The sequence below is a fragment of the Galeopterus variegatus genome, unplaced genomic scaffold, assembly GCF_000696425.1.
Source record: "Galeopterus variegatus unplaced genomic scaffold, G_variegatus-3.0.2 Scaffold151, whole genome shotgun sequence".
Lineage (NCBI taxonomy): Eukaryota > Metazoa > Chordata > Mammalia > Dermoptera > Cynocephalidae > Galeopterus > Galeopterus variegatus.
This window is the reverse complement of record NW_007726262.1, coordinates 820,235-891,506: the sequence shown is the minus strand read 5'-3', so window position 1 is coordinate 891,506 and position 71,272 is coordinate 820,235. Positions and strand designations below refer to the sequence as shown.

The following is a 71,272-nucleotide window of genomic DNA, read 5'->3' as shown; positions in this document are numbered from 1 at the left end:
TTCCAATGGCAGCCTGGCTAGCCCCACCCACTCCCCCAGAAAATCACTCCGGTCAGTGCACTTGCCCTCCTTGGCATTTGGAAACATGTGTGCTTGCGTTTTCCCTAACATTGCTGCCCTTCAGAATTCAAAGATGACGTGAACTATGGCTGCAGACACCTGGGTGTGGGATAAGCAGCCCCTTACTAACGTAAGGAGCAGTTCTTTTCAGGACCTGTCATCAAGGCTGGCTTCATGGGTGTGTGACCTGTGTGTTACACAGGGCCCCACACTTAGAAGGGCCCTGTACTTGATTTAATGCTCTGATGTTGCCATCTTGAAATTCTTGGTAATTTTTCAGCAAGGGACCTTGCATTTTCATTTTGCACAGGGCCCTGCAAATTATATAGTCAGTCCTGCCTGTCACTATTAGTGTCCCTGGGCATGCTTGTGATACTGCTCAAACCATATCTCATTTTTAAAGCGTTTGGCACTCACTAGGTTTGTTTACATGGACTATATGCTTAATTCTCACAATAGCAATGTGGGGTAGGCTGATATTACTTTTTATATTCATTTATTAATTGAGAAGACTGAAGTTTGGCAACTTCCAGGTGGCACAGCTAAGAAAGGGCAGAACTTGTACTTGAACTCAGCACACCCAAACCCTATTTCACCCACTATGGAGCTACCTCCATCTTGGCTTCAGAATCCTTTCACAGGCAGCTTTCTTTGTACATGAAGGGTGTGCTGTTTTAAGAGTCAGGATACATGGTAGAATGGGTATCTGTCATTTCATAGCTGCCTCTCACCTTTTTTTTCCCCTTTTTTGTCTTTTTTTTTTTACTGACTGGTAACAGGATCGCTACCCTCGGTGTTGCGCCCGCACCGCGCTCAGCCAGTGAGCGGGAACCGGTCTCCACATGGGATCCGAACCCTCGGCGGGAGCGCCGCCACGCTCCCAAGCGGCACACTCTCCAGTGCACCACCGGGCCAGCCCTGCCTATCACCTTTTGAAAAGTTTTTTGGCCGTTTTGAACAATTCTCAGCCATTATACATTCAAATTCTGTTTCTGTCCCTTTTCCTCTTTCTTCTGGTGCTCCAATCGAAATGCATGTTAGATCTTCTCACTTCATCCTTTTCTTCTGTATTTTCTATCTTTTGTCTTTCTATGCTTTGTTCTAATAAGTTTCTTTGGACTATTCTTCAGTTCACTCATTCTCCTTTCAGCTTTAAAAAGAAATCTCCTCTTAAACTATCCATCGAGCTCCATTTGGTTATTCTATTTTTTAGTTATTAGAATTTCTATTTGGTTCTTTTTCAAATATGCTATGCCACTTCTTTTATCTCCTAGTGCTCTGCTATAATTTTTAGGCTTGGCTTTTCTGTTCTTAAACATAGTAAATGTAGTTGTTTTATGGTCTGTGTCTGATCATTCCAATCTGCATTCCCTGTAGGTCCGCTTCCATTGTCAGTTTTTACTACTGGTTCTTTCTCATGTTTTATCTCCTCATTTACCTGGTTATATTTTGGATATTGTATTTGAAAAAATCATGTGAGGTAACGATGATAATATCTTTCTCTGGAAATAATTTCCATTTGCTTCTGCCAGGCATCTGGAGGCACTAGCAGTCTGGAATCATCTTCACCCAATTTCAGGGCTCCAGATTTTCTGAGCCACTCAGATGACTTGAAGCTGGGCTGCAGTCTCTGGAAGCATTTGTTTATATATGGTTCTCCCTTTCATAATGATACAACTCTTTAGGGTCCCAGTCTAAGACTGGGAGTTTTTTTAGTCACATATTGCTCCACAGCAAACTATCCCCAAATTTAGTGGCTTAAAACAGATGTCAGCAGAATTTTCTTAAAGAGCCAGATAGTAAATATTTTAGGCTTGCAAGTCACATGATCTCTGTTACAACTACTCAGCTCTGTCATTATAGCTCAATGTAGCCATCAACAATACATAAATGAATGGCAGAGCTGTGTTCCAATAAAATTTCATTTACAAAAACAGACAGCCATCCTCAACCTGACAAAGGGCATCTATAAAAAACCCACAGCTAACATCATATGTAACGGTGAAATGTTGCTTTGCCTCCCACGGATTTGTCACCCCTTTTCCCCTGGGTAATGGAGCTGCCAAAGATTACTTGAAGCCCATCTCTTCTGAGCAGTGAGAAGCCCTGAAAAGGGGTTAATCTCCCGGAACCCTCAAGAGAGAGGCATTCCTTTCATTTGGGAAATTAACCACGAATTGGGGTTCTCTTCCCTCATTTATTCTTCAGAGCAGGAAGTTACAGGAAGAGAACACAGATGGGGTTTTTTCTAAGTACAGTTTAACAAGTTTAACAATAGAAGCTGGTCACATTCAGTAAGACAAGCAAGGTGACCTTCTATAATGCAATTAAGTTAGTGGTTCCACTAATAAAAGCTTAATTTTAGCAAACATTCTCTTCTTACAGCAATTTCCCAGTATCTTTACATATCAATCAGTAACCTGTCTGTCTTTGAGCCGGCAACCTTGCTGTGTTACAATTCTTTATCTTACAACAGCGACTATAGCCTGGGGAAAATTTCTTGTCCTTTGTAAGGTCAATATTTGAAACTACAAGGCTCTGGAAAACCAGGCCCTATGAAATACATTTGCTTTATGCATACTCCACAGTGAAAGACTGAATACTTTCCCCAGGACACAAGACAAGTACAAGATAAGGATGCCCACTCTATCCAGTTCTGTTCAATATTGTACTGGTAGTTCTGGCCGGGGCAATTAGGCAAGAAATACAAATAAAAGGAACTCAGATTAGAAATGAAGCAAAACTATCTCTACACAGATAAATGATCTTATATATAGAAAATCCTAAGGAATTCACTAAAAAACTATTAAAAGCAATAAAACACATTCAGCAAGGTTGCAGGATACAAGATCATTAACAAAAATCAATTGTATTTCTATACACTTGCAATGAAAACAATCCAAAAATGAAATTTAAAAAATACTTTTATGATAGCATCAAAAAGAATAAAATACTTGGGAATAAATTAACAAAAGAAGAGCAAAACTTATACTCTGAAAACTATATAACATTGTTGAAGTAAATTAAAGAAAATTTAAGTAATTGGACAAACATCCGATGTTTACAATTCAAAAGACTTCACATTGTTGAGATGGCAATATGCCCCAAATTGATCTTCGGATTCAATGCAGTCCCCATCAGAATCCCAGATGACTTCTTTATAGCTGATTTGAAAATTTGTATGGAATTGGAAGGGACCCAGAATAGCCAAAATGGTCTTTAAAGAGAAAAACAAAGTAGGAGGACTCACATTTCCTGATTTCAAAACCTACTGCAAAGCAACAGTAATCAATACAGTGTGGTACTGGCACAAGTATAGACATACAGGTCAAAGAATAGAATTGAGATTCCAGAAATATTCCCACACATCTGTGGGCAACTGATTTTCAACAGGGCTGCCAAGTGTTGGTGAGTATGTAGAGAAAATGGAATTTTCATGTACTGCTGGTGGGAATGTAAAATGGTGTGGCTTCTGTAGAAAACAGTTTGGCAGTTCCCAAAATGTTAAATATAGAATAATCTTTTGCCCCAGGGCTGGCCCGGTGGCGCACTGGAGAGTGCGCCGCTTGGGAGCGCAGCGGCGCTCCTGCTGAGGGTTTGGATCCCATGTGGAGACCGGTTCCCACTCACTGGTTCAGCGCGGTGCGGGCGCAACACCGAGGGTTGCGATCCCGTTGCCGGTTCCCGGTACGGGCGCGACACCGAGGGTTGCGATCCCGTTACCGGTCAGTAAAAAAGACAAAAAGGAAAAAAAAAAAAAAGAATAATCTTTTGCCCCAGCAATTTCACTCCTAAGTATATACCCAAAAGAATTAAAAACAGGGACTCAAATAGATGCTTGTACACCAATGTATATATCAGCATTATTCATAATAGCCAAAATGTGGAAACCACCCAAACGCCCATCAATTGATAAATGGATAAACAAAAAATGGTATATTCACACAATGGAACATTATTTGACCATAAAAAAAATTGAAGTACTAATAGATGCACAACATGGATAAACCCTGGAAACACTATACTAAGTGAAAGAAGCCAGTCACAAAAGAATTCATATTATACGATTACATTCACATGAAATGTCCATAAGAGAAAAGACAGGAGACAATAAGTAGATTAGTGATTGTTTAGGATTAGGGGTTTAGGGGAAGGGAGGATAGGAGCGTGATAGGAAAGGATACAGAATCTCTTTTTAAGGTGATACAAAGTTTTAAAGTTGACTGTGGTGGTGGTTGTTTGTACCTATCTGTGAATACTAAAAACCACTGAGTTATTGAGTTGTATACTTTAAATGACTGAATTGTATGGTATGTAAATTATATCTCAATAAAGTGGTTGGAAAAAAACAAAACAACAAAAGAACAAGCAGCTAGCCATGGGCCATAGTTTGCTTACTCCCGGCTTAAAATAATCGCTATTGTAATTATTTGCTCATGACTCCACAGTTTGGACAGAATTCCACAGAGACGTCTGGTTTCTAGCCCATGTGGCATCAGCTGGAGTGACCAGGGCTGAATGATCTACTTCCCAAATGGCCTCACTCACATGGAAGGCAAGTGGAACCCAGCTGTGATGTTGGCCAGGATCCTCAGTTCTTCTGCACACGGTCTCTCCATGAGGTTAGGTAGGGTTTCTCACAGCATGATGGTCCCAGGGTAGTTGGACTTCTAAACATGGTGACTGGCTAACCCCAATGGGCAAATGTAGAAACTCCCAGGCCTTCTTATGGTTTAGGCCTGTAACTGACACAGTATCACTTCCACCACATTCTATTGGTTAAAGCAGGTTCACAGCCCAGTCCAGGTTCAAGGGGAGAAAACTAACAATGGTGTGACTACTCAGACACATGGTTCACTGGGGCCACCAAAGTAACCATCTATCACAGCCCACCCTCTGTCTCCTAATGATTCACTTCTTCTCATGCAAAATACACTCACTGCCCTTTAAGATTCCCAAAGTCTCAACCCATTACCATACCAGGATTGAGCTCAAAGTCCATGATTTCCATATCTAAATCAGGTCCAGGGATGAACAAGCCTTCTCAAGTGATGCGCCTCTCATCTGAAGATCTTTGGACTGAAGAGACAAGTTATCTGCTACCCACACCCAATGATGAGGCAAGGAAAGGAAAATAACAATATACATTCTCATTAAAGAGGAGGAAAAGGCAGGCACATAGCAGCCACAGTCCATAGCAATTCTGAAATCCAGTTCTGTGCACATTACCAATTCCTTAGTTAGGTCCCAGTTCTCGGGGTAGTTGGACTTATTACATGGCAATTGGCTTTCCCAAGTGCCAAAATGCATAAGCTGCCTTCTTAAGGCTTAAGTCAGACTGGCACACCAGCACTTCTACTATATTCCATTGATTAAAGCAGGTCACATGGGCAGCCCAGAGTCAAGGGGAGTACACCTTTACCTATAGCCTTGGCTTATTTGGGGCCATGAAAGCAAAAACAGGCTACCACAGGGGTGGTTTGCCAGGGTCTCCAATCTTGTTAGGCCCTGAACTCCAATTTTGTACCCTTAATCCCAAGAAGCTTTCAAAAGCACAGCTCAACCTCTCCGATGGCTCCTCCAGATTGGCAAATGCCTCTGGGCAAAAGCAGCCCCAAGTGCTGGGTACATCTCTCTGATAGGGTTGCCAGATTTAATAAATAAAAAAATAGGATGTACAGTTAAATTTGATTTCAGATAAGCAACATATACTTTTTTATATAACTATGTCGCAAATGTTACATGAGCATACTTATGCTAAAAAATAATTTGTTGTTTATCTGAAATTCAAATTTAACTGGGACATACACTAAAAATTATTTGTTGCTTATCTGAAACTTAGATAAGAATTTAACTGGGAGTACCATATTTTATCTGGCAACTCTAACCTCTCTGGACTCCTACATTTTCTCCTGTATCTTGATCCAGTAATCCTCACTATCTCATTAGGTTTTTGATGCTTTTAAGATTTAAAAATATTTGTCTAGCATATGTAGTTGTCTTTGACAGGAGGATTGGTCCAAATTCTAAATGGCCTTTCTGTTCTCAAGGAAATTCCTCTATTATGAGTTTTGCCCCTCAACCTAGAACTCAAAACTCAAATTAACAGCCTCCCTTGCAGCTAGAACACAGAAATGTGACCTAGCTCTACCAATCACACACCTAAGGGAGACTTCAGTTTGGACATGCACATCAGGGGGCTTGGTGATCACAATGGCAACAGAGGTGGTTTCTCAGGGGTTACAAAGTCAAGTAAGCAGAATTTGGCATTGGAGCTGGAAGCAGGACTGGCTATGCTAACGTCAAGTTCTTGGCACCAGTGTTCAACAATGATGGTAGCAGCCATTTTCTCTGCAATGTGGTTTTAGGCATTGCCCCTGGGAGCATAGCTTGGAATCTGTTTCTCTCACCCCTCCCAATGATTCTGTAAGTTACATAATAACCTGAAATAAGCCTTCTTTCTGCTCAGTCTAGTCAGAAAAGATTCTGTTGTTTGCAACTATGATCCACTAATGATACACTTGGGTTCTGGGTTCTGATCTTTCCCTAAATAGCTGTGCAAACTTGAGAATTCCTCTCCCCTCTATGTACCTCAGTTTCCACCTCTTTAGAGTGTGTGTGTGTTGGGGGGGGGGGATCTAGAAATGTTCTCCAGACTCGCAAAGTCTAGAGTTCAAGGACTAGTAATTGGGGTCCCAGAGAGGCCTGTTGGCTGCTGTGGTTTCTGGGTGATCACTGCCAGATCTGAAGCTGCTTCTTCTTTTTCTTCCTGAGGTGCTTAGCTCCAACGTAGCACCTGCTATCTTCACTTGGTTGTACCATTCCTGAGGACCCAGTGATACCTCAAGAGGACAGAATAATTTCCCATCCTTATTGCTCAAAAAACTAGGAGCATAATCTAGGTAGCTAGATTTAGCTCTTGAGACAACCTCCCAATTGCTGAAGCTTCCTTAAGATACCAAGATCATTGAGAGCTTCAGGAGGAGGGCCGATAGCATGTCAGCATGTTTTGGGGATTTGTAGATGTCATATATCACCTAGAGGCCTTTGTTTCAGAACTGTATATTTTTGTAGACTGAAACATAAAAATATTTAGTTTGCAATCCCAATGGCAGTATGATTTTTTTTTTTGCCTTGATAAACTGATTCTAAAATTCATTTGGAAAAATTAGCATGTGAAGATTGCTAGGAAAATTCTAAAGAAGCTGAGCAATGTAGACCTAGAAATATTAAAACATACTACAAAATGACTATTGCTAAAACCGTTTCATTCTAGCATCTGAAATATAAATATATTTTAATGAAATTATATAAATGAAATAATATAAAATATAGAAATAGCCTAACTACCTATAGACATATCAGAGCAGTGGAGAAATATTTGTATTCAATAAATACTGTAACATAGTATGAAAATAATATTTAACCAATACTGTTGTAAAAACTGATTAGCCATTTGGGGAGCAGGGAAATTAGAGGGGAGCTAGATCCTTACCTCATTACTTTCTTTCCTTTTTTTAACCTCATTTCTTATATCAAAAATAGTTCAGTTGAATCAAAGATCTAAAGGTAAAATATGAAACTTTTAAATATAATAAAAGATAAATAATATAAAGATAATATTTTTAAAAAGGGTGAGTTTACTTCTAAAAGCTTATAGTGGGGAAGGCTTTCATAAGCAAGACATAACAGTCCATAGAGAAAAAGACCAATAAATTTGGCTGTCTAAAAATGTAATGCACCATAAACAAAGTTGAAAGACAAATTAAAACCTTGGAAAATATTTATAATACATATGATGAAGGGTCAAGTTCCTTAATATATAAAGAGCTCTTACAAATTAGTAGGAAAGGACCAACAACACAAAAGAAAATGGGAAAATAACATGAATAGGCAGTTCTCAGAAAGAAAAACAGATGGTTTAAAAATACACAAAAGAATATGTAACCTCACTCATTATAAAAATAGTACAATTTAAGACAATGATACGCAATTTTCATCTATCTGATTATTTAAAAGTTTAATAACATGCAATGCAGGTATGAATGTGGGAATTAGGGCACAGCCATTTTCATTTGTGGGAATGATGATTGTGTAACCTCTTTGGCAGGAAATTTAGCAATGTTTATCAAATTTTAAAACCCACATACTCAATAACCCAATATTCCACTTCTAGGAATTCATTCTATTGCTATACTCTCACATATCAGTAAAGCTATGAGAACAAGGATGTTCACTGCAGTATTTGTAACAGCAAGAAACTGAATTTAATCATCAGTAGCAGAACATTTCCTTAATAAATTATGTTTTTTCCATACAACATATATGCAACAATTTAAAAGAATAAAATATATCTCTATGTACTGACATGGAAAGATCTACAAAATATATTAGGTGAAAAAAGCAAAGTGTAGAGCAGAGTACAGTGGATACTCTCCCTTCTACTTTTTTTTTTTGTCTTTTTCGTGACTGGTAAGGGGATCGCAAACCTTCACTGGCCAGTCCTATATAGGATCCGAACCTGCAGCGGGAGCGTCACTGCGCTCCCAGCGCCACACTCTCCCGAGTGCGCCACAGGGCCGGCCCTCTCCCTTCTACTTTAAAAAAATTATTTATAATTGAATATAATTAAAAATTACGTATAATGTATACTCCAATGGAAATTTATGGAAAAATGTACAGGAAACTCTTAATGATGGTTATTCCTAAAGAGATGGGACCTGGGAATCTGGGGTAGGAAGAAGGACTAGTTTTTATTGCATTCTTTTTTTTTTTTTTGTCTTTTTCGTGACCAGTAAGAGGATTGCAACCGTGGGTGTGGTGTCGCCCGCACCGCGCTCAGCCAGTGAGCGCACCGGCCAGTCCCATATAGGATCCGAACCCACAGCGGGAGCGTCGCTGCGCTCCCAGCGCTGCACCCTCCCGAGTGCACCACGGGGTCGGCCTTTTATTGCATTCTTTTTTTTTTTTTTGTCTTTTTCGTGACCAGTAAGAGGATTGCCACCGTGGGCGTGGTGTCGCCCGCACCGCGCTCAGCCAGTGAGCGCACCGGCCAGTCCCATATAGGATCCGAACCCACAGCGGGAGCGTCGCTGCGCTCCCAGCGCTGCACCCTCCCGAGTGCACCACGGGGCCGGCCTTTTATTGCATTCTTTATGTTGTTTGAATGTTTTACCAGACACTTGAATTACTCTCATAATTTATTTATGTATTTATTTATTTTGGCTGTCTGATACAAGGATTGAGCCCCAAAGCTTGTTGTTATCAGCACCATGCTCTAACAAAATGAGCTAACTGGCCATTCATACTCTCATAATTTAAATTATTGTGAGTGTGAAAAGACATTTGACCTAACTTTTTTTTAATTGAAACACAATTAATTGTACATATTTATGGGTACAGAGTTGACTGTCAGCATTTATTTATAATATGTGATAATCAAATAAGTATTATTAGCATGTCCATCATTACAAAATGTAATTATTCTTTGTGTCCATTACCCAATTTCTCCCTAATCCCCCTCTCCCTCTTCCTTTCCCATCAACCTAACTTTTAATAAGAAAATGTAAACTGAAACGATTTTACATTTTTCAGAAAGAGATAATCATTTTCTCCCTAAGAGACTGCTAAGGTTTTGCAATACAGTGGGTTGGTCAGGGTGTGGGAAAAAAATATTATTGGTAAGAGCCAAAATTGATGAAACCTCTTCAGTGTGAAATTTGGCAATAACTGACAAAGTCTTTGACCTAGCAATTCCACTTCTGGGAATTTATCCTACAGAAATACTCCCATATATGCCAAAGAATTAGGTAAGTATAAAGATATATTTCATTGCAGCATCATTTGTAATGAATATAAATAACTTAAGGTCTGCCAACTAGTTAAATTAATTATGGTACATTCATATAATAAAATTGTATGTAGCATTCTTTTTTTTTTTTTTAAATAAGGCAATTCTATGTATACTGTAGCAGAGATTGTTAGTCATCCCCCAATATCCCTTTTCCTCTTCCCCTCTGACTTTTAATTTGGGTACATGGCTATCTGAAATAAAGAATAAATTTTCTAGCCTCTCTTGCAGCTAGATGTGTCATTGTGTTCTGGCCAATGGGAAGTGAGCAGAAATGTTATAGGAATGACAGGGGAGGAAGCTCATATCCCTCTCTTTCCTTTCCCCTTTCTGCTGGCTTGATGCAGATGTAATGGCAGGAGCTCAGATAGCCATACTGGGCCATGAGATAGAGGTCTTATGTTGGGGACGGCATAACAAGACAGAAGGAACCTGGGTCCCTGATAATTGTGGAGTCCTAGTATTGCCTGGCTACTTACCTCTGGACTTCATTAGAGAGAGAAATCAATGTCCAGTTTTGCAAGGTACTTATATTTTGAATTTTCTGTCACTTGCAGCTGAACCTAATCTTAACTGATACATGTAATGATGTGGAATGATTTCTTTTTTTTTTTTTTTGTCTTTTGTCTTTTTTCCGTGTCCGGCAACGGATCGCAATCCTCAGTGTTGCCCCCGTACCGGACCGGGACCAGCTACGGGATCGCAACCCTCGGTGTTGCTCCTGCACCTCGCTCAGCCAGTGAGCGGGAACCGGTCTGTATGTGGGATCCGAACCCTTGGGCGGGAGCACCGCCGTGCTTCCCAAGCGGCGCACTATCCAGTGCGCCACCGGGCCAGCCCGATGTGGAATGATTTCTAACATAAATTGTTTAATGAAAAAAGTAAGGTATACAGCAATGTATACAGTACTATTTTTGGAAAAAAGCTAATAGGCAGATATTTATGTTTGTATATGGGCAGACTTTTCTGGAAGGATATCTTGAAATTTTTTGCTAGGTGCAAACATTACTTATTCAAAAGCTAACTTAAAAATAATAAAAAATGAAAGTATTTAATAATAAAAATGATTTATATTTTTAAACCATAATAATTTGATGAAACTATGGTTGATTTTAGCCTTCTTTCTCATTTTTTATATTTTTAGGTTTCTAAGATATTTACATGCAAAAACAGAACAACCCCAGACAATAAAAATAATTTGTACTTCAAATATTTCTGTTTGGATGATACGCATACCCTTTAATTACCAGGACCTCAAAGATCAATATCTTAAACATATACTTTGGACTTGCAAATCCATCAATGATATGTATTGAGCACCTACTATCTATCAGGCACTGTTCTAGGTAAACAAAACAGATAAGATGCTTTTGTTCAGGGAGCTGATGTTCTCATGGGGCAAATAGGATAATGTGATAAAACATGGGGCAGGGAGAGTAGCTCCAGAAGGGTTGGAGGAGCAGAAATCTGTATGCTTCAGTGAGAGATCACTACACACCTAACCAGAAGTGCTAAAAATAAAAACACCAACAATACCAAGAGCTGACCAAGATGTGCAACAATTGGAAGTCTCTCACTTGCTGGTAGAAACATACAGCCACTTGGGAATACAGTTTGGTAATTTCTTTTGAAGTTAAGCATACACACACTTACTATACAACTTAGCAAGTCTGCTCCCAAGAGAAAAATGTGTCCACAGAAAAGTGTTCAAAAAAAAGTTGTACAAAAGTGTTCATAGTAACTTTTACATAATAGCCCTAAATGACAAACAACTGTAATGTCCCTCAACAGGAGAATGGATAAATACATTGTGGTATAGCCACACAGTAGAACACAATACAGCTATAAAAAGGAATAAACTACTAATATATGCAAACACATGGACAAATCTCCAAAACTTTGTTTTATTTATATTATGAGCAAAAGAAGCCAGATACAAAAGAGTACATACTGTGTGTGATTCCATTTGTCTGAATTTCTGGGAAATACAAATTTAATCCATAGTGACAGAAAACAGATTAGGGGTTGTTTGGGCCAGGTGGGGAATGATTGCAAAAAGGAATAAGAAAATTATTAGAGCAAAGGATCTGATCTATATTATGATAGAAGTTACACAGGCAAACACATTTGTCAAAACTTATAAAAATTTACACTTACCTGGGTGCATTGAATTGTATGTAAATTATGCCTCTGTAAAGTTGATCCTAAACACACACACTGTGTGTGCTCACTCACTAGTCTGGTACATTATCTCTCACTTCCCTCTATTTTCTAGAAAGTAGCTTCCAAATAATCACTTCTCACCTGGTCACTTCTTTTTTCCCTTTATCCCCTACCCCAAGATGAATTAAGCCTGTCACTCAGAATGTCTAACTTTTGAGACTGACTTCTCATCTCAGCCCTTGTCACAGAAATGTTAATTTGCATTTTACAGGGGATCTAAGAGAAGGCTTTTGCAGGATGGTGGGTGTTAGGAGAAAGCCCCAGAAGTGGGTAAGAAGGGCAAGATGAGGGGGAAGGTGAACCTGGTAGTTCAAAGAGAATCATCCAGGCTCTCACGGTTTGCTAAGGAGCAGCTAGCTGGGTCTGGCACTGAGAAAAGACCCAGTCTCCGCTCTGTAAGCCAATCCCCTTTCCACCTGCCCCTTCACTACAAGGAACCAGAGTTGTATCTTATCGCAGCTTAGTTCTCAGCAATTTGGGGGCCATCCTGGCATAGGTGGATGCTGCTCTCACCCCGTCATGCAAATAGTCAACAGTATTTCCCCAGCCTGGCAACATGCAGGAGTGTAAGCTCCCCTCCACCCCTTACCCCAGAGAGCTGCTGAGGCGCCAGAGCCTACTCAACTGGGACTCGGCTCTGATGTCAGGAGCCTGGCTGACCCTCCAGCTGAAGCTGGCCATGTGCCTGCATACTCCCCAAAATGATTGTCAGGTTTCACTACGGCTTTGCTTTCCTGTCCAGGCCCTGTGGATACAAAGCAAAACTAACCTTATCCCAAGAAGCCAGTATCGGTAATAGTGAGCATAACTGGGCAGGGGCAAAACGAGGGGGTGACTGACTGGGGCACTTGGTGAGTGAAGAGGATACTGCTCAGGTCAACAGGAACTACACATTTGGGGAGAACCGTGGGACTAGAGAGGGGCAGTAGCAAAGGCTAAATCCTGTGGCCTGGAAGAGGGATAGCCACGTGGAATTCTGCCTCATTTTCAAGATCCTTGGTTACAGTGACCATCATTAGCTTATGTCAACGGGTACTAATTAGGAGCTGGACCATGTTCTAGATGCTTTGTGTGCCTTAACTGCTTTAATCTTCAACAACGACCTTATGAAGTAGATGCTATCGCCCTTTGACAACTAAGAAAATCGAGGCAAAGAAAGGCTAAATGACCCACGCAGCTAGCAAGTGACAGAGCTGTGGCTTACCCTGTAAGCCAAGCTGCCTCTCAGAAGCGAGTGTAGAGAGGCTGAAGTGGCTAGCTGGTTGGGTGGGGGGCCAAGCATGTTAGATTGGAGGATCAGCAAAATCTCCTGCTCCAGGAATTCACATTTGAGCGTTTACCCAAGCTTGTATGCTCAATTTGTATAAAGGGTATCAGAGAGTGTGAAAAATCAGCCATTTGTCCAAAACTGCACAGCCACCCAGGGTGGAAGTAAAGGTGATTTCAGCCCCTGCCACCCCACCATGAAGCTGTTGCCTGCCTGTTACCTGTCTCACCACTCCTCGCATCTTCTCTCTCTCTCTCTTCTGCCTTCCTGCCCTGCCCTTTCTACCACCAAAGGCTAGGATCCAAACATTATCAGGACTTTCCTGCCCTTTCCCCTTCCCTCCGATTATCAAAATCTTTTCAGACTCAGCCCAAATCTCACTTCTTCCAGAAAGCCCTCACAGACATCCCTGGTTGAAATGACTGTTCTCAGCCCCACTGAGATGTGATGCTGTCTCAGCATTGGTCACAACTCACCTTTCATTAGGTCACTTCCTGGTGAGCCTGTCTCCCTAGGGGTGTAACCACAGGGATTGCTCAATATGCATCTGACACCGCCCATAAGTAAACAGGTCGTTAGGGGCTCTTGAGGACATCTCTCTTCATTGTCTTAAAAAATGTGGGCTTGGAGATTCATATAAATTCCATTTAAAAGGCAGGAAGATGTATGGGATTTTACTCTCAAAATTTACTCTTTGTTTACTTACTTTTTGGGGGTGGCTGGCTGATAAGGGGATCTGAACCCTTGACCTTGGTGTTATAACACCGTGCTCCAACCAACTGAGAAACCAGCCAGCCTTATATTTAAAATATTCTGTGTTCTATAAAAATAAAATAGCTTTGGCATGGCCAACATCTTACATAAATGAAGATGAGCCTTATTTCTTTACTCCATTAAATTTGAATGAGTTCATTCATTCATTCTTCAGACATCAACTGATTCTCGTTGCTCAAAGCTATATAAGTTGACGAATACCCATAACAGTGAGTGAGGCATTGTAGTGCAGGGGCTAACTGCACAGGCTCCTCAGCCAAACTTGCTATGTGTAAATTCCTCTCCACCACTTACTAGGCATGTCCGCTTAGATAAATTAGTCACTTAAAGTCTCTGTGTATCAGTTTTCCCATACATAAGATGGAGATGATAATGATAGTACCTGTCAAGGTTGTTATGAAGATTAAACAAGCTAAGATATGTGTGTGTGTGTGTGTGTGTGTAAGGCAGCCAGAACAGTGCCTGGAAAATTAATAGAAAAGACTCCCAACTGATATAAATCCAGAGGCAGCCAGAGCCTGCAACTGGACACTCTCCCCATGGCATGTTCCCCCAGAGCATCCGCAGCTCCACAAGCATGAGCTGAGCTCACTGACAGAGCAGGGTAGAGAGGAGACCCCTATCATGGGAGAGTGGGAATGTGCATACATGTGTACTCCTGTGTGTACACGTGTAGTTGTGTGCCCACATGTGTGTGCATGTGCACATGTGTGTGTGGACCTGCATGCCCACATGTATGCTCGTGTTGCCCATGTAAGCACCTGTGCGGATACATGCCCATTACGTGCCCATGTGTGTCTGCGTGTGCCTGTTTTTCTGTGTTTGATGAATATGCATGTGAGTGATGCCTGCCCAGGGGAGGGGCAGGGGAGCAGTGGGGTACATTTATGCAAACTTGCTGGTCTGTTTGTGGCGGGTAGGTAGGACCGGGTTTGGGTGTGGTTGTGGGAGCAGGAGCCATGTGTTTGTTGGGAGGGAGAATTTCTGCCCAGGTGTTTGTGAATGAGAATGGGACAGGTGAGGTGGGGCAACCATCCTGCTGGCTGAGGCCCAATCTGCCCCTCTCATCTTTCCTGGTGTCACCTGCCAGGGCATCCACCTTTGCCAAAAGTGACCCCTTTTGATGCTCTGGCCTGGACTGGCCTGCCCAGCAGGAAGGCACAATGCCTTAGATGCCCTGAGAAAGGATGAGGTCAGTCTCTGAAAGTGGAAAAGGGGCCAGTGCAACTGTGGAGTGGGAGCAAAATTCACTTAAACTCCTCCAATAGTGGATGACAAAATAGATGTCTTCTCCATGGAAGGCTCTGCCCTAGGATGGGAGGGTTGCAAATTGGGGGAAGCTCTGTCTGATCTGGTAGTGGAGATCTGGGTGATCTCCAAAGACTGGAGGCCTGGGGCGGGTGGCATTTGAATTAGGTCCTAAATGATTAGGAGAATGTCAGAGGAAGGAAGTGGGAGGGAAAGGGGGACATTCCAGGCAACAGAAACCACCTGATCAAAGGCACTGAGGCAGGAAAATGCAGAGTATGCTCCAGAAAGTTAGAGAGAAAAGGGCCCTTAAAGGTCCTCTGGAGGCTGCTTCCTTCATGTTCCTGGGAGAAAACCGAGGGCCAGAGAGAGGAAGTGCTTCTAAGACCTAGCAGCAGAAATGAGGTCTTCTGACTCTTGGGCTGGGCTCTTTCTGCTACCCCAGAAAGCCTGCAAGGGAGAAAGCTGGGGAGTAAGGTTGCTGATTTTGCTTCCTTTGTTTTATTATCCCCAGCTAGGACTGAATCTAGGGTCCCTGTTCTTTGCCTCCCCCTGCCTGAAGCTCACTGTGTGATGCTCAATAAACCACTTCACCTCTCTGGGCCCCTTATCTCCAACGTGAAGGAGGTACAAGGCCTGGCTTTACCTGGTGTATTAGTCCAGTTTTGTTGCTTATAACAAAATACGTGAGACTGGGTGATTTATAAAGAAAACATTTATTGCTTACAGTTTCTGAGGCTGGGAAGTCCAAAGTCCATCTGGTGGTGGTGACAGTGACCTAGGGCTCTCACATTGCAAGATGGTAGAAGCAGAGAGAGAGAGACAGACTCTCCTCTTCTTTTAAAGCCCTCAGAACCACACCTCTGACGACCATTTTTAATCCATTCACTACTGCAGGGTCCTACAATCCAATCACTTCTTCAAGGCTCCACCTTTCAATTACCATAATAGGATTTCCCACCCTCCTAACAGTCACAGTGGGGGCTAAGCTTCTAATACATTAAATATTGTGGATACAATTTAAGCTTCATTGAGTTTTGGGGGGACATAATTCAATCCACTACAACTGGGAGTGCCAACTCTGACTCCGTAAGGAGCTAAGATTTGTCTTAGTTATCCTCTTATTCCTAGCACCTGGCAGAAGCTACAGCACAGGTCAGGTGCTCAAGTAAGTGTTTTGAAGGCAGGAAGGAAGGGCGCGATGGGCTCCATGACTTTCCCCACCGCTGTACTTTGAGAGGCTCAGCCTCTCCCCTCCCCAGGCAGGACAAAGGGTGAAGGAGGCCCAGAATCATAAAGACTTTGAAAGGGAAGGCAGGAAAGACAAATAACCTAACTGCACAAGGGCCTGACATCTCCCTGTCTCTGGGCAGAGGCCCTTGAGAGCGCCCTTCCTCACAAGCCTGGGCTTTGCTGAAAACGTCTGCAGCCAGTGGGTGAGGGGCTGGAGGAGGGGCATGGGCCTCTAGCAGAACACGGGGCGGCTGGACCTGGAGAAGCCCAGAGTGGTCTTCTCCTTCACCACCCCCTCCCCACTCACAGCTTGTTTGCTCCAACAACTGTCCCAGGCCCTCTGGTCCCAACCCTGAGGATTTGGGCTGGCTCTGAAACCTCCTATTTCCCAGGCCGATGATTCCTTAGTTTTTTTGAGTTCAAATAACCCTCCGTTTTTGAGGTCTCCTTTTCATGTTAAGAATTTTACTGTTCATTTCCCTCTTCCATGATAACAGCAGCTGTATTTCTTTCAACTTTGTAAAACACACACACACACAAAACTAATCTATGATGATAGAAATCAGAATCGTGGTTGCCTCTGGGGTGAGGACTGACTGGAAAGGGCATGAGGGAACTTGGGGGTGATGAAAATGTCTGAAATCTTGATCTAAGTGATGGTTACACAGGCATATACATTTGTCGAAATTCATCAACACAGAAAAATACATGGTACAGTCATGCTCAGTTTAATGAATTATAAAGCCAGCAACCGTGTACCCACTATCCACAATGCCTGGTGTCCCCATGTACTCCACAGTGCCTGGCTATAACCAAGCAGCTTCCCTGGGACCCCAACACCCACCTACTGGGCACCTCAACTCCAGACACTATGTGCCTCCTGCTTCCCAGATTTGTGGGAACACAGAAACCAGACATAGGCAGAGCCCATGGACTTTGGAACCTAGAATTTCCCTGCAATGCAACCCCAAGCTTGACTGCTACTCCTGTTCTGGTGAGTTGAAGTAACAGAAAACACACCAGTTTCCCCTTTCTGGAAGGGAGGGTTTTCTTACCAGCCTCCCCAGGCGAGCCTTGGCTTGGGGGTGGGGGTTGTCCCCAGTAAAAGTCAAGGAGAAATGTGCCTTCCCTGTATGCCTGCTAAAAATAACCCCAGGCAGTGCTGCTGCCACTGAGCAGCAGGAAGGACAGAGTGGTATTTTTCTCTAAACCCAGAAGCAACTCAGCAGTTGGGGATGAGGGAGGGGGAGGATGAGGCTAGGGATCTGAGAATCCTGTCAGTACCCAGTACAACCCCACCCCACACCCCAGCTGCAGCTGGTCTTCTCAGGGGTGCCTAGGAGGGGTGTGTGTGTGTGTCCGTGTGCACACATGTGTGATGACAGGGCCTCCTAGCAGCACAGCAGGAAGCAGAGGAAGGCTAGGGATGGGTGGGGAGTGGTCTCTGTCCTGCTAACTGGAGCATGCAGCTGGAAGGGCCGAAGTCACGTACTCCATGGGGTCCCCATCTCCTCTAAGAAGTGCTCTGTCATAGCCCACGCCAGGCTCCCTGTGGGGGTATGTGTGGGGGTGGGGGGCTACCTTCCTGCAGTGTGGTCGCCTGCCCCTGCGGGCTCCTGGTACACACAGGGCTGGGGAGTGTTGCTTCCTAGTCCCCATTTCTATCTGGTTTCTGCTCTGCCCAAAGAGATCGGGAGGTCCTCAAGAGCGGGTGCGGTCCAGTGGCGAGGAATTTCCCTGGAAATGGGAAGTACAAGATGTGTCAATGTGGGATCCCAGCAAAGGAGTAAGAGGCTGAGCAAAGGGAAGGGAAGAGGCCCTCCCAGCTGCCCTCTCCTGCTCTCTCCTGCCACCACTCTCCCACCTGTCTCATGCTGCAGAGGCCTCAAGTGTTGGTCTCTCTTTCTCTGTGCATGTCTTGGGTCCTCAATGGCTTGGGCACAGGATTATCAGTGTGGCCTCCGTTTTCCAAGGGAACAATAAAGAACCACCATTAATTGACTGTGTGCCATGTTCCAGGCACTTTGCTGACCCTCACGTGGATGATCTCATTCAATCCTCCCAGCAAGCCTGATATTGGAATTATTTCTCTCCCTGTTTACAGATGAGGAAACTGAGTCTTACAGTGGTGAAGTTCTTGTCTAGGATCCCACTGGTAGTACATGACAAAGATCAGGCTCAGTCATGATTTGGAACATATAAAATGTCCAGAATGACTGTCCTGGGGACAAAAAGACAGAGTCTTAGAAATCAGACCTTCCTAGATGATTTAGGACACATGGTTTGCTGTACTTGATACCTGGGTAGAAAAAAGAGCAGTGGCTTTAGAGCCAAAATTTGTACTCCCAGTTTTGATTTTGGCCAGGGAACTTAACCATTCTGAGCCTCAGTTTCCATCTCTACAAAATGGGCATAATAATCTTTGCATGGGATTGCTGGGGAGTAATGGATTTGAACTCAACCATTTTTTTAACCTGGAAAAACACCAGGCTCCTTCATGACTTTGCATGTGCTGTTTCCTGTGTCTGCAACCCTCAGTCTCCAGATGTTCACATGACTGGCTTGTTCTTGTTGCACATGTCTCAGGTCAAACATAACCTTCCTCTAAGCAACCTTCCCTGACTAGTTAGCGCATCTTGTCACTCTCAATCACATCACTGTTTTATTTTCTTCTTTGCACTTATCATGATCTAAAATTATCTTGCTAGTGCCGGCCCGTGGCTCACTTGGGAGAGTGCGGTGCTGATAACACCAATGCCAAGGGTTTGGATCCCTATATAGGGATGGCTGGTTAACTCACTTCGGAGAGCGTGGTGCTGACAACACCAAGTCAAGGGTTAAGATCCCATTACCGGTCATCTTCTAAAATAAATAAATAAATAAATAAAAATAAAATTATCTTGCTAATTTATATGTTTCATTTGTTTGTTTGTTTATGGTCTGTCCCCCTCTCCAACTGCCAAGGATGTAAGTTTCTTGAGAGCTGGGACATCTGTGGTGTTCAAAGGCCCATCTCAGGTGCTCAGAGCAGCACCTGGCAAACATCAGAGCTTGCTAAACATTTATGAATGAATGAATGAATGAATGTGCTTTGGAAATACCATTATATTTAAGTGTCTGACTCTCCTGCAGGCCTTGCTTAGTAAATGTGAGTTAATGGGGATTCAAAGGAAAGCACTTTGGGCCTGGCTCAGGTCCAGTCCTAAAGCTACCAGGCTGCAGAGAGCCATAGGCTGCCTGGGCTTCTGCCTGCTCCAGGATAAAGGTCAACCTTTTTGCTGGAACACTAAGTTCTGCACCATCTGGACTTGCCTGCCTCTGGCCTCTTCTCCCCAGGCTCCCCAACCTGCACTCCATGTCCAGCCAGACCAAACAATTCTGAGTGCCCACTGGAGAACATGGGGCTGCTTCACGCCCACATGCCTTTGTAAACACTGTTCCTTCTACCTGGAACATCCTGCATCCTTAATCTGCCTGGCCAGTGCCTCTCAGACTTGAAGACTTGCCTCCTTGGAGGAGCCTTCCCTGAACCCTTTGCTCTGGCCACACCCAATCCCCACCTTCCCAGGATGTTATAAGGATCTGTTTTTGTACATTTTCCCAACTATCCCAGGGATCTTGAGGGCAGTGACCAGTTTTTGGGTCCCCAGGTTGAAGCACAATGCCTGATGCACATAGTAGGTGCTTAATAAATGCTCAGGCACAGCTTTGGGGCTTTGGATCCCAGGGCATTGACACAATTCCTGGGGCACACAGTAGATACTCAGTGAGTGCCCACTGAACTCATGAACCTAAGCAATCTGACAGTGGCAGAAGCTTGGGACAAGGTGAGGAGTGGGGGTGGGGGTTGGGATGGAAGATGCTTCCTCGGAAACAAGATGTTGTCAGAGGGAAGAAGGCAAAAGAGACCATGGGAAACTCCCCAGGAGACTGGAAATACAAAAAGCAAAAATACAAAGTAAACACAGTTGAATGGAGACACATAAACAAGACTCATAGTGAGCAAGGAGAAAGAGAGAAGGAAGAATAAAAGAGGAAGAACAAAGAACTCAGAGGAAGAAGAAGCCCAGAGGGGACAAAATGTGCCCGTGAGAACCATAGAGGACAGGAAGCCAGAAACCAGGACAGACAACTGAATACAGGATGTCTGGTACCCTTGCTTCATCCCTGGGGGGTAGGTAAGAGTGGCATGGGCAATGTGGTGCTGTGATCCCTTCATAGGGTGATAGGGCTGGGTGAAAGGCCACATGTCACTAGGTTTCAGGACATCTTGGGAATCTCTTCCTCTCTCAGCTCAGAAGAAGCCCTGTGATAGGAAACTAAGCACCCCTGATAGCAATCGCAAACCTAGTTTCTTGCCCTTAGGTAAGCAACTTAGCTGCTGTTACCTCAGATTTCCCAGCAGGAAAGTGGGTACTGTTTCTCTTAATTTTTTTTTGGCAGCTGGTTGCTGTCCTGTGCAGGGATCGAACCCTGAGCCTTAGCGTTATCAGCACCATGCTCTAACCGAGTTAACTGGCCAGCCTAACTCAGTATGATCTTAATGTTCCTCTAAAGTAAGAGGTACAGGCCAGCTGCCAAAAAAAAAATCATACTGAGTTAAAATATGTAAGTGAAACATATATAGCTTGATCCAAATGCTGGGGATTGATATAGTGGTGGTGGTTTCTCCAGAAGCCCTGTTGTGCATGAGTCCTAAGAGAAGCCGTGTCACCATGTCATTGGGTACTGCAGACAGACCTGACTCCAGAGCTCTGGTACACAGGCTCAACCCCTGGTTTTTGGACCCCAGTGCCAAATCAATACAACGAGGCAGTTTATTTCTGGGTGAAGGGTGAGGGGCAGCAGGCATGAAACAAGCTGAGCCCACAGCCAGCAGACCTGTCCACCCACTCCATTACTGAGAGCGTCCTTTGGCGCCTTGCTAGCCTCCAGACTTCAGCCTGTCAAATGGGCTAAAAACAATTTTCTAGCCATCAGATCACACCTGGAGGCACGCATGGCTTCCAAGGAGGCAGAGTTCCTGGAAACACTTGAAGGGAGTAAAACTGTGAGGCTTGAGAAATAGAGGATTTACATTTTATGTGCATGGTCTAAGCAATCTAGCAGATCATAAGTGCTGGCTTTGACGCCAGACAGACCTGGTGTGAATCTCAGCTCCGTCACTTCTCTGAGCCTGAGGTTCCTTAATAGTCGCCCTTTGGAGTTATTGCAAAGAGTAAATGAGCTCCTGTATATACATCCCTGAGCCCAAGCCTTGGTCCCTAGTAGTGAGTCTCCTGCCCCCCCACAGTCCTTTGGTTCTAAACTCTTGTGGGGGTGGGGGAAGGAGAAAGCAGAGAGAGCCCCCCCCCCCCATAAGCAACCAATATTAACTATTATTGTGAATGATAACTTCACACGTTCCTAGGGAAGGAAGGCCAGATCAAAACATGTTCATCTCTGAATACCTAAGCCACTTTGAGGAGATGAAACTGGTCACAACTTGGAAAATCATTAAGAAATCACCAAGTGTCAAATTCCATTTTGCAGCTTCTATCAGGGACGTGTGACTCCTGGGGATGAGAAGGTGGGTAGATGCCCACCCCTGCCAGGCCCCCTCCTCAGCCCGTGTTCTCTGTGACTGATGGGGGAGAATCATGGATTACCAGGTCTGCCAAGTTTCTGGAGTCAGTTTACACAGAGCCTTCACTTGCCTAGCTGGCTTCAAGATTACTGCTGATGTGCTTGGAAAACAAGGGTGGTAAGAAGAGTGGGCTCAACCAAAAAAGGCCCAGAAAATTTTCAGACCCAGGTTGAAGACTCCATAGCTTTGGAGGCAGTTGCAGGGCTGGGAGATAAGAGACAAAAGGGACTAGGGGCTTCACTCTTCTGGTGTCTAGCTTCTCTCCTCTAGGGCTTCCTCTCTGCATCCCACCCTCCAAACCCCCACAAGAGTTTAGAATCCAAGTACTATGAGGCAGGAGACTCACTTCTTGACCCACTGGGGGCGGGGAGCATGGGGCCAGGGGGAGGTGGTCAGAGGAGAGCAGCAGTGAGTGACAGCGGGATGCCCCGGCTGGAGAAGGAAGTATAAATATAAAGCCGCTAGTGTAGGACTGGACCGAGGCCATGTGAAACACACGGTACATTCCGGCCCCAGCGTAACAAACTGTACCAGCCTTTTTGAGAGCTGGAAGCACTGAGGAGGGGAGGGAAGAGAGCAGAAGTTCCTTCGAGGTTGGCCCTGCCTCCTCCTCCCCCTCTCTCCCACAACTTGGGCGCCGCAGGGAAAGTCCCGATACTCCTTTTGCAACCACAGAAAACCTACTATCTCCGCTCACACTCTGTACCCAGTGTTCCTCTCAGCAGCTCCAAACTGGGAGGGAGCAATGAGTGTGTGTGCGTGGGGAAGGAGGTGGTACAGGCAGCAGCGGCAGCCCAGGTAACATCGGGGGAGGTGGCAAGCATCACTTGGACGCCGACTCACAGAGTCACAGCCTGTCAGGGCTGCAAGGGAGGAAGTGCCTTGCCCAAGGTCACACAGCCAGTTGTTCACCAGGGTGGGGGCCAGAGTGCATCCAGAACTGGGCAGTTCTCTTGGGCAGCTCTCTTGGGTGTAGTATAGGAGTGGCAGGCCAGGGAACAGGCAGTGCCCAGGGACTAAGGGTGGAGAGCCCAGACCCAACGCTGCCTCTATGCTCTGGTTGGCTCCGGGTGGGCCTTGCTTGGGCACTGTCTCCTCCAAGCCTCCCAAACCTAACCCCCACTTAAATATTAGAGATAATGCATGTAAAGTGGCACGCATGGAGGCTGTTTTATGGTGATGTCAACCGGTATGAGTCACCTCCATCCCTCCTGTCTCCTCCGCACACAGCTCAAGGCCTAGAACCTCCTGGGATCTTTCTCCCATATGACCACCTTCTTTCTTCTGAGTCCCTATAGCTGTTACAAACATTGGGTACTCACCACCTGCTGGCTTAGGTTATTATTTAACCTCACACACTGCGTGTTTGTCTCTTCCACTAGCCTGCAAACTGCCCAAGGGCAGGAACTAATTTCAGTACACCCAATATTTATTGAACATCAACTCCGGTGTGAAGCTTGGCCTGTGGGGGATGAGTTGGAGTGGCAGGGAAGAGGGCTAAAGAAGAAGCAGACTTTGCTTCTGCCTTAAGAATTTTCTAATCTGGTTAGAAGAACAGGATCAGCAAACAGATCACTAAAATAGGAGACAGGCCATGTGCTGTGCCCTGAAAAAGGTACAAACTGAGTGTGCTGGGCATTGAGAGAAGAGAGCAATCAGATTTGGCTGGCACTTTTAGGAAGCTTTATGAGCTGGAGCTTGGGAGGCGGGAAGCCACGGAGGACAGGCACTCCTGGGATGGGAAAGAGCACAGCAAACTGCAAGTGGGAAGGCGGAAGAACAAAGGACGTTAGGAATTGTGTCTTAAGCTTTTAACGACATCCTTAGCAGGACCCAATAGAGAACCTTCCACATGGTAGGGACTCAGTATGCAAATCCATTGTCCCCTCCTTGATATGGAAAGGGTGGGACCTTCAGGACCAGCACTCAGCGATATCTTTCTGCAGAAGGATGGGTAAGGGGAAAACGTGGCTCTGAATAAAACAGAGTCTGGGGCTGGACAAGGGGAAGGGACAGGCTCCAGGGGCAGTTTGGGGTCGTCTTCCTTCATCCCGCCCTTCCTCCATGCTGCCGTCCCTCCCACCCGCCAGCGTCCGGGCTCTGCCTCCTCCCGGCGTCCTGCCAGGGGTTTCCCAAGCTGTCCAAAGGGGCTGGGCTTGGTTTGCCAGCCCGGGAATCCTTGAAGTCTCCGTGCTCCAGGCTTCTGAGAAGCATCAGGGAAAGGGACGAGGAAAGGGGAGGCTCCTCCTGGGGATCGCTTAAATTAGCCCCCTCAACACGGGCTTCCGTTGTCACGTGACCGCATCCCAGGTCTCTCCTCCGGGGCTAGCTTGCTGCCAGCTCCTCTCCTCCAGACGCCTGGGCTGAGCGTTTGTCGGGCATGGGCGGCCGCCCGGGTGGCTCCTTCTGCCTCGTCGAATCCCCAACCTGTCCCCGCCGCCCCAATGTGCCAGTCCGGGCCCCTCTCAAGCCTGGGGCTCCAAGCTTGGTCAGATGGGGGATGGATAGGTCCGGGCGCTCCAAGGCTGGTGAGTGGGCAGGGCCGCGGGGGCCCACCCTGCCGGGGCGCGCGTCCCCGGGGTCGCTCGCCAGCCTCCGCCCCAGCGCGCACTCGCGGGGCTGCGGCGGCGCGGAGGCCGCGCCACGAGCACAAACAGGGCGAGGAGGCCGGTGTGAGCGCCTGGGCCCGCTGCCAGCGCGCCGGGGCTGGAACACAATGTCCCGAGCGGGCGGGCGCGAGGGAGAACAGCCTGACTCAGCAGCTGGGTAAGTGGGTGTGCTCGCTCACCAGATCAACTGCTCTTGCAGCCTGCGGTCAGCGACGACCCGACACTCGGCGGCTCCCCGGAGCGGGAGGGGCGAGCGCACCGCCGCCCGCTCCTCGGCTCGCGCCCCAGCCTGCCTGCCGCGCGGGACCTCCACGTGGCCCGTTTGCGCAGCCCTCTGCCTTCTCGCCCCTCCGTTAAAGCGTCTCCTGGCCCCCAGCCTGAGCAGAGCAGGCTCCGCTCACCTGGGAGGGGCGCTCTCCTCTCCCCCCCACCCCCCACGACTGTTGTGGCCGGGCACACAGCGGCTGTGTACGTGCCACGTTTCCCCCAAACTCCACCACTCTGGGACGCCTCTGGAGGTCTTTGTGTGGGGGATATAGTTCTTAGTTGCAGACAGAGTTTGTTCTGGGGTGATGGTGGCAGGGTAGGGAGCAGAGGAAGAGGATCCTAGGAAAGATGGGATATAGGGCAAGATCTCTATCTCTGTCCTCATCTGACCCGGAGTTCTGAGTCTCTTCCTGTACCCTCCCCTCAAAACCACTAGGCCCCTGAAGATTTCCTCCTCAGAGGGAGGGTGATGCAGGTGGGGTGATGCTTTGAAACCTGAGACCCTGCTTTTCTGCCTTACCCACCCTCCCACTGAAGCCACAGCAAAGACCCATGAATCCTGCCACCCAGCGGCATAGCTCCCCCTTCCTCCTCTGTGATCTCGTGGGGCCACTGTGAGGATGACAGCAGAGCAGGGCTTTTCCTGCGGGGCGGGGACCTCTCTAATGCCCCAGCCTCCTGGGGTGTCTGCAAGGTGCCCTGAGGGACTCTCTGTGCCTGAAGAGTGCCAGGGCAGGCAGGGAGGGGCTCTGTCCTCTGCCTGGTTCCCGGAAAGGCCCTGGCAGGCAGCACGGGCCTGGGCTCCAGGGCCTTCGAGGGTGGGGCTGGGAGAGGGACCCCAGGCTGCTGCAGTGCCTCACCTGGGCCTCATGCCCCCTGGCCCATCTGATGACATCTCTGGCACCTTCTGTAGCCAAAGGTAAGGAGATGGATGCCAACGCAGGCCTGGGCCATGGACCACCTTCCAATCACACAGCACACTTCCCACACTTGCTCTCACCCGGCAAATGCTCAGCTAATTTCCCAGTGAGGAAGCACCTTCACTGTCATCTACTCCAACCTTCTTTGTGATGCATGAAATCTGTCCATGATGTCCCAGATCAGTGATTGCTCTGAAGCTGTGCAGGGACACTCAAAAGGCAGCCTGCTGCCCTTCTGGACTTCCCTGTCTCCAAGTCCAGTCACCCACAGGACACCTGCCCTCACATGGCCTAGAAGTGACTGAACTCATCCTCGTGCCCTTCACATCAGCTCCTCTCCGACCCTCCCAGTCCCCCAAACTTTCTAGGAAGGTGGATTAATGTTTAACTGTTTTCTCTCCTTCCCCATCATATATATCTGATCTGTTAAGAAATTCTACAGATTCTTCCCTTTGTTGCTTTTATTTAAAAATATTGTTTGTTCATTACTTTTCTTGTTCACACCTTCTTCTCCAACCCCATAGATTGCACCTTTGGCCCAAATTCCCACAGCAGCTGCCACACTGTCCTTTCTGACTCAGGTTTTTCCTTCCTCCTACACACCCTGCTGGAATAATCTTTCTCAAACACCATTTATGTACATGTTATCAACTTCAGACTCCTCAACCAAGCACACTGGGTACACCAGCTGCTAGCCTGTGTGTTCTGTATGAAGAGACCCAGATGCATTCATGGCGTGTCCAGATTCTAGCATAGTGCCTGCTGCACAGCAGGAGGGCAGCAAATGCTCCCCAACCCATCCATCTGGTAACGTTCCCTTCTCATCTTTCCAGTTCTCTCTCCTGACTTGATCTCCCCATTCCTGCCAAGCCTACTGGCTTCCTGATGCTCACTCAGGCCCTTTTGTTTTGAGGAGCCACTATTTTTCATTTCCCCCAAATCTTCAGATAACGTCAGGGAGTTTGCTCCCAATACAAACTGCAAAGACCTTGGGTGCAGAGTGGAACGAGTGCAGCTGCCTGCTGGGAGCCTCTGCTCCAGTAAGAGACAAAGCCAGAGGTGGGTAGAAGGCAGAAAGGAGAGTAGCACAACCAATGGCTTTGGGGTTTACAGAGGGATCTTGCCATTGGGAGATTCCAGCCTGCCTGGATCCCTGGTCTGATATTCTTAGACTGTTCTCCTCCTTGACACCACATCTTACACACAATACACACAAATACCCGGTGATACTGACCCCAGCACCACTTCATGATCCAGCTCAAAGTCTACCTCCTGCAGGAAGGCTCTTATAATCTCCACCCCACTTTGATGGTTTTGTCATCAACTTCCCTCTGAGCCTTATGAGTTGCCTTCCATCTTTTCTATAGTTTTTTTCTTAGTTATGTTCTGTAGTATTTTCATCTCCTTTCCCCGTAGTTTATAAGCTCCTTCATGGCAGGGACAGTGTCTTTTATTTGTTTTATACCATCTATTTATTTCGAGAAGGAAGCATGAGGGAGGGCATGCAGACTTTGGAGGTCATATAGATTTGGGTCTGGATCCTTGTTCCAACCCTTAGCTGTTTGGCCTTGAGTAAACCTCTGAGCCTTTCTGAACCAGTTTCTTAATCTGTAAAAGGCACTAGTCATACTTGCCTTGTAGAATGAGGGGCAAAAATTACAGAGAATACAAAGTGCCAGGAAAGTGCCTGTTGCATGGTGAGCATAGAAACAGTTTGTCTTCCTTCCCGGCATGGCACGGTTGGAGACTTTCCTGAATTGGGGGACAAGGTCTTCCTTAACTACCGCCCATACCGGGATACTTTAAGCGTGAAAAGGGTCACTATTAATAATAACGCCGGTTCCAGGGATGTCACCCTGGACGGGTGGTCACACTACCCAAGTTCTCTATAACCGATGAGAGCAGGCCATCCCGAGCACGTTATCCCAGCGCCCAAGCATGGCGCCAGGCAGTCAAAGCTCAGTAAAGGTTTGTTGAGGGGCAGTAGCTGCCCCTCACTTGATTTCCTGGACTTGAGCGAGTGAAGAAGCAGATTGAAAAGCCCGCCCCTTGGTGGGGAAGTGATTGGTCGGATAAGGTGAATAAAGAAGAATTACAATTTGTAATAATGAATATGCAAATAAAAAAAGTAAAGAAAAAGAAACCCCCACCCCCACCCCGACCCGGTCCCAGAGTCGCGCAGCCTCCATTACCTGTGCTCCTCTAGCCCACATTTCCCTTGTCCCCGGTTACCTTGGAAACAGTGACGTGCGCCATGGGCGTGGCCCCTCATGCTCCCCCAGAGTCCGGGGCCCACCTTACGGGAACCTTGGGGCAGCATGGGTTGAGGGCCCTCGAGTGAACCCTCTGCCCGCCAGACCTGGACTAGCTAACTACGCCCACCGGGGCCGCCCCCTTGGTCGCGCGGCTCATTAGGGTGCAGGCACCCCCCGCGCACTAGTGAACTAGCGGGGGTCCGCCTCGGTCCCAGGGAGCTCTCTCCACCCCTGCACCCCCGACGGGCCGAAGGATCCTGAACCCGGGCCGGGGCTCAGCCCAGGCCCACCCCTTCCGCGTCCTGGCTGGGCGGTTGGGGCCACCCCCTCCCCCGAGAGGCGCTCGGGAGAGAAGGAGTTAAACAAGGTGCCGGCGCCGGGCGCGGCGGGAGTGGGGGAAGGGAGCGAGGAGAAAGTGAGCGGGGGCGGGTGGGGAGGACGGAGCGAAAGAACATCCTGTGCCCGCCGCCGGATGCGCGCGGGGGGAGGTAGTCCGGGGAGGGAGCGCAAGACGTGGGGAGGCTCGGGGCGGGGAAAGGCGCGGGCTCAGCCCCGGCGCCTCCGCCTCTGGGGGCTCTGGCCCTTCCGCTCCCCGTGCTTTCGCTCAGTTTCTCCCGATCGCCACGCCTTCGCCGGTGTAACGAGCTACCCAGAGGCCCGAATCGGGTGCCAGGGCCGGGGTGAGCGCTAGCTGGGGAGAGGATGGCCTCGGAGTGTGGCATCCACGTCAGGGCGCGGGCGGCCCCCAGCCTTTCATCTCTCGGCTTTCTCGCTTTCTCCGGGGGAGGCTCGCACGTGTTGAGCGTCCCCTGTGCACCGAGAGTAACAACACACGTTCTCATTCATTCCTGACAGCGGCATTTCCAGGTAGTAGATGGGCATTAATAGACTGTTTTCTGGAGGAGGAATCTGAGGCTCGGATTATGGAATTTGTCCAGACTCCAAACTGCTGGGATTATGAGCTCAAGCCGGTCTGACTCCAAAGGGCTTTTCATTGAAGTGTACGGTAGGGTAATTTCCGCTTAGCTTTGGTGCGCACACGCGCCGGGCCACGGAACGGTCACCGTCAGTAACGGCCTAGCGCGGTGTCTTTCATAGCAGGCCCCCGATAGCAGCTGGAGCTTCTCCAATTAACTAGTCTGAAACATCCACTGCCAGGATACTGGTAAAGAGAACGAGGAAGTAGCCTCAGGGTTTCACGGATGGCTGAATGGTTTTTAGAAACACCTAGGAGCTCAGGGGAATGGGCTGGGGGGGCAGGGGCAGGGAGGAAGCTCTTGATTTAGGTATTTGTCGAGGCTTCAAAAAGGACTTCAGTGTCACTCAAGGCAGTTAATGGGTCACAGGAGTTGAGACTGATTAGCCTTAAAAAGACCAGGGTGAGGGGTGGTGGGTGAGTGAGAGCAGTTGAATAATGTGCTTTTCAGGCCAGGATGCGTGGAGTCCTACCATCTGTGTTCTCACTGCCTTCCATGCCCAACATTTTTGTCCAGGTGAAACCTGCTTATAATAATTAGCGTACTTCAAAAAGTTCACGGACAGATTTGTATTATCTTTCAATTTTATTTTTTCCGTTAATTTTTTGAAGTACCCTCAGATCATTGTAGTCAACATTTGTTGAGCTCTGTGTCCTGGGCACTGCTTTCAAGTGCTTTACTTAATCCTCACAAACAACCCCATGAAGTAGGTTTTATTATTATTCTCATTTTACAGGTGGGGAAAATGAGGCACAAAGCTAAGTCACTTGCTGAACTGGTTTTGAACCCTAGCAGTCTGGCTAAAGGCCACACTCACTCATTCACTAAACTAAACAGCACTTAAAATGATGAGAATGTCAGGCTTGAAGGTAAAAAGCTGGCATAGGTGGCAAAGAAGTGTGTCCTTTTCCTTGGCGAGGGCAGGTTAGAAACTCACGGCGGGCTGTGTGTATATTAACTCTCAGACTTTTCTCTAGCCAGTGGTTCCAGATTTCTGGGTTTGACAGAAAAAACAAAATAAACAAAAGCCAAGTTCACACAAAGAGTTGCAGCTTTTAATTTATGCTCCCTGAGAAAATTCAAAACACACCTACAATCTGTTATCACCATCATTTCAAAAGAAAATACATTTTAATTTTCAAAATAGGAACACCACCACCTGAATCAAAAACAGTCATTCCAAAGGAAAGACAATCAGTGACTTTATACCAACGAACAGGCATTACTTTGTCTTTATTTTTTCATTGTGCTATGGACTAGTGAAAGTGTCACCCTGGGGATGACACTGCCTCTAATCCTACTGCATCATTTGAGGGCAGAACTAGGGCTTTAGGTGTAGCAGGAGGGAGTTAAGTTACAGCCAAGAAAGAACTCTCTTTGGAGGTCTTTAAAGAACAGGTGAGTATCATGTTTGTTAAGGATGTGAGGGTTTCAGAATCACTTCCATGGCATGGAGGGAGCAGTAACTATGGGCCCCACTTTGGAGAAGGGCAGAGTGGGGACCTTTTCTGAGGGATCTGTTCTTAGGTTCACCAACGTAGCGTAGAACCTAAAACAACAATCCCCACAAGGCAGCCATTTCCTGCGCAGAGTTCATGGGACATGATGGGTGGTTCCATAGCAGTGAGGAGGCTTCTGGGGACCTCTACTCATCCCTCATCTCGGAGTCCATGTGGTCACCCACCTTGGGGCTGGATAGACTGCCCGGAATGACCTTTGAGGAGGGCTGAGGATGGAAGAGAGGACAGGAAGAGAATGGCCGCCCAGGAGTTCCATGCCTGCAGCCGAGGGTGTGATGGGCCAAGGCTCTGAGGTGGCAGGCCTAGCTGGCCTTGGAGATGTTGTTGCCCTGTTGCCCCACCTCCCTCCACCCCAGGTGCAGCCAAGGACCCAGAGCCTTCTGTCCCAGTTCTCCCAACAGGTGCTCAAAGCCAGGCAGATGAAACCTTGTTTTGGTGCAACTGTGCTCAGCCCTGGCTCTGGGCCTGATTCTAGCTTGGGGCTTGTCATCTCCCGGTTCACCAGAGAGTGAGGCCGGAGGGAGTGGGGAGACTAGTGGGGAGGAGAAAAGGGTCTGGTCTCACCTGCCCCATCCTAGTGGTAGAGATCAAGGCCTCCGAAAGTGGGTTCCCATATTCTGGGGTGGTAGCATTTTCTGACTGCAGAGGATGTCTCAATCCTCATCCGCCTTGTGGGGAGGCTGGGGGGTGCTACTCCCAGATTTAGGCCTCCCATAGCTGAAAGGCACAGACCTACCCACATTTTAATCTTGGAGTTTTAGACTGGTGAATGTTGATGCCCTCGGGTTACAAATGCAGAAAATGAGACCCAGGCAAGGCCAGTCCCTCCTGGGTCACTCTGGTTAGACAGGCCCCAGTTTCCAGACTCTCTGTCATTGTTCTGTCCCCAAATTCTCAAATGACAGAAGATGACTTAAGTATTAAGTGCTGGACTCCGTGCTGGATGCTGGAGACACAAAGACAACTGTCTTCAAGAGCTTTTCATGAGACAGGTAAACTCCAGAACAACATGCAGATGCTGGAAAATGATGGATTTGCCTCAAGACTTGTGTACAACTTTATAAGGTGCTCCCCTCCTTTTCATCTTCTAGTGGGGCAGAGGTCCCTGCCTGAAGAAACAGCCTGAAGTCCAGGGGTAGATCTGTGGTGGAAAGACAGAGAAGTGAAGGAACAGGGCTGCCAGTGGGCACACCCCAAACACCCCTCCCGAGATGAACCTTTGCTGCCCTCTAATGGAGGAAAGGCAGCATTGAGATGCCTGCTGGGGCCCCACCAACCTGGCTCCCCTAAAGAAAAAGGGATGTGAATGACTCTCCTGCCCTGCATTTTTAGTCCCTTAAAGTCTCAGGCATCATCTCCTGCAGCCTCTAAAGCTGCACCTCCTTTTAAGCACCTCTGGCTGCCCCATTTCCCAACCACCACCCTCCATGCCATCTCTCCAGTTTCCTTTGTTGCCTGGATTCCGAATCTGGTACCTTGGTTCTTGGCCCTGCCAGAGTTCTGGTTCCGGAAGGTTCCTCCCAGGTGCCTTGGGCCGAGCTCACCCGGGCACGAGGCACTGCTGAAGACATGGGCAAGTGCGTTCCCCGATGCCTGGGGCAACTGGACATCCGCAAAAGTGTAGTGAGCCTGGCCATGGGTGCTGGGGCCATCTACCTGCTCTACAAGGCCATCAAGGCTGGCATAAAATGCCAACCGCCCCTGTGTACCAACTCTCCCATCTGCATCGCCCGTGAGTGTGCGGGCCCTGGGGAGAGGGCTCTGCCCCAGGAGGTACCTGCTCCCGAGGCCTCCACTGTGGGAGGGCCCAAAGGTGATGCCTCGAAGTTCCTCTCTCCTTCGTCTTTCTCTTCTCCATCTTCAAGCCTACCCTGCAGCACCCTAAGCAAAGCCCTGATGCTAGTTCAGGGTCCCCAGATCTCACTCAAGTGGATCCTCAGACTTGTCTGGCAGGTCTCCAAATCCTACATTTTCACCCTGGCTCCCAGAATTCCACTTCTTGGAAATGGCATCAGCAGCTCTCCCATCCCTTTCCTGCCCCAGGAACCCAAGATTTTAAGGAAAGGGAAAATTGGGAGACCTACATGCTCAGAGCTTCCATTAGTCCAAATGGTACTTTTTTTACAAAGTGGGGTGGTACCCCTTCTGCAAGACTCTTTATTGCCATCTGCTGGAGTATCGTTGCCATATTCTCTATGATAAAACTACTTGTTAGTGCCATATGCTGGAAGATTATTAAATAGACAAATCTATGACAATATGATATGGACAATACAACATTAGATATGGTGCCCTTGTACCATATCTAATATTAATGTTATTAACACATATTCACCTGTAAATGGTGGTCCTGCCTATAGTAAGAAGGCCTCCTCAGAAAAGGCAAGGAAGCCTTGTCCCCAGGTCCCTCTCCCCCTCTTCCCAACCCCATTCTTTCATTACTTCTGAGTCCACAGTCTGAACTGGGCTGGGATGGCTGTCTAGGCCTGGCAATCGAGCGAGAGCGGCACGGGCGGGACTCAGGTGAGATCCGGAGGCTCCTCAACTCTTTGGAGAGCAAACAGGATGAGTACGCCAAGAGCATGATCCTGCACAGTATCACTCGCTGTGTGTACTTGCTGGAGGCCGAGGTGAGGGAAGGGAAGCAGGAGGCCCCTCCTAGCCAGCCTGGCCCCTGGGGGTTACAGCTGATCCCATCTCTCTGGCTGATGGTGGGAGGGGTATGCTGAGGGCTGTTGGTGACATGGGCGCAGTGGGCTCAGGACACCCTCTTCTGCCTCTTCCATCTGTCCCCACACTCCAGGCCTCTGCTTGTACTACCGATGACATCAGGTTGGTGGGCTACATGCTGGATGACGAGGACAACAGTGTCAAAATCCAAGCTCTGAACACACTTAAAGCTTTTTCTGGCATCAGAAAATTCAGGCTCAAAATCCAGGTGAGCCCAGAGGCAAGTGCTGGGGCACAGCACACAGGATGTCCATGGTCCTTAAGTCCTTTAATTGGCAGAGGATAAATGGTCATGTTCCAGAAATTTGCTTGGTCTGAGTTTGTAACTCAGAAATAAGTGGGGAAATGGTGGTCAGATTCCCAGCAGGATTGTGAAAGCCTTTGAATCTCAGGATGCAACTGATCTAGGGCATTAGTTGTATCTCTGAACCCGAAACAGCAGAAAGCACCCTGAGGTTCTTTCTGACACCAACAAGTTCTCAACACTGGCTGGATGTCCAACAATTCAATTCAGTTCTTACAGTAACTGTAGTTAGTACAGATCCCACAGGTTAAGGGCTCAGTCCCACAAAACTGCCCCCACTTCAGGAGCCACTTGCAAGTCTGACTTTCGACCACTGGCTGTAAATTTGGGGGCTTCCACAACCCCCTTTTTTAGGTCTGATTATTTGCTAAGATGACTGACAGAACTCAAGAAAACACTTTACATTTGCCAGTTTATTATATAGAACACAACTCAAATAGCCAACGGAAGAGATGCATAGGGCAAGGTATGGGAGAGGGGCGCAGAGCTTCCATGCCCTCTCCGGGCGCCCTCCTCCCCATGTTAGGCAACTTGGAAGTTCTCTGAACCCCACTGTTAGAGCTTTATATGGAGGCTTCATTATATAGGCAGTGGCCACTGGCGATGAACTTAATCTCCAGCCCCTCCCTCCTTCCTGGGGCAGGGGAGGGGAGGGAATACGGCTGAAAGTCCCAACCCTCTAATCACACCTTGGTCTTTCTGGTGACCAGCCCCCATCCTGACACTGTGTGAGGGGCTCCTGAGAGTCATCTCATTAGCATAAACTCTGGTGTGATCAAAAGGGGCTCATAAAGAATAAAAAAAACACTCTTTGTCACTCAGGAAATTCTAAAGGTTTTAGGAGCTGTGTGCCTGGAAAGGGGAAAAAGATCAAATGTATTTCTTCTTACCTACACCCCCATTCCTGTGTTGATCAGAGGCTGGTGGCTGGACCACTGATGCCTTCACCACCACCCTGCAGAGAACATGTAAACCACCAGATGTCGCTTCCCACAGCATTATCTGCTAACATGTCCATCCTTTTCTGCTTTCCTGCTGGTGCCATGAAAAAATGGCCTTCTTCCTGTCTGTGGTCAGCGTTAGTCCCAGTCCTGCGTCCCATTCCCTTCCTTGAGGGCCTCTCTCCTTGATTATCCTGTCTATCTGATCCAGCCTCCTCCATGCACGCTCCAATCCCTCCCATCTTGCACAGCAAAACCAAAAATAACCTCTTCCGTGACCTCCAAATCTCCTTCTAGCAAATAGTTGATCTTTCCCAAATCAAAAATAGAGAAAATAGGCTGGTCCAATGGTAGTGGGTTATCAGAGCTTATTAACATCAGTGTCACTAAAATTGGTATATACCCCCCCACTGCTAAATTTGACTTAAAAAGACAAAACAAAACCGAGGGTACTTCAAAAAGCTCATGGAAAAATAGAATTAAACAATAATACATATCTTTGCATGAGATTTTTGAAGTTCCTTCATATTTTAAACTTACAAATATTTTCTATGTGTAAGGTAGAAAGAATAGCAATAAAACACAACATGCATCACCAGACCCAGGCTAGGTAGGACATAGAATGTGACCAATATGTTAGGGACCCCTGTGTCCCTCCCACTCTCAACTTCTTCCCCACAGAGGCAATCATTGCAGTGCATTTGGTCAATCAGTTGCATGATTTTCTGTGTAGTTTGACCAGATGTGCATGTATCCCTGCATGTTCTAGCAGGGCAAGGCGAGGCACTAAACACACAGGTCAAATACAGTTTGGGGTGTGTTTAAGCTTCATGTGCATGGGAATGTGAGGTTTATATTCTTCTGTGGTTTGCCTCCTCCCCACCCCCTCATTGAAAGATTCATCCTTATTGGGCAGCTCTGTTTCCTTCTTTTTCACTGCTGTGTCGAATTCTATTTTTTTTTTTCCTTTTTGTCTTTTTTCGTGACCGGTAACAGGATCGCAACCCTTGGTGTCGCGCCCACACTGCGCTCAACCAGTGAGCAGACCGGTCTCTATATGGGATCTGAACCCTCGGTGGGAGCGCCGCCTCGCTCCCAAGCTCCGCACTCTACCGAGTGCGCCACCGGGCCAGCCCTCGAATTCTATTTTATGGCTGTTCTACTTTGTGCCCATTGGTAGGCAGTGGCATTGTTTCTGGTGCTGTTGCACCCACACCGTGCTGAGCATTCTTGTGCACATTTCCCTTGTGTCCCTGGGACACAAGTTTCTCTAGGGTGTATATGCAGGAGTGGCTTGAGCAAAGGTATGTCCAACTTTTCCAGAAGGGTTGTATCAATTTACACCCCCCACCATCCTTGCATGAATGTCCCTCTTGTGTCATAACCTCACCAACACTTGATAATTTCACACTTTTTAATTTTTTGCATCAAACTTTTTTGGGGGAATAAAAAAGTCTTTAGGTCTTCACTTACTGGCTGTCTCTACTCCATCCCTCTGCCCTTTCAGTTTCCCTAAGGCTGTGATTCTCAAGCATATCAGATCAGAATTGCCTGAAGAGCTGGTTAAAAGTGAAGATTTGGGGGCCCCATACAGAGAGAGTTCAGTTTGTCACAAGCCCCCCAGGAGATTCTGATGCAGGTGGCCTGAACCCACTGTTCCTCTTTCCCCAGTGTGTGTATCCTGAGGACCTGACCTCTGTTCTCTCTCCGGGTGAAAGTAGTTACTCCCTGGTCTCAATTTCCATCTAGTTGTGTTCTCCTGGGTCTCTGCAGCCTGGGGGCTCCCCTGACTTCTTCCCCATGGCCACCTGCTACTGGCCATATGCACTTACACAACTTAGGGACCTTCTAACCTACCACATCCAAAATGGTGCTTGCCCCATTCCCTAAGCAGACCACTCTCTCCAGAGGACCTCATCCAGTCAGCCATCTGTCCTGTCTTCCTCGAGGCTCCAGCGTAAAGTGCATGCCCTGACCCTGGTCATTTACGCTGTAAGTTTTAAGTTCACCTGCTGTTCCTCTTTCTGACCTGTCCTCAGGTCTCAGCAGACATGGAGGGGCGGGAGCAGGGTATTAAAGGGGATTCTTGCTTCCTTCTTACGTGATTCGCAGAGGAACAGCTTGTGAAGTTATCTGTCCTTGGTAATACCTCTCGGTCCAAGCATCTTGCATCTCAGAACCCAAGATCCCTTTATTCATTCAAGAAGTGTGTATTGAACTCTTACTTTGTGCCAAGACACTGTTTTAGACACTGGAGATAAAGCAATAAGCAGAACAGGAAAGATCCCTGTCCTAGAATTTATATTCTAATGGGGCAAGCCAGGCAATATACAAATAAGTAAAATATATAGTGTTTTCATGTTGGCAAGTGCTACAGAGAAAAACAAATAAGGGGGGATAAGGAAGCCTGGGTGGGGGTAGTATTGCAGTTTTAAAGGAGAAAATCTTTTAGGACCTTGGGCTTGGTGAAGAGTCCATGACACCCCCAAAAATCAATAAATGGGACTTCATTAAAATTAAAAACATTTGCTCCATTAAAGACCCTGTTAAGAGGATGAAAAGACAAACTGCAGACTGGCGGGAAATATTTGCTAGCCACATATCTGACAAAGGATTCATCTAGACTGTATAAAGTGCTCTCAAAACTGAGTTTTTAAAAAATGAACAAGCGAGCAATCCAATAAGAAATTGGAGACATGAAGAGATATTTCACTGAAGAGGATATATGGATTGCAAATAAGCATGTGAAAAGATGTTTAATATCACTAGCCATTAGGGAAATACAAATTAGGACCACGAGATATTACTACACCTCTATTAGAAGATCTAAAATCAAAATTAGTGACAATACCAAATGCTGGTGAAGATTTAGAGAAAGTGGCTCTCTCACACATTGCTGGTGGGAATGTAAAACAGTACAGTGGCTGCTCTGGAAAATAGCTTGGCAGTTTTTTGGGGTTTTTTTTTTTGTCTTTTTCGTGACCGGTAAGGGGATCGCAACCCTTGGTGCGCGGTGTCGCCCACACTGCGCTCAGCCAGTGAGCGCACCGGCCATTCCTATATAGGATCTGAACCCGCGGCGGGAGTGTCACTGCGCTCCCAGCGCCACACTCTCCCGAGTGCGCCACGGGGTCGGCCCGCTTGGCAGTTTCTTAAAAAACTATATATTTACCAATCAGCAATTGCACTCCTGGGCATTTATCCTAGAGGAATGAAAACTTACATCTGCACAAAAACTTGTACACGATTATTTATAGTAGCTTTATTTGTAATAGCCAAAAAAAACTGCAAACAAGTAAATGTCTCTCAGTGAATGGTTAAACAAACTGTGGTGTGCCCATGCCATGGAGCACGGCCTGGTAATAGAGGAATGCACTGCTGATACACACAGCCACCTAGATGGAGCTCAAAGGCATTAAGCTGAGTGAAACTGTCTTAGTCCGTTTGTGTTGCTATAATAGAAATACCTGAAACTGGGTAATGTTTAAAGAAGAGAGGTTTATTTGGCTTATGAATCTGGGACAGCTGCATCTGGCGCGGGCCTCAGGCTGCTTCTACTCATGGCGGAAAGCGGCAGGCAGCCAGTGGGTACAAGCAGATCACATGGCAAGAGGAAGCAAGAGAGAGCGAGAGGAGGTGCCAGGGTCCTATAAACAACAAGCTCTCGCGGGAACTGATAGAGCGAGAACTCACTCATTACTTCCCCCTCCCTCCCCAGGGGAGAGCATTAATCCATCCATGAGGGATCCGCCCCCATGACTCAATCAGTTTCCAACACTGCCACACTGGGGATCAAATTTCCACATGAGTTTTGGAGGGGACAACACATCCAAACTCCATCAGAAACAAACCAGTCTCATAAGGTCACATAAAGTATGATTTCACTATATTGCATTCTCAAAATGAAAAAAGTAATAGAAGTGGAAGACACATTAGTGATGCCAGAGGTTTGGGCTTTGGGGGCAGGTAGAAGTGATAAGGGAGTCCCATGAGGGAGATCTTTGTGGGAATGGGACAGTGCTGATGGTTCTCTGTTGACTGCAGTGGCAGTTAAACCTACAAGTGATGAATTGACATAGAACCGTGCATTCACAGTTTACCAGTTTCCTAGTTCTGCTACTGTACTATAATTACGTATGACGTGACCATTGAGAGGAACTGGGTGAAGAACACATGGGACATCTCTGTACTATTTTTGCAACTTCTTATGAATTTATAATTATTTTAAAATAAAAAGTGTGTTACCTGTGACAGTGCTATGGAGGAAAAAAAAGATGGAGAAGGAAGGTTGGGATGGGGGTGCTTAGGGACGGCCTCACCGAGAAGGGGACATTTAAGCAATGTCTTGAAGGAAGTAAGAGAGTGGTGAGGGAAGAGCATTCTGAGCAGAGGGAACAGCCTGTGCAAACACCCTGAGAAAGGGGTGTAGCCGGCATGTACTGGCTAAGGGGCCATTGTGGTGGGACCATGGAGCAAAGGAGAGAACAGGAAATGAGGTCAAAGGAACTATGAGGAGAGAGGGGCAGATCATGTGGGACTTTTTGCCACTGTGAGGACTTTCACTTTTTCTCTGAATGAAATGGGGGATGTTGAGCAGAGGAGTGAAATATCTAACGTGTCTGCTGCCTGAAAATAGATGAAGGGGATGAGGATGGCAGCAGGAAACAGGGGGCTATTGAAGAAATCCAGGTGAGAGATGGTGGTGGCCTGGAAGACGGTGGTAGCTGTGGGGGTGGTGAGAAGTGGCTTGATTTTTGATAGATTTTGAAGATAGAGCCAATAGGATTTTCTGAAGGATTGCAAAGGGGTGTGAGAAAGAAAGTAATCAGGGATGCCATAGATTTTTGGCCTGAGCTACTGGAAGGAAGATGCAACCGACAGCTGAGACAGGGCAGGCTGTGGAAGGGGCAGGAATGCGTGTTAACTTGGAGAGATTATTACACATTCAGAGAGAGAAGTGGAATTGGCAGCTGACCATGTGAGTCTGGAGTTCAGGGGAGAGCTCTGGGCTGGAAACAAACTTGAAAGTCATCAGCATAGGGATAGTATTTAATACTTTGAGTCTGGATGTTATCACGAAAGCGTGATGTAGACAGAGATGAGGAGGTTGGTTAGAAGAACTAGGAAAGAAGTCTGTGAAAGAGAAGCCAAGTGAAGAAAGCATTTGAGGGGGGCGGGAATGGTCACCTAGGTCAAAGGATGTTGGGATTTCAAGTTAGGGGGAATCATCTATTGGGTTTGGCCCAGGGGTGGGAGAAGTGGAGAGTGAAGTCAGAGGCTGAGATAGTGTTGGGGATCACCACATAAAAATCACTCAGACCCTTCTCTTCTCCCCTCCCCGCTGCCAGGAACACTCCATCAAGGTACTGGAACTGATCTCCACCATATGGGACACGGATCTGCATATTGCGGGCCTCAGACTCCTCAACAGCCTTCCACTACCTGACTATGTGCATCCGCAGTTGCGACGGGTGATGCCTGCCTTGATGGAGATCCTGCAGTCAGAGTATATCCTGGCACAGGTGCCTGAGGACCATGGCCGAGGCCCTACCCTCCTGACTAGTCCTGGCAGAGTGCTGAGGGGGAGGAGCCAAAGCTCATGTCTTCCCTGCTCAGGCCCAACTCACCTGCTTCTCATGCTTTATCCTTTTCTTCATTCAGGTGCAAGTCCTAAGACTGCTGAGCTACCTGGCACAGAAGAATGACCTTCTCTATGACATTCTCAACTGCCAGGTGAGAAAGAAACTGAAGGGGGGCTGATGGATGCCTACTCAGGTATTGGGGAGGGAAGAATCATGGTTTCTCCAGACACTTAGCCCTGATGAATTGTCTCATTCCTATTCCTGCCTCTGCACTATATGGTTGAAAACCATCCTCTCTTGCATTCCCCCAATAGAACGAGGATCCATTTTGTTGGGAGGGGAATCTCCTTTGAGGCATTTTCTGAACTCTGAGTTAGGAACACGGGAGACAAAACAGAAGTTAATGTAGGTATTTTAATATTAGGGGGAAAATGACTTATGGCAAAAAGCATTATTAAGCACAGAGAGGATTACTACGTAGTAATCAGTGGTTCAGTTCACCAGAAAGATGAAGCAACTCTAAACGTGTATGCATCTAACAATATAATCTTAAAATATATATGGTGAACTCTGATGGAATTATAAGGAGAAATTAACAAATCTACCACCACAGAGAGAGTTTGAAGATTTTAACTGCTCTTTCCGTAATTGATAGACAGAAAACTAATACTAGTAAGGGTATACATGCTGTGAATAACACAAATAAGCTTGAGTAATCAGACATATCTAGAATGTTCTACAATTATTAAAGGCACATTCCTCGCAAGCATGCACAAAATATTTATGAACATCAACCACGCACTAAGCCTTAAGTTTTGTCTCAATCAATTTCCCAGGATCCATATTATCGTATCACTCGTGTTTGATGACCACAATGCAGTTAAGTTAGAGAATGATAATGAAAGGATAACTAAAAAATTTCTGTACAGTTGAGTCTGAAACGTAGGTCTGTTGGGGAGTTGAGGCAATAGGAAGATGGAAGAATAAGAATTTTAGAACTTGCCTGGGATTTCATTCCCGTTCTTTCTGCATTCCCATCACAGGTGCACTCCAACTTCCTGACCCTATTCCAGTCCACACAGCCGGGGAGTCTGTTGTTCGAGGTACTGGTGTTTGCTGAGCGGCTGAGTGAGGGCCGGAATGCACCCCACTACCGTGCTGTGAAATGGCATTACAATGAACGGTCCCTGCATGAAGCCCTCTTTGGGGATGAGTCACGACTGGCAGACCGTCTGCTCGCCCTGGTCATCCACCCTGAGGAGGATGTTCAGATCCAGGCCTGCAAAGTCATAGTCAGCCTGCAGTGCCCCCAGGACGTGGGAGCCCGGCCCTCCTCATGCCAGCCCAGTCATTCCTACTTTAGAAACGGGGAGTAAAATTAAGGAGATGCAATAAATGAGTATGAGAGAGGAGCTTGAGGCTTCTTGAAGCTTGAGAGTCTGTTTGTGGCCTTTCAGGGCTGGGTGGAGATTTCATTCAGCGTAACCTCTGCCCCGGAGCATGACACAGCATGGGCACATCTCCCAAAACACATCCCCACTTCCATGTTCTGGGGACTGATTCCCCTCTTCTCTTGCTGCTTTTTGTTAAACAAACAAGTTTAAATTTTAACTGACCTTATTTGAACAAAGCAAAAACAAAGCAAACAAACCAAAATGATTCGTGAAGAGGGCTGTGTTCCAAACCAGAGCAGGTTTAGAGAACTCCAACCAATGACTTGATCTGACAGCATTTGCAGGAAATGGAAGTGCAGTGTAGAGACAGCTTGATTGGTCATGGAGCCTCCTGCAATTAACTAAAGCTCAGCTACTATAGTTAAACTCCATATTAGTTTGGTCTGTTAGGCTTATGCAGGAGCCTAGTCCAAACCAATGGACGTTCACAAATTTTTTTTTTTTTCCTTTTTGTCTTTTTTCGTGTCCGGCAACAGATCGCAACCCTCAGTGTCGCACCCGTACCGGACCAGGACCAGCAACGGGATCACAACCCTCGGTGTTGCTCCCGTACCTCGCTCAGCCAGTGAGCAGGAACCGGTCTGTATGTGGGATCCGAACCCTCTGCGGGAGCGCCGCCGCGCTCCCAAGCGGCGCACTGTAGCAGTGCGCCACCGGGCCGGCCCCACAAATTTTATTTAACATTATCAAATCTGAATGTGAATCTAATACTTTCAGGGAGTTGGGAGAAGGCAGGCTTGGAGACACAGGCCAAAGATAATCAACAGGAGACATTATAGCACTGGGTTAGTCGGGATGGGCTAGGCTATGCCAGAGTAACAACCCCCAAATCTCAGTGGCTTAAAAATGGCAAAGGTTATTTCTTATCCACACTACATGCTCATTGCAGGTCAGCCGAGGGGTGGAAGGGTAGGCTTCTGATCCACATCATCTCACTCTGGGAACCCAGCTGAGGGAGGCTCCTTCATTGTGTTTCTGCAAGTACTAGAGGAGGAAAGGGAACGTGGAAGTGATATCTGACTCTTTAAAGTCCTGCTAGAAATGATGCTTACCACTTCAGCTCACATTTCATTGGCCAAAGGGGGTAGGGAAGATCAATCTTATCACATGTCCAAGGAAGAACTGAAAATACTTGGTGACAGCGTTAATGACAGATCTGCAGACATATTGGGTACAAGTGAGAACTCTGGAAACAGACTGCTGGGTTTGAATCCCAGGTCTGTCACTACCTGTGTGACCTTAGGCGAGCCATTAACCCTATTTGAACCTCAGCCCCTTGTCTGTAAAATGAATATAATAATAGTACTTATCTCATGAGGCTGTTGGGAGGATTACATGGGGATTAGATGAGTTAATGAATATAAGGCACAATGTTCTGCAGGTGTTGCTCAAAGACTGACTCAGAGGAGCTATGAATAGTCATTAAGAAAATGAAGGATTAGCACTGGAAAGGTGCTCGGAGAGTGTGAAGTCCAATGATTCTCCAGTCTCTTCAGGTTATAGGCTCTGGGGAGTCCTAGAGTCCTTAATGAAGTACCCTGAAATGCCACTGGAACTTAGCTTTGGAAACCAGAGCGATTGTGTGAGTAATATAAAACTGTGAAGTCTCTGGAAACAAGAAGATTGTCAAACCAAATATATCATCCAATTTCAGATTTTCCCATTTATTTGCATTTCCCGCTTTTTCATTCATTGTGTTATCTGTGAGTCCTTGCTGGAAACTAAATACTAGTTGTTGCTAATGATTTAAGAAAATGTTATGGGAGAAAAACCTAGAATTGGAGCTATATTCACAGTTTGCTATTACTTGATTTAGGAAGTTGAACATGTTGGTCCAGCTATGGAACCTCAGTGTTCGGGATTTAAAAATAATGATCTAGTCCAGGACCAGCCCTGATATTTTACTGGAAGGAGAACAAACCCTAAGAGGAAAATGACTGGCTCAAGGTCATATGACTTGTCTGGTTGTTGATGAGGATGGGCTGACCAGAGAGAGCCAGTTCCGACCGAGCGACCATCCTCATCACTATCTCCTGACATTTGACTCATCACCACTGAGTGGACAGTCACTACCAGATCTGAATCAACATCCCTGACTCTCTCCTGAGTTCAGACCTGAGGCTGCCCCTTCCTGCTACTTGGATACACTGCAGCCACCCCAGTGGAACTTGTCAAAAGTCAGCATCATCCTACCCACTCCTCATTCACTGCTGGTGTGCCCATGTCACCAGCGAGGTATTGGGTATCACCTTCAAATTCTCCCCACCACATCCACCCAGCCATTCCCAACATCAGACACCCACCCCATTTTCCCATTCCCACTGTTACTCCCCCTTCCCCCACATCAGGACTTTTCCTACTTCTGGTTTCCATCCTCTCCAGCCCTATCCACTCCAGGCTAACCTTAGAATCCCACATTGCACCATCCTTGAAAACCTTCAGGGCCTCCCCACTGCCATAGTGAACTTTTTCTGAGCCTCAAAGCAAAGTCACATGATCTGACAGGTAGAAATGTACTCTCAGCAAAAGCAGTTTGAATTGTGTCCTCGAAGATGTAGTCACTGCCCCCCCCCCCTTTTTTTATACAGGACAGAGCCACATTAGTTAGCTTCGCATAGAAGGCCCTTCACAATCTGGTCCTCTTGCCTGCCACAAGCCGACTTATAAACCAAACTAGTCATTGCTGCCCTAATCCTACCAAGTGTATGTAGTCTGGCCTCCAAAGTTTCCATACAACCGTCCCCCTGCCTAGAATGGCCTTCCGTCTCCTTTCCACTGGGCTGTGTCTTCTAGTGTCAAAGTTAAACCACATCCCACTGCCGCTTTGATCTTCAACTATTCCAGCCTTTGGTGCTTCCTACAGCGTGTCTCATCTGAACCTCTCCTTTGGCATTTGGCAAATTAGAGCTTAGATCTTATAAACCTTATTCTTTTGTGCAGTAGAGCATCTCTGACTGCTTACCAAAGCCTTGCACTGGCAAAGCCATTTGTACTGCAGGAGCCTGCCAATCAAGCACTCCAGAACCTGGGCTGGCTGTTTAGCTCAGTTGGTTAGAGCCCAGTCTTATAACACCAAGGTCAAGGGTTCAGTTCCCTGTACTGGCCAGCCACCAAAAAAAAAAAAAAAAAGTACACTGGAACCGGGAAGCAAAATCCTTTTCCTCCTGCAATGTCTTTTCCCTCTTAGTCATTTAAAATATCAAAAAGCATTTGTTACCTCTCACAGGAATTCAGGAGCATCCTGGCTGGGTAGTTTGCGCTCAGTCAAGCTGTGGTTACTATTGAGCCTTGGCCCAGCACTGCCATTATCTGAAGGCTTGCCTGGGGCTGGAGGATCCCTTCCAAAATGGCTCGCTTATGTGGCTAACAAGTTGGTGAGGGCTTTTGGGAGGAGGCCTCAGTTTCTCTTCATGTGGTTGCCTCCACAGGGGTGTTTAAGGGTCCTCATGACAGAACAGCTGGCTTTCCTAGAGTGAATCATCCAAGAGACAGCAGGGCAGAAGCTGCAACACCTTTTCTCACCTAACTTTGGAAGTCACATGTCACTTCCACCACAGTGTGTTCATTAGAAATGAGTTCAGGTCCCAGATTAAAAAAAATAAAGAGTCCAGCCTCCATCCAAAGGAAGGAGAATTAGGCTGTACCTTTTGAAGGGAAGAGTATCAATAACTGGTGAACATTTAAAAACCATCACAGGAACCCTCAACCAACAAAGACTAATTGAATATGGACTATGTGCTCAGCAGTTAGATGCATCTTCTCCCCACAGAAAGTTTCCCTGCCAAGAAAAGAAGGTTCATAATCAACGGTTGCTACCCGATCCCTTCCCTCAGTCTTCCTTCCAGCTGGCTAACTATTTCCTTACCTGCATGCTTCTTTTACTTTCAGACAATTATATTTCCAAAGAAATCTCTCTTCCCATCTTGTCAGTTGATTCTAAGTGGGCTTCAGAGAAGATGGGGGTCATGAATTGGATCTCCAGAGAGGAGAAAGAGAGAAGAGCTCTGCAGGGTGGGACACTAACTTCTTGGGCTTTACTGAAAGGGAAACTGTATTGCTAGAGCTAGGGCTCACAGACCCTACAACCCCATTGTACGGACTGGGTCACAAACCCCTCACCTGCAGGTCCACGAGCTAGGTAATAGGAAAAGATCCTGGGAGCTGTGGGTAAAAAATTAGTAGACTTTTTTCAGATGTAAGCTCAGGTAGCTAGCAGCAGCTGCCCTAGTGGCCTCAGGGGGCATCCCGAGGGCCCTGTGGATCAAAGCCTCTGATCCTTTATACTTAAATCTGATGACCCAAGGCACCTGGGTGCACATACACAACTACATTAGACAATAACCAAGAAACACCTGGGCACACGAGCATATTTCCATAAAATGCTTAGCAAGATTCTGAACATCTGAGGAGCCCTGATCATTTTCCTATATTTTCTCTACAGAAACCAAGCTGAGTTTCTCTCTGATGGGATTATGATGGCGCAGGGTGCTGGTAGGTGGTATTTGTCCAGGCAGAATACCTGTTACTCTAATTATGTGAAGGAGATATACAAGAGACAGAGACAAAGGGAACTCCAAGTCCCACTGGACAGCTTCTAGTAGGATCCAGGTATGGATTGAATGCCCCCCAAAAACTCATTGAAGCTTGACCCCCATTGTAACAGTGCTAAGAGGTGTATTGCTAGGGCTAGGGCTCACAGACCCCTCAAGCCCATTGTACAGACTGGATCACAAACCCTTCACATGCAGATCCATGAGCTAGGTAATAGGAAAAGATCCTGGGAGCTGTGACTAAAAAATTAATAGGCTTTATTCAGAGCTAGGAGCAGCTACCCTAGTGGCCTCCCAGAGTGTCCCAAGAAGCATCATGTATCAGAGCCGTTAATCCTTTATACTTAGGTCCATAACCCAGGACACCTGGGTGCCCATACACAATTACATTAGATAGTAACCAAGGAACACCTGGGTGTATGTGGCTATTTACAGCAAATGCTCAGCAAGATTCTGAACATCTGAGGGGCCCTGACCACTTTCCTATATTTTCCCTACAATCCTCCCCTTCAGGGTCCTCTCCATACAACCTACCCATTCAGAATCTTCCGTGATGTTCTCTTAGTGAGGATAAATGACCTTTACATTCATATAACCTATTGTCTGTTCAATATGCCTTTAGGCTTTTCCTGTAGTTCTATCCCTTTAACTATTAGCCATGTCTGGTTAGTAGTCATCACTGGGGTGATTTTCCATGGGAATCCTGTAGCCATACTCATGGGAAGTTCAGTGCATATTCAGCAAGCTGACACATTGGCCACACAAATGTATGTTGGTGCCCGTGGCCACAACACTACGGGCAAAAAGACAGAAGGGTTATTGGTGCCAGTAGTGGGAGTTCTCGCCCCTCTGGTAGGATACATGCCAGTTTGCCATCCTGAGAAAGGATGGTCGCAGGAATAGGTATCTTAACTGGTTTATGATACCATACATTACCCGCTAACACTGTTGGATGTGTAGGGTCTACATGTAACAGTACAGGGGAACTCATAATTGGCCATAATGATAACACAAATGTGCCCTTTGGAATAGAGCGCTTATCTGTTCCAGGCCATGTTACCTTTACTCAGGGAGGCCAGGTACTTGTCACCCAAGGTGAAACTTGCAAGTCTTCTAATCCTTTCCCCCAAGGCCCTATTAGGCCTACCCAGCATATATGGGGGGCTTCTGTTCTCCAAGGCCATTCCCATTGTGCTGTCTATCACTGTTGCAAACAGGTTGAGACCAGTAAGAGAATATTTTCATTCTTGCCATATCCTGGCTTCAAAAGCTTATCTTTAGTAGTGACTTGCAGTTGTACAGGTGCTGCAGCCCTATGCAACAGAGCTTCCACTGGAGAGGCTCTGCCCTTGCGGGGTCTCTCATTTAGAATTCTGTCAGCCATAATCGCCATGCCCATCCCTTCAGTGATGGGGGTTGGGTGGATAGCCTTAGTCCCTTTTTAAAAAGACCATTGTATCATTCAATCATTCCCACTGCCTGGGGATGATATGGCCTATGTAACTTCCACTGAATAGACAACTGGGAAGCCCACTTCTGTACCTCATGTCCAGCAATGTGAGTTCTGTTATCACTCTTTATGACTAGAGGCCAGCCATACATGGCCATAAGGCTGTTCAGTGCCTTCACAGTGCTTACCTGGTCTGGGGCCTTACAAGACCATACAAACAGAAGACCAGTAGCCGTATCAACAGCTGTAAAGATGTATCTGAAATTCTCTGACCTTGGCAGTGGTCTGACAAAGTCCACTTGCCATCAAGTCAAGGGCACCCTCCCTCAAGTTATTTGCCCATCTGTATGTGGCATCTGCTGGGGGTGTGGACTCTCTTGAGCACATACTGGACAAACATGACAAGCGTTTACTACAACTTCCCATTTTATGGGCAGGGCCCATCTTTGAGCTGCCATCCACATGGTTTTGCTGCCAGCATGCTGCATTCATTGATGTAACCACTGGGCTATATCAATGGCTGGGACTCCCTCCAGCCATCTTACCTCAGCCAAGGCATCAGCTTTTTCATTGCCTGGACCGGCTAAGGGGAAGTGACCTGTGACATGGAAAAGAGTTACTTCTTTCTCATGTCCCAATTCCCATAACTCTTGCCACATGGACTGTCCCCACAAGGGTGGTGACCTGCCATCCACTGTTGATATTTCCAAGTAGAGATCCAAAGGGTTAAACCTTTGTACACAGCCCAGCTGTCAGTACAGATGGTTAATGGCCCAGGCTCATTTTTTATCACCATCCATACTGCTCTCAAGTCAGTCCATTGACTGCTTTGCCCTGTGCCATTTTCATACCACATGGTATCTGTTATGGGCTGGATAGCAACAGCTGTCCATGATGCTGAGGGTCCCATGCTAGAGCCACTTGTATACCAAGCTTGCTCTGTGATAGGTCCCTGTTCCTCATGGAAAGGTGTAGCCTCTACCTCCATGGGTAAAGGTTGTGTCAAAGTTTCTTCCACAACCTCTACTGGGCCTAGCACAGCTTGCAACTCTTTAGACATAGGACTCGTTGACACAGTGCTCCTTTGTTCTAGATATGCTCCTCATTTAGACAAAGTGGGAGTCTGAACCACACTTGTTTTAGGGTTGGTTGCCCATGTGTGCAGCCAACCTAGTACGGATATGTTGTCCTTACTAGGACTTTGGCAGGTCCTGTGATAGCTTCAGTGGCCATCAGGGCAGAATACACAGCTGCTGTTTCTCTATTAGAGAACAACACACTTCAGTGCCCTTCCAGAGCTGAGACCAGAATCCTACAGGTGTTCAGAATCGGTCTTGTCTCTGCCATAAACCCCATCCTAACCCTTCTTGGGTTATATGTATATCTAACTCAAAAGGTTTAGTGGGATCAGCCACTTGTAAAGCCTGCACTTGCTGTATTGCCCTCTTTGTAGCCCGGTAAGCCCATTCTACTTCCTCAGCCCAATGCCGGGGACTCCTTTCGTTGTTAGTGCATACAGTGGGCGTGCCATTTGAGCCATAAGGGGTACAAAAGCTCTCCAATACCCCAGAAGTCCCAAATATGTCTGTAGCTGAGCTACTGTTGTGGGTCAAGAGTATGCCTGTATTTTGTCTATAACAGCTTCTGGGATGACTCTCGTCTTACCTGACCAGACCACTCCCAAGCATTTTACTGACAGCCCAGGTCCTTGCACTTTGGCTGTGTTCACGGCCCATCCACCTTGTTCCAAATGACTTAGCAGCATTGCAGCTGCCTGGGTTAAATCTGTAAGAATCAGAGGTTAGTAACATGTCATCAAGATAATGAAACATTGTAGTTATGCTGGGCCTAGTCCACTTGGCTAGGTCCCCAGTCACTAAACCATGACAGATGGTTGGGCTATGCAGATAGTCTTGGGGCAACACTTGAAAGGTCCACTGCCTCCTTTCCCAGGTGAAGGAAAACTGATCTTGGCTATCAGCCCAGATTGGAATAGAGAAAAAATCATTTGCAAGGTCCAGTACATAATGATAAGTTCCTAGTTTAGTCATCAGCTGATCCATCATGCCGTGAACCAAAGGCACAGCTGCATGCAAAGGGGGCACTACTTTGTTTAGTTCTCGGTAATCCACAGTCATTCTCCAGGTATCATCAGGTTTTTTCACTGGCCATACCAGAGCATTAAATGGGCTATGGGCCAGATGAATAATGCCAACTTTCTCCAGCTCCAATATAGTGTCACCTATCTCCGCATGTCATCCCGGTAGGCGATACTGCTTGGGTAAAACCTGTGGGTCATGTTTAGCATATCCCTGTAATACAGGATTTACTGTCCACATTCACAGCTGAAACTCTTCAACTGTTGTTTGCAGGTGCAAACCATAAAAGTACATCCATACCCAAGATGTATCCAGCTACTGGGGATACATATACAGTATATACACGAGGGGGCAGTCGTCCTATGCCCAATGGCAATGACACAGCTTTGACTTCAATAGTGTGTCCTCCATAGCCATCTTCACGAACTGTGACCCCTGGAAACTTATCTGGATTGCCATATATCAGGCTACATTCTGCGCCAATATTCACCAACGCCAATACATGCTCCACATTTGTCCTTGACCAATGTATTGCCAATTCAATGTGAGGTCTCTGGTCCTTGCCCACCCCCAAAAGATGAGTACCTTGGCCTGCTCCCTAATTGAAGTGGAACAGTTTATCCACCTCCGTGGGAGCATCCAAAAAATCCTTTAAATCCACTGGGTGTACCTTGCCACCTGTTTCTGGACATTTAGTGAAATGCTGTTTGGGGCGCAATTGTTGCCACAAGTCAAGCAGGACCGCATTTGGCTGCCAGTCAAGTTTCTTGCTATCAACCCCTGTTGCAAGCAAGTCAAGCCACATCTGATTACAGCTGGTCTTGTTTGGGATAAAATCCTGTGCATTTGGGGGTTTGGTCTTAGCCACCTTTCAGATCCCTTTTGCTTGTCTCCTCACCTCTAGACTGGCTATCATGGTCGTTACTTCATGTACAGGATGACCAATATATGGGGCCACTATGGCCATCAGTGACCCAAAGGGTGTTGACAAGGCATTTTGCAGTACTGTCTCTCATGCTACCTGTAAAATATTCATCGTCCGGGCCATGGGTGTTCACATTAAACATGGACTGCTGCATCCCCAGCTCCCGAATTATTTGAATCAACTCAGCATATGTTTTTCATTTACTCACTGTTTAGGGCAGTTCTCCAGCGTTCGCTCATGTGGTTCGGGCAGCTGCACTCACCCAGTCCATTAAGGAGTGTAAAGCTACATGACTATGCCAGTTGTTGAGAAAGGAAAATTGTAACTGGAGCCAAAATGTTTCATTCCTTTTATATTGTCAGGGCTAGGGCTCAGATGCTTCAAACCCATTGTACAGACTGGGTCACCAGTCCCTTCACATGTAGGTCCATGCTAGGTAACTGGGAAAAATACCGGGAGCTGTTGGCAGATGACATGAGCTCAGTCCTCAGTAGCAGCAGCAGCTTACAGCAACAGCAACAGCAGTGGCGGTGGCAGCTTTTCAGGGCATCCCGGGGGCACTGGCAGCAGCAGCAACAGCCTCCAGCAGTGGTAGCAGCCTCCCTGTCCCCCCCCCCAGGGGCATCCCAGGGGTGGGGAATGCCGTGGATCAGAGCCACTCATCCTTTATACTTAAGTCCATAACCCGGGACACCTGGGTGCACATGCACAATTACATTAGACAATAACCAAAGAACCCCTGGGTGCACGTGCCTATTTATGTCAAATGCTTGGCAAGATTTTGAACATCTGAAGGGCCCTGACCATTTTCCTATATTTTCCCAACAAGATGGTAGGGAATCCGATTACAGTACTTGAAAGGTAGGCCTTTTAAGAGGTGATTAGATTGTGAGGACTGCGCCTTCATGAATGGATTGATACAGTCATGGAGTAATGGGCTTGGTTCTGATGACTTTATAAGGACAGCGAGCGAGAAGGTTAGCTCACTCTGGCTCTTGCCATTCTCTTGCCATGTGACACCCTGCAGTGCTGTGGAGATGTCACCACCAAGAACAAGGCCGTGCCCTGACACATCCCTTGGACTGTAGACTTCCCAGCCTCCAAAACTGAAGAAATAAATTTCATTTCTCTATTAATTACCCAGTTTCAGGTATTCTCTTATAAGCAACAGAAATAGAATAATACAGACCCCAACATGGGGTTCTCAAGCAAACTGGGCTGGAGTCCCTGGCTTTGTCTTGAGACTTAAAGCAGGGCCTTTCCTTTTCTCCAAACTCACGTTACCACCAACTGCTCTCTGAGCCCAAAGCAGTAAGAACTCTACAGTTACACTTATGAGTGAAAAAACAGAGCAAAGGAGGAAGAGAATGGGAAGATATACTGATTTAATTATCGTGAAGTAGGAATCCTTTTATCATCGTAAAATACAACGTCTCTGATTTTACACGTCTCTTTTACACGTCTCTGATAATAATAGATGGCAAGTGTGGTAGGCAGCCTTCTAAAACTATACCAGTGACCCCCACTTCCTAAATATGGCCTGTGTAACTTGCTTCTCACGAATGGGAGCTGGACCTAGTGACTTGCTTCTAACCAACAGCATATTGCGAAGAGAGGGAAGGTTACTTTTTTTTTTTTTTGTCTTTTGTCTTTTTCCGTGTCCGGCAACGGATCGCAACCCTCAGTGTTGCCCCCGTACCGGACCGGGGACCGGCAACGGGATTGCAACCCTCGGCGTTGCCCCCGCGCCTCGCTTAGCCAGCGAGCGGGAACCGGTCTGTATGTGGGATCCGAACCCTCGGGCGGGAGCGCCGCCACGCTTCCCAAGCGGCGCACCTATCCAGTGCGCCACCGGGTCGGCCGGGAAGGTTACTTTTGCGATTAAATGACAAAAGCCTGTGATTTCCACCTTGCTCCCATTCTCTCTTGCCCTTTCACTTGCTCATGCTGATGAAGGCAGCTGCCACATTGTGAGCTTCCCTGTGGAGAGGCCTACGTAGTAAGGAACCCAGGGAGGACTCAGGCCAACAGCCAGCAAGGACCTGAAACCTGCCAAGGACCGCTTGAATAAGCTTGCAAGCACATCCGCCTCCAGGTGAGCCTAAAGATAACTGCAGCTCCAGTCCATACCTTGACCTGGAGCCAGAGGAACCAGTTAAGCTGTGACTGGATTTCTGACACTCAGAAACTGTTAGATGATAAATGATGTGTTAAACCACTAAGCTTGGAGTAATTTGTTATGCAACAGAAGGTAACTAATGCAATAAGTGGCTGATCCAAGGGCCCAGGCACTGGGTCAATTCTCTTCTTGCACTTAAGGATGAGAAGAAAAATACCCAACCCTACATTCAAGCGTGGGATCTTTAATGCCTGTGACTTCTGCCCATGAGTAACTGTGGCCATCTGTGTGTCCTGGAACATGACATGGATTCCTTTGCGAGTAACAAGAAGGGGCTGAGGAGAAAGCTTTCCCCCTCCACAGCATCTGCTCCCACTGAGCCAAAGGATCAACCAAAACCCCAGCTGGGGAGGTCCCCCTTCCTCCCAACTGTCTTCCTTTCCTCTGATCCTCTGATCACCCCAGAGCTCCTCAGTCAGTGCCACCTTAGAATGCCTCTTTTCCATGAGCTGGGTCAGGGAGTCCTATGGTCAAAACTAAGTGACACTTGTCTTTCCTTAATTTGCAAAGAAAAATTGAGTGAATAGATCATTTCCCCCATTTTTCTCCCTCAGTGTTTGGCACCTGCGACAGCTTATCTGTCTGCTGATGAGTGACAGATGGCAAAATGAATGAGCCAGGAACAAACAAATAGTAACAAACACAGAAATATGATTTCTTAAAATAGTTTACATATTTTTCTTTGATTTTTTTTTTTGTATTTTTTTAGTTTACGTATTTTTGAGATGCGGTGACCTAGTTACAAGCAACAGAGTGAGAAGAGGAAAGGCAGGTAGAGAAAGAGCTGAGCTCATGAAGTAGAATTAAATTTCCTGCTGTTTCCTAGTGTTCGACAGAGAGCGCAGAAGGTCCAGGCCACCAGGACAAGTGTGAGAATCTCAGCTACAATTTAACCCATGGGTAGAACCTCAGGGAACGTTCTCCAAGGCTGAAGGTGCCCCAGGTCACTGCACTGGAAAGTGGGAAGGAGGGTCTATGAAATGTATCCTGTCTGGTGAGGCTGGAAGCCATCAAGGCTCACTGCAGAGCATCAACAGCATCCCTGGGAACATAGCCGGCAAGGTTTTGTTGTTTATTAGAGCTGTAAATGTGGCCACTGTGGCTGGCCCAGCCCTGTCAGTTTGGGCGTTGCTGGATGACAGAGGGAAATGAATTCTTGCTGTAGGGCTTCTCCTGGATACTTGTATTCTGGGGGATGCTGGAGTCAAATGTGAGTCCAGGAGGCAGAGAAGGCATGGAATGGAGAATACCCGGTTAAGGAGACAGGACTCTTGGGCATGGATGGGAGGGTAACATGTGGAATTAGAAAGCGTACCCCATCCCACCCCACCTCACCATGAATATTATGTTTATTTGCCATGCACACGCACATGTGCACACACACACACACACACAGCACAGACTGCTAGATTGTGGCCCATGCCTGATTTTTACCTGGGCACAAGCCTGCCAGAACACACACTACATTTCCCAGCTTTCCTTGCAGTTATGTGCAGCCATGTGACTATGACTGGCCAATGGAATGAAGTCCTTAAAGGGTAGAGTTATGCCCAATCTTCTCCAGTCCTCCATTCCACTGTCTGAAATATGAACAGGTTGGTAAGCAATCTTGGACTGTGCTGATGATGGCTGAAGGGGCTAAGGACATGCCACTCCAAAATATACCTACTTGGTATATTGATTATTTGGATCTCAAAACATGGGAGAAACCGTAATTGCAGAAAAAGCTATCTGACCTGCCCTTTCCTACAGCAAGCCATAAAAATTCCTTTGGGAGGGGTGCCTTTCCTCATACTAGGGCAAGAAAATAACCCCTTATTACCAGAGATAGGGAATTATTGCTACCAGGGGCCTGAATAAATACCCTTGCGCCAAAGAAAACCTTAGTTTTCACTAGCTTTACACGCCCATATATCTTCTAGTGACTTCCCTAGAATTTACTGCCTCGAGCTCAGAGATCCATTTGTCCTGTCATTTCATCACAAATTTATCCTTTGTCTAAAAAGTATAAAAGTATCCTGCTTTGGCCAATTCTTTGGACTTCACGCTCTTGTGGAGATCCCCATGTGTATGTACAACTAATAAAACTTAAATGCATTTCTCTTGTTAATCTGTGTTGTGTCAGTTTGGTTCCCAGGCCCAGCTGAGGTCCCACTTAAGAACTAAGATGAGTAGAGGCAATCCTCAGCCTCCCCTACTTGGTAATACCTGTAAAATCCAAAGTGATAAAATTAAAGAAGCCTAGACTGCTGAGGCTACGGAGCCACCATATCAGCCCTGGACTGTGTACACTTGGAATGTTATGTGAAAGAGAAATAGACTTCTATCTTAATATTCTGTGATCTCTTTTGCCATAGCCAAACCTATTTGTAAATCCTATAGCCCTGTCTTAGCAAATGAGATCCCACTATTAGTGATTTATTTGGTTTATAATTTATTTATTCAACAAATATTTACTGAGTTTTGAGTGCTCTCTTGCATCCTCTCAAAGAGGAGCTGGCAGGTGGGCACAGAGCTGGGGCACCTCAGAAGGTGAGTTTGATTCATCAGAGGACTCAGAAAGGGGAGGTGAGCTAATTTGCTTGTCTGTCTTCCCCAAATCCATCTCTTGCCTTGGTTTCCCCAAATGGCAGTTATCTTCTGTTTGTGAAGTAAGTATTTTTAGGGAGGGGGACTATGATTACCATGGAAATCTGGACGGGGACGAGCAAGTTCAAGTTACCAGTGACTGAAAGAAGACAGAGCTCTGTATCAGCACTTCCTAGTCCCTGCACCAACAGTCATCCAACACAGGTTGATGATGCCACAGAGCAGAGGGAGCATTCTCTCCTGACTATTGCTAGAAAGAGTGACAAAGGAGCAGGCGAGTGGAAGTTCACCCTCCAGAGAGTGGACCAAGGTAGGTGCATGTGTACCACGCGGTTTGGTAAGGGGGAAGTTTCAAATGTCCAGAGAAGGAGAAGACCCCCAACCACAGAAAATGGGATTAAAAAAAACCCAACATGTTATATATATATGTGAAAGAGAAGCATAGAAATAAAAAGCATAAGTTGGCAATCGAAGTGATCTGCAGCTGTAAAAAATTGGAAAGTTTTCAGATAAGAAGTAGAAACCTAACTTCACCCCATCCAGGTAACCTGTGCCTCCTCCAGACATTTTGTCCCTGTGATGGCTGCTGTAGATTGCTCTTCAGCTTTTGTACTACCTCCTTCTGGTATACCTTCCTGTGCTTCAGGGTTGGAAAACTAAGCACTAGACTATTGCACCTAGGGTTCCAGATGTGATTTAGGTATTGCTGATCAGATGCACTGCCTAAGACATAATCTGAATTAGGAGTTGAGGGAAGGAAGAGGAATTTATGGGGGGCATACTTTTTTTTTGGCCAGGGCAGATACAGCAGACACAGGCAATAATTTTTGGTTGTAGCTTCCTGATTCCAAGATCACAGTTAAGGTGTGTGTTCCTGGAGCCAACAGTTGCAGTGATGGCCTCCTGACTCTGCACCTTCCTGATGCTGGCGGAAGTAGTAGCTCCCCTGGCAGCTCAGCTCAGCAGTGTTTTTTTGGAAGTCATTCCTAGAGGCTCAGTCTGGATCCCACTCTTCTAGCACTTTCCATGACTTTGCAAGCTCTCTATTATCTGCATTATATCCCTTTCTGCTTAACGTAGATACAGTGGTGTCTGTAATCTGCCTGACATAGGATAGGCGTCACTAAATGTTTGTTGAAGAAATGAATGAATGATGAATGAACAGGCAGACAGAGACAGCCAGGATGTCTACAGTGAGACTGTGGGGCTAATGTCAGAATCCTGTTGACATCACCAATTTTAATCCTCTTCATGACGCCAATTGTAAAGCTAGGAGACCACGGCAGTCGCCGAGCTCTTTTACCTGCCGGTAATCCTGCACTGACTGGGCCGATTGCTGAACTAAGGCTGGGTCGATTGCTGAACTAAGGCTGGGTCTGGAGCTCCCAGACCCCTCAAGCCAATTCACAGACTGGGTCACAAACCCTTCATACACCAGGCTGGGTCACCAGACCCCTCACATGCAGGTCTATGAGCTAGGTAACTGGCCAAAAGGTCCTTGGAGCTGTAGGTTGGAAAGCATGGCTGTGCAGAGGATGCCCGAGGCAGACGCCCGCCCACCTGCTTCACTAAAACTCCTCTCTCTCTCTCTCTCCCCCCCCCGAAGAACACAAGAATAGCAACAAAACTAAAAAGATACATTAGTGCGCATGCCCACTAACTACACACGCGCACACACACACACACACACACACACACACAATTTGCTTACAAAGGATGCGCTAAAACCACACCCAACTGGACCTAACGTGAGGGCCCTGACCAAACTATTCTATTTTCCCAATAATCCACCCCTTCAGGGTCCTCGTCGTACAGTCTATGAGTTCAGAATCTTCCGCAATGTTCCCTTAGTGAGGATAAATTACCCTTACATTTACATATTACATATTCCATCCCAGTCCCAAACGTCTTTAGCTTGTTGCAGCACCAACTCAGAAGTCCAAAGTCCAAAGTCTCCTCTGAGACCAAAGGCAAAAGTCCTTCCAGCTGTGAACCTGTAAAGAGTCAAAAACAAGTTTATCTACTTCCAAGATATAGTGGGACGGACATTGGGTACACATTCCCATTCCAGAAGGGAGAAATAGAAAGGAAAAACAAGCCCCAAACAAATCCAAAACCCAAACAGGGCAAACGTTAAGCACACTGGGGCACCTGGACCGCTAAGCATTGGGCAACCTTGCTCCTACAGCTCTGCCAAGGGTAGACCATTGAGCTTCCAGGCACCTGCAGCTTATTCAGGCTGGCACTGCACACTGCCAGCAGCCCCATGGTTCTGGGCTCCTGGTGGCAGTCCCACCATCCTGGCTCCACTAGACATTTCCTCAGTGGTGGTTCTCTGTGGGGGCTCTGACCCCACTTTTCTGCTCCATGTTGCTCTGTAGATGACTTGCAGTGGCTCCACCCCTGCAGCAGGTCTCTGCCTGAGTCCCCCAGTTTTTCCATACATCTTCCAAAATCTGGGTGGAGGCTGCCACGGCTCCACTGCTCTCACATACTGCTGGCCTGCAAACTTAACACAATGTGAACGCCACCAAAGTTTTCAGCTTTTTTTCTTCAGAGTTGCTGAGGCAGGATTGCTCCAGCCAGGGCAGCTGGGATGCAAGGAGCAGTTTGCTGAGGGCAATAAAACCTCAGGTCTGTCCTCCAGGACAAACTCAGTTCTCCTAAGATGGGAGGGGTGCTCTCCCAAACTTCCAAAATGCCCTCAGGGCCTGTGATGGGTGGGGCACCCATCCAGTCTTCTCAAATGCATTTAGGGCTTTTTTCCCCATTTTCTTGGCTCCTAGCATCTGGCTACCTCACCTCCAAGATAATGTTTTTAGCAGTTTATCTGCTTCACCCTAGCATTTTTCTCCTGCTCTCAGCTTCTCTACCTCATGGCTGGGCTGAAAATTTTCCAAATCTTTATGCTCTGCTTCCCTTTACATTCTGGCTTTTGAGTTACTTCAATCAGCTCGGCTTACACCAGCTACTCACTCAGTCTCAGGCAGTTTTTTGCAGCATTCGCCCACAGTTCAAACAGCTGCATTTTCCCAGTCCATCAAGGAGTGGCTGCCTTGCCCTTGTGATATCTGTGGCTCTTTTGTGACTGCTGCCACTGAGACAGGTGCATAGTAACAGAGACTAACTTTTCCACTTTTTCACCAGGTGAAAATATACTTGAAATTCTGCAGTGGCACCCATCCTTGGGTCATCTGCCCATCTGCATGTGGCACTCTTTTCTCGGGTTTTATGGCACCTGGCTGGCCATTGGGTTTAAGTGGCACCCTCCAAGCCTTTTGCCTTCAGACAAACACAACATGTGTTTACTACATAGTCTCTAGAGCATGTTACACCATCCACCCCTAGGTCCCATAGCTGCAGTAGCCAGGGGCTCTCCCTGTTTCTGCTGTTTTACCGTCTCAATTTCTCGTACACAACAGGTCATGCCTGGAGATGCACGGTTTCCCCAACTCAGCACTAGGTTGGTCGTCTTCCCTGGTGTGAGAAGCAGGAGTGGCCAGTCGCTGCACGTCATCCTCCAGGACATTTATCCATGCTTCCAACGACTCTGCTTTCTGCTGCAAATCTCGATCAGTTTGCAGCATAGTGATCAGCAGCCAGCTCCAGTAAGCAGAAAAGTGGCCACTCAGCACCACGTGCTCAAGGACAGCCACATTTCCTCCCCTTCCCAAGGGGTTTTGCATTGTAGTACCTCGTCTATGCTGCCTTGCAGTACAGTGTGCAGCAACCAGATCCCGGTCAACAGAAAAGTGTCTATAGGGCAGAGCATATTCACAAGTAGCCACATTTCCTCCTTCTTCCAAGTACTTTTGGCTCCTGTACCTACTCAAAATCCTGCCAACTATGCCAGTTGTGGAGCTACTGCTAATGTTGGAATCCTGTTGACACCGCCAATTGTAGCACTCTTAATCCTGTTCGTGATGGCAATTGTAAAGCTAGGTGACCACGCCAGTCATTGGGCTCTTTTACCTGCTGGTAATCCTGCACCGACTGGGCCGATTGTTGAGCTAGGGCTGAGTCTGGAGCTCTTAGACCCCTCAAGCCCATTCACAGACTGGGTCACAAACCCTTCATATGCCAGGCTGGGTCACCAGACCCCTTCACACAGGTCTATGAGCTAGGTAACTGGCCAAAAGGTCCTTGGAGCCATAGGTTGGAAAGCATGGCTGTGCAGGGCGGACACCCAAGGCAGACACCCACCCGCCTGCTTCACTAAAACTCCAATCTCTCTCTCTCACTCTCTCCCCCAACAAGAACACAAGAATAGCAACAAAACTAAGAAGATACATTGGCGTGCATGCGCACTAACCAGCATTTGAAAAGATGAAATAGAATAGAATAGAAAATCTCAGAGCAGATTGCATATAGGATATGTAAATACTGTATTGTTTTGTAAAACTTTAGTTCCACACTCATGTCCACACATTGTATGTATGTGTACACACACACACACACACACACACACACACACACACACGCACACATTTTCAGTGGTAATAAAATATTCAATGACCAGCATGACACAGACACCAACTAATTGGAATGAACGTCAACAATACTAGTTGTCTAAATACTTTTGTAAAATGTATCTTGATTGGGGTTGTAGTCAAAAAAGTGAATGAAATCCATTGGTCTATGGAATGTAGTTTAAGGCTTTTGGGGGGTGGGGGCAGTGGCTACAAGTTTCCAAGGACCCTTCCTTGGCTGCTGCTCCTGGCTAAAGGATGATGCCCATGGCTCATTCCTGCCCCGGGGGAACTGTTCCTGAATCCAGGTATGGTTTTAAGCAGAGCAGTCCTCAGTGTGTGCTTGTTACAGACACCTGTAATTCTGCTTGTTCAGCACCCATTTCCCATTCCTGAGTGTATTAGTCTGTTTCTGTTGCTTATAACAAAATACCTGGAACTGGATAATTTAGAAAGAAAACAAAATGTATTGCTTATAGTTTCTGAGGCTGGGCAGTCCAAAGTCCATCTGGTGGTGACAGCAGTGACCCAGAGGTCTCAAGTTGCAAGACGGTAGAAGCAGAGAGAGCAGCAGAGAGAGATAGACTCTTTGTGCTCTTCTTTTAAAGCCCTCTGAACCACGCCAATGACCACCATTTTTAATCCATTCACTATGGTGTGGACCTACAATCCAACCACCTCTTCAAGGCCCCACCTTTCAGTTACCAGAATAGGATTTCCCACCCTCTTAACAGTCACAGTGGGGGCCAAGTTTCTAATACGTAAAACTTGGTGGACACAATTGAAGCTTCAGTGAGTTTGGGGGGGACATAATTCAATCCACCACACTCAGTAACCAGCAATGGCTCATCTCCTCTTGCCTGTCAGAATCTGCCAATAAAAGTCCCTGGTCCCTCTGGTCTTCTAGTGTTTTCTATATGGGTGCTGAAGGGAGGTGCTAAGAGCTTTAATCAGCTTTGCCCTCTCCCTCCCGCTGTCCACAGAGAGGTAGTCTCCTTCCCAGAGAGAAAATGAGGCCACCTCAAAGGCTGAAGCTGAGGAGAGAGGCACTTAATGTCAGTGTGCATGTCTTTGGACCCCTGAGGCCAGCCTCACAGAGATACTGACCCAGTACTCTTCCTTTTGGTTTTTATTTTTAAAATAAATTAGTTTGGCTTGGGTTTCTTTCACTTGCAGCTAGAAGAGTCAAGATTACCTCATGGCTCCTTGAGGTGAACAGGGGGCCCTCATTGCCAAAGCAACTGGGTATAATGTGGATCAGGCTCATCAAGTGGGAAGGAAGAGGCTCGGCTCATCTGGTCCAGTGAGTCTCACGTAGGCAGTGCGGGCAGGGTGCCAGGATAGAGCATCCCCTGCTATGCCCTGAGGCTGCATGGAGCCCTTTGGGACCTCTCTGCTGTATGAACATTTCACCTGAACTTAGAGGTTGTGGGAGCCCTACTTGGCCCCTCTGAGGAAGGCCCTAGTCATAGGTTAACCTGCTTGGAGAAGCTCAATCCCCTCCCAGGGGCGGAAGGCAGTGGGGCAGCACACCTGGCCACCAGGTTTGACTGCCCACTTCTGTCCTGTCTTCCTTCCAGCATGAGCTGATCTCCCTGCACCAGGACCAGCCTGTCCTGGGAGGAAATGAATGAGAGCTGCACGTTCTGACCTGACCCTGGCCTGGGACCAGAGTGGGCAGGGGTGGAGGGGGAGTGACTGGAAGTTGGGCATGAGCTGACCTCCCTCAGGGAATGCTGCGCCTCTCCCTCTCTCAGGAGACCCTCCTGTCTTCACAGACATAGCAGGACAGCCCCACTCTCACCCAGTACCCCTGGTTTGTAGGCTAGGATCCCCCTACTCTGATCCAGCCCTGCCACCACCAGCCCGGCTCTCCACTGAGGAGCCACCTTAACTGGGTTACTCTCAGAATTTGTGTACATATAGTTAATATATTGACCAAATAACAACCTGGAAGATGAAACATACTATTGTATTATGCCATTATTTCATAAAAGCACATTTTAACACAAAAAAATTAAGAAGCTCAGAATTGCAGAATAAAGAATTGTTCTTCAAATTAAATACATTTACCTTTAACAAAAACTACTTTATCTTTCCTTTTTTTGTTTTGCTGCAGACCAGTGAGAACATTGTCATTGAGCCACCCCTTGGGCACCGGAAAGATGCAGGAAAGAAGAGAGACACTAGAGAATGTTGGAGGAAGGAAGGCAAGAGGGCAGGGAATGGGGGGGAGGTCCACCAGCAAGGTGCTCCCCTGCCGGGAGCTGACCCCCATTCTCCTCATAGAAGTCTCGGGTGGCCAGTTTTGGGCCCCGGCCAAAAGGTAGAGCTGTGGCATGCTCACAGGTCAGGTGGCTCAGGGATCCCCCAGCCCTGGAGACCCTGGTGATCTGTTCCCACGCCCTCACGCTGAAGAGGCTTCCTGGACAAGTACTGGTACACAGCACTGGCTGGATTTTGGAAACAGGACACTGGCGCAGGAGAAAGAGCACAGGACATGGAGTCAGGAGCCTGGGGTCTAGGCCTGGCTCTGCTCCTCACCAGCTGAGCCACCTAGGGAAGTCCCTTCCCCCTCTGGGCCTCAGTTTCCTCACCGTAAAATGAAGGCTCTGAACCCGTTGTTTCTGAGGACAACTGCAGCTCTCTGGCTTAAGAAAAAAAGTCATGCATACAATAGTTGGCATAGAATTTCTGGGGCTTCACCACCCTCTCACGGCCTAGTGGACTTTCTAGGGACCTCTGGACCCCAACTGCCAGCCCTGACACACAGCTGCTGGCCTCTTGCCTGCCAATGTGCCCCTTTCCTAAATAATCAGTGGTATCTACCAGGCATCTAAAACTACAAGGGTGTGGGCAAAGGAAGGCAGTAAAGCTGTACAGAGGAGCATTAGCCCCTGCGGCTCTGTTCCATTTCACAATGGAGCTGGGAGGCAGGACGAGCTGCATGGGCGAGTAACCAGCCAACCGAGGTAGCAGGACACATATCTAAAGAGAGTTTTGACTGTGACTACCGCAGGGAGGGGACACAGTAATGACAGGAATCCCTTTACTGGGGACAAAGCCTTCTGGCCACCTAAGGCAGTGTAGCACAGTGGTATGAGCTTGGACTTGATAGCTAGAATGTGCTGGATTTATATTTGACTGTCAGTTAATCATGTTGTTTACCTTGAGCCTTCAGGTTGTTTGTCTGTAAAACAGAGATAAGAGTTACTCAGCAGAAACAATAGTATACACTGAATATTCCAAAGCTCCTTGAATTTCCCAGCCTCCCTGCAGAAGGTTGGGATCATGTGAGTGGTTCTGGCCAATGGTATATCAGTGAAAAAGGCACATGTCACCCCCCGGCTGAGGTACTCAGGTGTCTGTGGGCTTCCTCCATCTCTCTCTTCCATCGTCCACAGTGACCTTGCAGGCCAGTCCTCCAGATGGCACGGATACAAGATGGAAGACGGGTTTTTTGCCCCAAATCAGACTTAACATGAGTGTTAAATAAAGCATCATTGCACCAAGCTGATGATGTTCCAGTTCTGTTGTGACAGCTAGTGTTGATGCAGGAGGGATAACTGAGGTCATGGATACAAAGTCTGTCTGGAGCCATAGAGCCTGGCTATTGCCTCAGAGCCTTGTTTGCTGTTATCTTCCGTCCCTCCCCCTCCTGTGCACTATGGGTGTGGGAGACTTTGCAACTTGCCATAGATAACAGGGGAATTTTTCGTTTTTCTCAGTAAACCATCTGCTGCTCACTTCCTTATCTGCTGATTCCCTCCTGCTGGCTATATAAGCTGTGACCTTCTGGCTAATAAAGAGACTTGAGCAGAATACTGTCTTGTCTCCATTTGTCGCGTCTCTTGTCCCATCCAATTCCCACTCCCCTCTCCAGGGTCTGCGTTGAATATCCCACGGGTCGGGACAAAAGTCTTCTGAGTACAGTGCGGGCTGTTATTCTCGGAGAAAAGACCTAAGTCCCCCACCAAGATGGGCCCTCCCCCCAATCTTTCCTTAAGCAAATTTTTAAAGCAGAAGCAGGCAGGTGGGGTGACGTGGGAGTTTCATCCTGCCTGGCCCCAATTCCACTGACTGCTATGGGCAGTTTTCCTCCCTCCCCACCTGCTCCACTTTTCACCACACGATCACTTCGTACAATTCACAGACAAATTCTTAGGCGATTCATGGAATCGTCAGGCTGGAAGAAATCTAGGACTTAGAGGCCATCTCCTCCTACATCCTGATTCTTACCGACAGGAGACTGGGGCCTAGTGAGGGTCTGAGCAGCTGCGAGGATGGGGCTGGGTCATCCACAAGGGAACTGGCAGGTTTGGCACAGAGAGGTAGGCAGGGGGCCGGCCGGTTAGCTCGTTGGTTAGAGCACAGTCATGTAACAGCAGGTCAAGGTGTGGATCCCCAAACCGGTGTGGACCCACCAAAAAAAAAAAGAAGGAACCTACTTTTTAATTTCAGCATATAAAGTTTATGTAGGTTTTAAAAATACAATTTGATTTCACAGTTTTAAGTTTTTCTTCGGAGTCCCCTAGGACCCCTCCAGCCTAAACCCTGCCCGTCCAAGGCTTTCCTCCTTCCACGCCCTCCCGAGGAGCCGCTGGGAAGGGCTGGGCGGGGCAGCCGGTGGCCGTCACCCTCCTCCCCGCGGCGCGGTCACGTGCCGGGAGGGCTCATCCGGCCGCCTGCCATGGTCGCCGCCGTCGCGCTGCTCGCGGGCGTCCTTCTGCCGTGCTGGGGCGCGCTCTGGCAGATTAAAAAGGTGAGCCGAAAGATCGGTTCCCGAACCTTCCGTCGTGAGAGAGGGTGGCGACCGAGGCAGTCCAGACGGGGGGACCAGAAGGCGGCGGGTGGCTTTGGCGGGAGAAGCGGGGACGGAAGCCACCCTGACATTGGGGCCTTATGCCCAGGCTGGAAGCGTAGGCGCTTCCCAAGCGCGCTCAGTGCCCCGCGGCACCTTTCGCCGTCCCCAGCCCCGCGCCCCTCCCGCTGTCTCGGTGCTGGGCTCACTTCCCCTCCCCGAAGCACCCCGGCCCACCCCCCACCTGCCCTTGTCTCTCCCCGCCCCCCTAGTGACGCTTGTAGGCGCGTCTTTCTCCCCTCCTCCCTGTTTCTCTCCTCCCTTTCTGCTCACCCCCCTGCTAAAGCGTGATCTGTAAGTATTTGTTCCCCCGCCCCCCAAGCACAGGACACCCACGGCCAAGGGGATGTACGGTACAGCAGGCTGTCTCGGTGCTGGGCTCACTTCCCCTCCCCGAAGCACCCCGGCCCACCCCCCACCTGCCCTTGTCTCTCCCCGCCCCCCTAGTGACGCTTGTAGGCGCGTCTTTCTCCCCTCCTCCCTGTTTCTCTCCTCCCTTTCTGCTCACCCCCCTGCTAAAGCGTGATCTGTAAGTATTTGTTCCCCCGCCCCCCAAGCACAGGACACCCTTTGGGACCCACGGAGGTGTGGGGGCCCTGGAATGGAGAGGCAGAGGGAAAAGTGCTAACTGCCACCCCCAACACCCCGCCATCGCTGTGCACCCCTGAGTCCCGGGGTACGAGTACAGTGGGGGTGAGACCTGAGGTGACAATCTCATGGCTTCTCCTCCTGGACCCCTGGGTTCTCTGGCAATGCTGGAGCCCTCCAGGACCCTCCTACACAGCCAAAGAGCTGGTGACTCAGGTGTTGTCCCCAGCCCAGCAGACACCCTGCCTGTCCCCACAGCCGAACGGGGAAAGGTGCTTCCACCACACTGAGTGCCTCAGTAACTGCTGCCTCATGGACCTGGACGCTGGGGGAGCCTTCTGTGCCCCCAAGGCCAGAATAACCATGGCCTGCTTGCCCCAGGTGAGGCTCTGGGGTGGGGCAGGTCCTTCTGACAATTGGGGAAGGGGTGGGGGAGGTTAAAAGAAACATGGCCCCACCTGCATCTGCACCCTCTGCCTGGAGGGCCCTTCTCCCTTCACCTGGCAAACTCCTAACTCATTCTGCTGTACAGCTCCAGCCACTTCTCAGAGATGCCTTCCCTCCTCCCAGCTTAGTGTCTGCACATAATAGGTTGTCAACGAATGTTTGTTGAATGAATGAATATCTCTACCCTAACATCACTGAGGCAAGGTAGGTGGGAGAAGATCTTCCGCCTTCTTTCCCCATCTCCCTGCCACACTGACCTTATTTTTTGAGAGGAGCATGGCACCGCAGTGGCAAACCACAGCTTTGGAGTTCAATCTGAGTTTAATCCTGGCTTTTCTACCTCCCGTCTTTGTGACCTCAGACAGGTCACCTTCGCTCACAGAGCCTTAGTTTCCTCATTTGTAAAATGGGGCTAAAGCATCTACTCTACTAGGTTGTTGAGAAGAGTACATGGTCCTGGCCAGGACAGTGCTCAATCAGGCGTGGTTGTCATTAGCTGGTAGCAATGCAGGGAGCAGAATGCCCAGTATGTCTTGTTCCTGCTCATCTGAACCTGAGCCCAAACCTTTCTAGGGAGGATGGCCCCAGCGTCCACGTGCCTGTCTGGGGAGCTGCCAATGCCCTGAGGAACCAGTGGGGCCACTACTGTGGCCTGACACTGCAACTAAAGTGGCTAGAGGGTCTTGTCATTGCGAGCACATGATCTGTTTTATCTCATTTAGTCTTCACAACAACTCTATGAAGCGGGTTACTATAATTATACACATTTGACAGATGAGGAAACTGAGCCAGAGAGGCTCGGTAACTTGCCTAGAGTCGTGCAGTTATACGCTGTAGAGCCATAGACCTCGGGTTTGTCTCACTCAGCACTTGTGCTGTGGCTCCTGCTCCCCTACAAGTTTATGCCGCCTTCTTTCCTGCATCCTGGTGACTCCCAACTCTCGTACCCACTCCCTGCAGACCAAGGGCGCCACCAACATCATCTGCCCCTGCCAAGCAGGCTTGAATTGCATATCCAAGGACCTGATGTGTCCCCGCCGGTGCCATATGCTTTAGAGGAGGATGCGGGCTGGTCACTGCTGCCCCTCCCTCCCACTCTTGGGGCCAGAGGCCCTGGGCACCCCCAGCTTGCTCCAAATCCAGCTCCTGAGATATTAAAATCACTTCCTGGTTCTGGCCTCTGTCTCCACTTTCTGGGAGAGGGGGCCTGGTGGGGATCGTTCTAGTCTGGGAGCAAGGAAAAGGGGACACCTGAGGCCTGAAAGAGTTTCTCATGGGGTTTGGCCCTGTCTGGAGGCAGGGCGGCCTCAGGACGGAATTGCAGGAAGAGAATGGGGCAGGGAGGGTGTGAGGAAGAGGAGGCCAGGTCCAGTGACGAGGAGCAGGGTTGAGGAGTGTGCGTGGAGATTGTATGTTGGGGTGCCTGTGGATATGTGGTGGGGAGGGACTGAATTGGGGTATCATGCTTTGTGGAGGGGAGCAAAAAAGTGGAGGTTTTTGGGAGAGTGTTTGTGAAAACGTGTGGAGAAGTATAAATGCAAAATTGTGCCTGCCTGTGGCGGGAAAGGGACCTGATGCATTGATGTCTCCACTGTCTTGGGTATTATCAGTTCCATTGTATGGATAAAGAGACTGAGTCTCAGAGGATGACATGACTTGCCCCAGGTCATACTGTTGGTGTATGGGTGGTGGGGCACTCTTTCTGTTTCAAGTAACCGAAAAACCAACCAAACTTGTCTACTTGATGGATTTATTTGTGGTCAGAAATGGAAGCCCAGAGGCAGGGTAAGCTTCAGATCTGGCCAAATCCAGCAGCTCTGTGGCCCTCAGTCTGAATTCCTTCCCAGTACCCCAGCAGCTACAAAAGTTCCAGATGTCACCTAATAATAACAGCTAAGATTAATTAAGCAGTTACTCTGTTCCAGGCACTGTACAAAGTCCTTTCTGTTTTTTGTGGCTGCTTGGTAACAAGGACTGAATCCTGAATCTTGCTGTAATCAACCCTGTGCTGTAACCAACGGAGCTAATCAGCCAGCCCCAAAGTGCTTTCTTAAGTAACTCATTGCCACAAGAAGATTATAGCAGGTACTATAATTATCCCTATTTTACAGATAGGGTATCAAGACTCCCCGAGTAAGGGGCAGAGATAGGACTTGAACCCAGGCAGTCTTGCTCCAGAAGCCAGGCTCTTAACTTGCAGAGCCATCTCTTAATCCATACCATGGGAAGAGAAAGAATACATCCTAAGATTGATTCTGATTGGATTGGTTTAGTCTGCCTGAACCAATCATTTTGGTGAAATTTGCCGATTGGCCTCACCTGGGTGATATACAGGGAAAATTCTGAAGGAGATCGATGCAGGTCTTAACCTGGTGTTCCTACAGCTGAGTGGGCACCAACACATTCGGGACTCAGACCTCCACTTCCTTGCCTGGCCAGGTTCTGATGAAGATGCCTGACCTCAGGTCTCATATCTGGGCCTACTCGACTGGGTCAGACTGGTACCATGAGACTGTACCTCACTCTAAGCTCAGTTTGTCCTGGGGACTACCCTGCTGTGGACCCACTCACCAGCCGTCATTTGACATAATCACAATGTAGCTCAGAGATCCTGTGCCTCACACAGAAACTAGGACTTGATTTTTCTCTTGTATCCTTACATCTTGATCATTTCCTCCGTGGCACCAAAGTATTTTCAAAATACTTTGAAAATACTTCATTAATGACTGACTAATTTTTATTTCATATGCAGGCCATATTTTACTTAACTATTTACCTATGGGCAAACATGATTGTTTTCTCACAGCACAGCACACATAGAAACATAATACCTGTATAGTGCCTTGGGGTAAAACTAGGAGGGCTTTGGGGCCCCTGAAGAGTCGGTCCTGAGGCTGAGGGCTGAGGGGATGTCTCCAGACACACTAGTTGGGAAGCTTTGCCCTATGATATTTCCTTCACATGGTTGAAGATGGCTCATCTGCTGGGTCCACATTCCACTTAGAAGGGACATGAGGGACAGTGACAAAGGCATGACAAGAGCAGCATGAATTATTTTCATTTACATCCCATTGGGCAAAATGTAGTCATGTGGCTGCAGCTAGCTGCAAGGGAGACTGGGAAATGTAGTTTTCACTTGGGCATCCATCCAGCTAAAACTTGGGGGTTCTATTATTAAAGGGCAAAAGGAGAATATATATTGGGAACAACTCACTGCCAAAAACCCTTTTATTATCATTCTAATAAGCAAAAGAATCTTGGAGCCCAGGACCGAGAGCTAATGATGGGACTGCTGGGCAGCTCTCTCTTGACCTAAACCTCAATAAGGCTGTGTACTCTCTGGCCTAATAACCATTGCATCAGGAAGTGGTTTTGGAAGAAGAGCGCATCACCATCCCAACTTCCCAGCAAGCCCTGTGGTAAAGCCTGGTTGGGTCACTGCTGGAAACGTGGAATTGTGAAGAGTACTCAGGAGCAGCTGTCTAGATCTAGATCTGTGACCAAGCCATGACTTTATTTTCTGCAAAAGGTGAAAATGGCAAAATTTTCATGAAGATTGAAGATAAAAAACAAAGGAAAATTATGAGGTTCCTCTCACAGACTGACGTGTCTTTCCACCCCAAATATTTAAATCATGCTATCCCTAGGCTTACTTTGTGGCAGATGTGACTGGCTCCCCTCCCTAAGTCCCCCTGCAAGTAAAGCACCCTGAAGCCACACTTGAGGAGTGGGAGAAGGACCAAATCCAGTTACATTGCCTATCACACTGTTCCTCCAGCCACTGGGTCATGGGTGTCTTCCTGTTATTGTGAATCTCCCAGTTGCCTTACCATCTTGTTTGGTTTCTAAGCTCCTCTGTCACCAGTGTGACCATTTTCCTGTATTAAACTGTCTCTGTTTCAAATACCTAGAGTGATTTCTGTTTTCCTGACAGGACATTGACTGGTAGAGAAGGAAACTTTTCAAGTGTAGGCAAAGCTGATTCTAGAACACTAAGCCTTCCTTAAATGGATAGAATTCATTTGAAACACAATTGCTTTGGAAAGAGAGCTGAGGTTGGTAGTCGTAGGGATACCGTGGGCACTCAAGCAGAGGGGGAGGGGGAAGGCACTCCCTGGCAATATGGCGCCCTTCCGGGTTCTTCTCCACAGTAAAAGCCCGCCGGCGCCAAACCTCAACCAGTCACAGGTCAAGGCTCACTTCCTGCCCAGCCCCGTCCAATCAGCTACCGCCCCATCCACCCCCTATCCAAACCCGGAGTGCAGCTCCCTATAAATATACACCGCAGTCCTTAAATAAAGCGGAACTTCTCTGGTGAACTGTCAGCCCAGGTCTTGCGTGCCTCCTTCATCCCTGTGCCCTTTCATTGGTGCCAAAACCCGGGAGGGAGTTCACCCCGCGCCAGGGGGACTCCTTCCTCGGACTCCTCCGCAACCCCCACCCCTGGGACTGACAGTCCACCCTCGTCTATTTTCTCCGGTGCTGGCTTCCTTCACCCACCACTGGCTCATCCGTTAGGTAAGCCCCCTTTTTCCTTTTGCCGGGCTTGTAGATTATTTAAACCTTCACCCTAATCACATTCCCCCAGCCCCAGAGGCTAAGTCCCCATTCTTCTCTCTTCCTCTCACTCCTTTTAACCTTCCTCCTACCGGGTCCTGGACCTCCGCCGTCCATCAAAACCCTAGCGCGCTAGGTTCCTTCCAGCTCCGGGCAAATTCGCCTAAGGGAAATGAGGGTCTAGGTGATGACCTACGCCCCCTTCTCTCCGGGTTCATAATTGAACCTCTCCCTTGAGATTGGCGTGACTCATTGGGGACGCCCTCTGAGTCCCGTCTTTCTCATCCAGCCGAAGGACTCATCTTTAATCCTCCTCTGACTTCTCTCCTCTAAACCCTTTTTTTGGAATAGGAGCTTCTGCCTCCTCACTTCGGGGCGATTCACCCTTACAATGTCTCTTAAACAACCTCACCGCTTTATCCCTCAAGCCTGACATTAAACCCAAACTCCTAACCAAATTTGCACAAAAGATTGGCCTTATTATCCTCTAGATAACCAAAATAAGTGGCTCCCTGAGGGCACACTAGATCCCGATATTCTCTGGGATCTCTTTAATTACTGCCAGCACCTGAAAAAATGGAAAGAGATTCCATACGTTGAGGCTTTCCGCCTACTTGCTCAAAGTCCCTCTTACTGTCTCACCTGTTCTCCTTCTCAGGTTCTCCTTGCTTCCAAACTCCCTCCATCCTCACTGCCTCCACTACCCCCTACTTCTGAT

At 47.6% G+C, this 71,272-nt stretch overlaps 2 protein-coding genes across 2 annotated transcripts; both read left to right on the top strand.

The window, feature by feature from the left end:
- The first annotated feature begins 31,434 nt into the window (after positions 1-31,434).
- ARMC12 (armadillo repeat containing 12) lies at positions 31,435-41,815 on the top strand. Its single transcript, XM_008592021.1, has 6 exons — positions 31,435-32,642; positions 33,314-33,459; positions 33,633-33,767; positions 40,153-40,326; positions 40,466-40,537; positions 41,430-41,815. The coding sequence occupies exons 1-6, from the start codon at positions 32,399-32,401 to the stop codon at positions 41,760-41,762; spliced, it is 1,104 nt and encodes a 367-aa protein (XP_008590243.1). The 5' UTR covers positions 31,435-32,398; the 3' UTR covers positions 41,763-41,815.
- Positions 41,816-64,782: 22,967 nt separating this feature from the next.
- On the top strand, positions 64,783-67,148 carry CLPSL2 (colipase-like 2). Its single transcript, XM_008592010.1, has 3 exons — positions 64,783-64,863; positions 65,809-65,931; positions 66,958-67,148. The coding sequence occupies exons 1-3, from the start codon at positions 64,792-64,794 to the stop codon at positions 67,051-67,053; spliced, it is 291 nt and encodes a 96-aa protein (XP_008590232.1). The 5' UTR covers positions 64,783-64,791; the 3' UTR covers positions 67,054-67,148.
- The last annotated feature ends 4,124 nt before the right edge of the window (positions 67,149-71,272 follow it).

Excerpts from the sequence above, each read along its gene's own strand:
- ARMC12 (XM_008592021.1), top strand. The coding sequence starts at position 32,399 with ATGGGCAAGTGCGTTCCCCGATGCCTGGGGCAACTGGACATCCGCAAA. Across the intron at positions 32,643-33,313 it reads CACTGTGGGAGGGCCCAAAG|GCCTGGCAATCGAGCGAGAG; the intron begins GTGATGCCTCGA and ends ATGGCTGTCTAG. Across the intron at positions 40,538-41,429 it reads ATGACATTCTCAACTGCCAG|GTGCACTCCAACTTCCTGAC; the intron begins GTGAGAAAGAAA and ends TTCCCATCACAG.
- CLPSL2 (XM_008592010.1), top strand. The coding sequence starts at position 64,792 with ATGGTCGCCGCCGTCGCGCTGCTCGCGGGCGTCCTTCTGCCGTGCTGG. Across the intron at positions 64,864-65,808 it reads CGCTCTGGCAGATTAAAAAG|CCGAACGGGGAAAGGTGCTT; the intron begins GTGAGCCGAAAG and ends CTGTCCCCACAG. Across the intron at positions 65,932-66,957 it reads CCATGGCCTGCTTGCCCCAG|ACCAAGGGCGCCACCAACAT; the intron begins GTGAGGCTCTGG and ends CACTCCCTGCAG.